The sequence below is a fragment of the Bidens hawaiensis genome, unplaced genomic scaffold (genome assembly GCF_021521415.1).
Source record: "Bidens hawaiensis isolate Kalapana, Puna unplaced genomic scaffold, B.hawaiensis_p1.1 tig00004192_1, whole genome shotgun sequence".
NCBI classification, from domain to species: domain Eukaryota; kingdom Viridiplantae; phylum Streptophyta; class Magnoliopsida; order Asterales; family Asteraceae; genus Bidens; species Bidens hawaiensis.
Window position 1 is genome coordinate 1,757,919 of NW_027491249.1, and position 72,089 is coordinate 1,830,007.

At 37.6% G+C, this 72,089-nt stretch overlaps 1 protein-coding gene across 1 annotated transcript; it reads left to right on the forward strand.

Moving 5' to 3' along the window:
- The first annotated feature begins 14,584 nt into the window (after positions 1 to 14,584).
- Positions 14,585 to 22,861, forward strand: LOC143625666 (ABC transporter G family member 35-like). Its single transcript, XM_077095950.1, has 19 exons — positions 14,585 to 15,026; positions 15,771 to 15,980; positions 16,044 to 16,128; positions 16,223 to 16,382; positions 16,454 to 16,581; positions 16,696 to 16,786; positions 18,248 to 18,549; positions 18,620 to 19,218; positions 19,311 to 19,581; positions 19,652 to 19,805; positions 19,909 to 20,062; positions 20,167 to 20,302; positions 20,383 to 20,715; positions 20,806 to 21,180; positions 21,468 to 21,601; positions 21,682 to 21,909; positions 21,988 to 22,159; positions 22,243 to 22,497; positions 22,581 to 22,861. The coding sequence occupies exons 1-19, from the start codon at positions 14,644 to 14,646 to the stop codon at positions 22,851 to 22,853; spliced, it is 4,443 nt and encodes a 1,480-aa protein (XP_076952065.1). The 5' UTR covers positions 14,585 to 14,643; the 3' UTR covers positions 22,854 to 22,861.
- Positions 22,862 to 72,089: the final 49,228 nt, after the last annotated feature.

A 72,089-nucleotide genomic window follows, 5' to 3' on the forward strand; every position in this document is an offset into this window, starting at 1 on the left:
CTAAAGAAGAAACCTGACATTTAATCAAATAAACAAACTAAATGTCCATATGTTTTGTACAAACAAATAAATTATCAAGGTTACAGCTACACAAAACAGACTACGGGGTCTGAAGCTAGATCGTTGATCTAGATATTTATACAAATGTTAATCTCGTACTATAGGTTCGGGATAACAATCCATCAATCAATCAGACAGCTGAAAACAGAAACAGGAATCAGTAACAGAAACTGATTTACAGACAGGGGTCAGTAATCAAAACTAATCAATATACAGGAATCAGTGTCAGAAACTGATTTACAATCATAAAAGGTGAATACGCCCCAAACTTTTACAACTCTTTTAGAGTCTGAACTGTTTACATAGGATTTATGAATCCTTAAAACTTTGTGTTACAATAATGAGAAACTGACATACTCAAATTAAGAGTATACATGTGTCTGGATCCATACATACATGGTGACTCGGAGTTCCCCGAGGCCATGCATATCATCAAACACGCCTCTGGTAGTCTACGGGACTGATCAGGGAAATGATATCGTGTATATGATTAATTGTACATGTACTTAGGGTAATTGTGACCCAATTGAGTTGGGTGCCTAATGAGTATTGTCACAAAGGTATTGTTATTGTTTACACACTGGTATTAATGAGTCAGCGTCATTCACCGGCTGTGTGCTGACGTATTTTTCCCCCACATTTCAGGGAAACTGTAAAGAATAGAACCGACAGGCAAGACTGATAGAAGATTGGAGACATAGTCATTAGAGGTGATTTGATGGCTAAGATATTTTATTTAGAATATTATGAATAAATTAATATTTCCAAAAGACAGTTAATTGAAATATCAAACGGGTATTCTGACCCGACATTTTTTAAATGAATATTAGATTTTAAAAGACTTTCGCTAATAAGCCGCAACTCTGATATATTTTCAAAACTGGATACCAACTAATGGGTGTCGCACCCAGGCCCTGAATCGGGGTGTGACACCCGAACCATGCTCTAATACTCCAAACTTCCATTAATATTCTGGGGTGAAGCTGTAAACGCTGCTTGCTTTACCTAAAACCGTGTGTTGCTGAATAAGAAGTTAAACAAGACTCAGTATGAAGTCTATTAGGGGAACAAACCACGAGTCAACTACTTCAAGACATTTGGATGTCCATGAACGTTGCACCAATTAAACGCCAACTCAACCTCAAAATTTGCTGAGAAGGCGGATGAGTGCTATTTTGTAGGCTATGCAGTTCACAAGAGTGCTTATCGTGTATACAACAAGTGAGCAAAAGTGATTGTGGAGTCCTAAAATATTTACTTGCAGAAGATGAATCCCACTGATGCATGCACCGGTCAAAATTGGATGTTTGATTATGAGGGTTTGTTTAATCAATTTCGAGGAGTATATGTCACACCAGTTACTCCAAGTTGCATATGCATCAGTCCATAGTCAGTCAATCTTAATGCAGTCTGTGTTAAGAAACTTAGAAGATGTTAGTGTGGCTGCTCGTTCTCTAATCAGGAATGTATTGCCTGTAGCAAACCAACCAGCTGCAGTCAATACAATGCTTCCTCCCGCAGACACAACTGATTTGGTCATCGTTGCAGATGACTCCGACTCGGATTCAGATTCATTTATGTTGGCTGACAACGTTGACAATGAGCAAACTAATCCTGTGGTGAATCCTCAAGTAGAACCTAGTGTGGTTGAGTCTATTCCCACACCTCCATCTTCAGAAAATATTCAGGTTGCTGCTGAGGAGACTGCTGCAGAAAATGTTCCCGCTGGTGCATCTGACAACACTGACTCTACTTCGATTCCAGCCATTGTTGTTCCGTTTTATGAGAATCTGTGGGATGGACCCATTAATCAAGAACATTTGGTTGACCAACCAGAAGTCATAAAACCACACACGGATGTTCTTATCAATGCACCAGTTGTTTTCCATCCCATAGAAAGCTTATCAGTAGAGATACAAACCAATCTAATTAAACCAGTCGATCCAATTCCTCAATTACCAATTCATCGGGCCCACCCGACTGAGAACATCATAAAAGACCTTCGGCCGGTATCTAAACCCGCAGTACTTGTGTTACAATTAACAAGTGTCTCTTTGCTTGTTTTATTCACAGGTTAAACCCAAGGATTTCAAAGTGGCTATGAGAGAGAACTCTTGGGTCGAAGCAATGCAAGAAGAACTGTTACAGTTTAAAAAGCTGAGTGCTTGGAGACTGATCAAGAAACTTGTGAACAAGAAACCGATTGGAACAAGAAGGGTTTTCAGGAATAAGAAATATGACAAGGTTGTAATCATAAGAAATAAAGCTCGGCTTGTGGTGCAAGATTTCTCACAACGTGAGGGACTTCATTACGATGAAGTTTATGCTCCGTGGCTAGGTTGGAAGCTATTCGTATCTTCTTAGCCTATGCATCATATATGAACTTCAAAGTATATCAAATGGATGTGAAGACCGCTTTCTTGTACGAGAAGGTAAAAGAAGAAATCTATGCCAAGCAACCACCAGGTTTTGAGGGCCCTGATCATCCTGATTATGTTTACCATCTTGACAAAGCTCTTTAATGCCTTCACCAAGCACCCCATGCATGGTATGCTACACTTTCTGAACATTTAGTGAAGAATGGCTATAGACGAGGAGTCATCGATCAGACACTCTTTGTCAAGAATGATCTGATCCTCGTCCAAGTGTATGTTGATGACATTATCTTTGGATCAACGAATGATAAGCTCTGCAAGGAGTTCGCTGAGGTTATGCAACGTCGGTTCGAGATGAGTTCTTTAGGCGAGATGACAGTCATCCTAGGCTTACAACTTGAACAAAAGACGGATGAGATTTTAATACACCAAAAAAAATACGTCTGAGACATTGTTCAGAAAAGTGGGTTTAAGGATGCATCTGCATTTATGACATCGATTGCTACATGACCTGTCGTAGCTCATGATCCATTGGGAAAGCCAGTCCATCAACACCTTTACATGTCTATGATTGGCTCCCTAATGTATCTCACTGCAAGTAGACCAAACATCTTGTTTCCTGTTTGCCAGTGTGCAAGATATCAATCGGATCCAAGAGAATCTCAGTGTGCAAGACATCTTGTTTCCTTTAAAATATGTCACAATTTTAGAGGGAGAAAATTGAGTTAACTTTAACTCGCCAAAAAGAGTTTAAAATCCGCTTTAAGAAAAACAAAAACAAATCATTTGATTTAAAAAAAATATTTTATGTCATTTTAAGAAAATCTGAAAATATTTCAAAAGAGGTTGTCACATTAAGAGGGAGCTCCTATTTAGAGGGAGTCGGATAATTAAAATTTTCATTTTGAGAAATTGATCCAAACATTGGAAGGTGATAGTACATTGATTTTGATGATTATAAAGCATGAAAAAAGTAGATCAAAAGTCAACAAACTCATAGTCTGATGTGTAGATAGGCTTGACAAACAAGTAAATATCATGTGATACAAACATAAATATCTGCGTATGCTAGTGGTTATATGTTCTTGAAGCGGGTGCACGACTCTGTTAACGTCATATAATTGAAGGCTGAAATGTAATTAAACATTTCATACCCAAGCCTCTCTTTACCTGATCACAGGTGTCTTATGAAATCAGTGTCAATTTTAATTTCATTGAGTCAAGAAAAATGTCAAGAAAAGAAAAAGAAAACGAGTCAGAAAAGAAAAGGAAAAGAAAATCAAAAATGAAAATTTGTCTATCCTAGGATTTTAACTTCTGATTTATTTCTTCATTTATTTTGATTCAAGCCTTGGACTTTCTCTGCGCGATAATATGGTATTATCCGACCTGAATGTTAAGGCCCTGAATCTTTCTGCTTTGTTATGCTTTATTTCTTTTGTTCAGCCTTGGACTTTCTCTGTGCGATAATATGGTATTATCCTACCAGATTGTTAAGGTCCTAAACTTCTGCTTTATTTTAATCTTTCTGGATAGAGTCGAGTGTACAAAATAAAGTGCCAAATGTGTTAATAAGCGTACTGTGATCAAATAAGAAAGTTATAAGTCAAGTTGAGATGATATGTGAACACAAACTAAGCCCGAGGTATGATGGAGTAAGTAACATGTCTAATTGAGTGGGGACCACACAAACATTGTGCCTAAATCACACCTTATCATATCATATAGACATTAAAACATTTGTCATGTTGAAAAGGTGGACAATATCTACAGTCAACTTTGAGTTTGTGGCATAATAACATCAAAATGGAAACGCGATCTAGGACTTTGCAAATCAATATGATTCCGTGTCGTGAAATTTCTATAATTTTTGAGAAGTCTATGCAAATTAATATAATATTAATTTAATCTCTATCTTTGTTTATTTTATTTTTGTTTGTTTTATTTTTTTAGACTAAAATATTATTTTAAGTCATTTTCATTTGTTTTAATTTTATTTTTAATTTTTTTATCTTTATTTATATAATTTTTATATTTTATATTTTTAATTTTAATGTTACCTTTGTTTTGTTTTATTAAGAGATCGATTATGCAAACATTGTTAACTTAGGAACGAAAAAACAAAACTTATATATAACCGAGTGTTTGGATTCGGTGGATAAATACTTTTCGGGTTTAAATCTGTAAATATTTTTAAAGACCAAGGACTGAGAGTGTAAATTCGTTCAAAAGTCGTGATGTTTTGACCCTATTGCGAGATAGGCTGACCCTATATAAGGGTTAAACCCAAAATATCTTTCATTTACTTTCCACTCATACTTCCAAACACTCTCACTTCTCTCTAAACCCTAACAGTTTCTTCATCTTCTAAACAATCAAGATCCGCCTCTTGTTATTATATTAGATCCTCTACCATGGATCCATCTCCATCAGTATAACACCAAACATCTTCTTCATCCTTGTTTTCTTGTTCCAGATCCAATCGACTTAGATCTAGGGTTTCGTATGAGTGATACTTGTTAAAACATTCTTGTTATTATTGATGGTTTGAACATCTAAGATCTATGAATCATTATTATTATTATTATTATTATTATTATTATTATTATTATTATTATTATTATCTATATTTAGACTTATATTTGTACAGATTTTGAAATAAGGGTTCATCGGACCCTCCAATTGACCATGTTATTATTAGAGTTAGGTTACCAAATTGTTCAGATTTGCAATTCGGGTCTAGGCGACCACATTCAAGGAGATAAGGAAAGATTTGGAGATAAAGGACAAATCAGTCGTATCGCACAAAGGGAGATTCGTATCGCATCAAATCAAATCGCATGGGATTCCAATCGCATCGCATGAATCATGCGATGCGACAAGAATCATAATCCAATCGCATCGCATGATTCATGCGATGCGACTGGAATATCATTTTGAATCGCATCGCATGATTCAGGTGATGCGACTGAAATGCCATGCGATGCGATTTGTTTAGGCGATGCGATTTCTTTTGGCCATCCGATGCGATTTGTTGACACTTGGACAATTTTTCACAGTTTTGGACTTTTGGACGTTATGAACTGTTTAAACTTAGGACTTATTGTAACATATTATAACCTTATAAAATAGACATAATACCTTAATATAAGTTAATTTAACTATCTAATTTCTAAATTCTACTATCTAACTAAACACTAGTATATAAATGATAATTAAATGATTATGTATTGTATATAATTATTGTATATGTATCTTTGACTTATTGTTTTTATGATGATTCTAATGATGTTCTTGTTCAATTTCAGCAACATAATATTTATTGCCCACTTGATCTACCTAAGAAGAAGAAGCACAAGATATTCACGTCTATGATCAAAGGGCTCAAGCAAACTCCACTTGAACATGCTATCACAACTAACCCGGCTAAGGATTCGATGTCTCTCACCACTAGAGTTGCGGGAAAGAGCCTTACTATTAAGGAAGAAGACATTCGACGGGCTCTAGTTATTAAAGATGAATCGGATCATCATTTCAGTAAGGGTGATCGTGCTATGTTAAAGGGGTTTGTGGAAGAGATGGGATACGACATTGAGTGGAAGACATTGGAGAAAAGGCACCTCCCATTGTACTAGAGATTATTGTTCCACATTGTAGTACACTGCTTTTCTGATCTTCGAGGCGGGTTCGGTAGCCTAGGGACAGACTGAGTGGGAGTAATGGCCGAGATGACAAACCGGGTCCAGTTCAACTATTCAAGGATGATATTCTATGCATGATCGCCAACGCCTCTAGAGACAACACCTGGATGATGTATCCCAGATTCGTCCAGATGTTGTTGGATGATATGATGTTGGAGATCCCGAGACCCGTATACGCTGCTGTGCTTGACAAGAATGATAAGGAGCTGCCTCCATCTGAACCTCACCATGTAAAGATGATCAAGAAGACAGTGTTCAACGCGATGTTGAGCACCAAAGGCAAGGGGTATGTTTATAAAGGAGAGTTACCCGGAAAGAAGTTCAGATTGTTTGAAGAGACTGAAACTGCTGGTGATGATTCTGATGAGGAGAGCCAGGAGATTGTAGGTTCTCATGTCGAGGAGATTGACAGTGAGGAGGAGCCGGAGGGGAGAACAAAGAAGAAACATGATTCAAGGAAGCGCAAGACCATGGGTAAGCCTTCTGCTAGTGGGCCTTCCCAACTAGAGGAAACAGAGGAGGAAGAGGACACTCAGCCCTTGAAGCGTCCGAAGAGGTTCAGGGACTCCAAGAAGACCCCGAGTCTCGTTATCAAGATTCCGGGCGTAGGCAAACCTTCTACCCAACCTGACCCACACATTGCCTCACCCACCACACTAGCCCAAACCTTAGCCACCCTCAAAGCCAAACAAGTACAAATCCCTATTTACACCAAACCCAAGCCCAAAACCAGAATCAAAACCAAAGCCAAACCTTCAAAGACATTATTACATGACTCACCCGTTACCTCACTCGAACCATTCCCCACACATCAAGACAAACCATTACCTACACTACTAGAGAACTTCCACCACCACCACCACCACAACAAACTGTCCAACCTACCACAACCACCACTCAACTAGACCAACCCACACCATCTGACCTCACTCTTCAAATCACCAACATTCACATCACCCCTGAGAACTACAACATTTTGGTCTCAAACCTTCACAACTTCACCCCCAGCCAAACCAACACAAACCTCAACCCAACCCGAAACCACAACTCCATAGCAACCAATAACCTTGCCTCTAACCATAACCTCACCACCCCTTACCCAATACATTACCCTACCACTACAAACCACAACCCCACCTACCCAATCTGACACACCCCCTAACATTTCCAAACTAACTTTCTTCACACCCACACCCATAGAGACCGGGAAATCTAAGAAATCTCCAGTATTCACTAATCCTAACCTTGATAGGATTATCGCACTTGAGGAATCAAACACTAAGATGGCTGAGCGTGTGCGAGTGTTATTGGAGTACATTAAGGCGCAGAAGCAGAAGGAAGTGGAGGCCGGGAAAGAGAAGATGGAATTGTTGGCGCGGGTTGCCAAATTGGAGGAGGAACGGGATTTAGACAAGGCTTTGTTGGAAAGAGAGAGAGGGTGGATAGCGAACCTCCTAAAGCGAGTCGACAGCCAACAGTTACTTCTTAACAATCAATTGCTGTCGCTCGCTTCTCAACGAGAGGAGGGTACTAGGGTCGGGGACAGGGTGATGCCATCTGCCACTGTTATCCAACAAAAGCTTAATTCAGATATGGAGAAGGCGTGAGCAAGTGGTTCACTAAGCAAGAGGCAACGAATGCTCGATTTGCCGTGTTAGAGAGTCAGCAAGGGACTTCTCAAACTCTTGGTACACTCATATCTGAAAATTCTGATTTCAGAGCCGAGATTGAGACATTCAAGACGAAGATTGTCGCCCAAGACCGTCTTAACGAGCTTCAGTTGAAGATGAATGAAGATATGGCGAGCAAGTATCAAGCGGCCTTTGAGCTGATCGTTATGCGTGATAACGATTTCAACATGCTCGAGGACCGTCTTGACTCTCTATTTGGTAGCTGGAGGAAATCGGGTGAAAGGACACAAACTCAAGGACAACAACCTTCTGCTGGTCCGAGTGTTGCTGTCGGTAAAAAGACAATTGTGGGATCGGAGGGCGAAGCAACTTTGGGCATACATATACCACATGTTAGCGGAGCCACAAGTGTTGTGGGAACCAACTCGGTACCTCCATAAGTTGGAGGATCGACAAACCGAGCTGGTGTTGATGAGGAAGAGGAAGATGATGATGAGGACGATGATGAAGACAATGAAGATAACGTCCACGACAGTTTTGATGAGGACAATGACGGAAATGGTGGAAACGGTGGTGCGATGCAGTAGGTGGTAGTGGAGCGGACTCACAAACCGCTCCACATGATAATGAACCACACGAAGACCCCTCTACTACCGAGGCTTCTAAAGGAGTTAGAGACCGAGATGCAGCCCTGGAAGACGTTTATAATGAGTTATTTGATGCAGGTGCTTTTGCAGGGATCATCTCGTCTTTAGAAAAGGAAGGAGTGCCAGAGGAGGACGATGGTATCAATTACTCACCACATCTTGACACACCAACAGAAGAAGTTCAAGCTCCTGCTCCTGCTCCTGAAGCTCAACCCGTGACTGCCCTGGCAGCAAACTCTACACAAGCGCCTAAACAACGAAAGAGGAAATGGCACTGAGTTATGAGTCGTGCAAGTGCACGCTGCCGCAACTACCCATATCACGATGACGCTCTTATTGCGTATGCAAAATATCACGTGGATAGTGATTCTTGGGCGTTGCGTAGGGTAAACGGGGACCTCACCTACTTGCACTCAACCGAGATGCATACCTTGTCAGAACTTACATGAATTATTTTAGGCGGGCAGTAGGTGATGGTGTTGGTGAGAAGAATTTGGACGGGTGGTTCAAGTGGCATACGATCGAGAATCAAAGCGCCACCATGCCAACTTTCATTCAAATAAAGGTCAGAATTACAAGCATCCGACGGAAAGAGATCCAGTAACGGGCAAGCATAGAACCGCCTAGAGATATGACATGCCCAAGGAAGGTCGTATCGTTTATCATGGAGAACCATTCGAGCCAAATCTCCTGTACGACTTCCTTTGCTGGGAGTTCGACAATGAATCGGGCGAAACCGTCATACACTGCAAAAGCATGCATTCGTTGCTTGTATTTGACGAGCACGAGTTGATGGGGCTGAGTAAAGAAGGCATTATGAAGCTGTACAACTCGCTTTTGCCCACTTTGGAGGATATAGGGAAACAAAATACCGATAATATAGTGAAAGCCTTCAACTAGTTTGTCCGAAAACTTGTGGAACTTCCACTACCCGAAGACGGTGCTTTGGAGTACGACATCGACTGAAGACGAACAACAATACTAAAGACTAGAGGGAGATTGTTGGGTCTTATTTTGTTTATTATTAGTCTTTTGTATTGTTTACGGTTTTGTATGTTATCGTCTTTATAAATAATGATGTATTGGGGCCGAGCGCATTGTAAACAAAGCCCATTGAGCTAGTTATAATAGAAAAGGTGACATGCCATATTTCTCTATAAATAGGAAGCATGTGGATGTTATAAACAAGCTTTTGAAAAATTTTTATCCTATCTAACTCTTATTTCTCTCTCAAAAGCCGAAAATAACAAAACACACAAACAAGATCCGAGATCTAGGTTCCTTAGTGTGATTTCCGGCCTCTTTTGTCTGCAGCGCGCAGACCACGCGCAGACATTGCCCTCCGCAGGCTGTTTGTTTCTTCGAAGACGTTACATTAAAAAATGTCTGCGCGCCCTCTTCTTGGTGCAGACCTGGACCATAGTCTTCCAGCCTCTTCTAAACTCATTATTTCCATCAGATATCAATTAAGTTATTAAGTTTTTGTTAATTGAATTCTTGTTAATTGATTTGTTCAATTGAGTTGTTAATTGATTAGTTTTTTTTTTCAATTATAATTTTGCATAATTGTTCAAGTATTATTAGTTTTTAGTTGAAAAAAGTTTGTAGAAAGTTAAAGATTATAAAAGGTCTATAGAAAGTTTTTAGTTGAAAAAGGTTTGTAGAAAGTTTAGGTTTATGCCATCGGCTTGTGAGTTGTTTTAAGCTCGAGTTTTAGCTCGTTTCATTCATTATGTATGAACCATCTACTTTCAAAAACAATTGAAGAAACTTTTGAAGGAAAAAACATTCACATGGAAAATTGTTAATGTAAGTTTTATAATTTGCTACTTCAGAGGTATAAAGTTTGGATTTATATATTTTTAATTGTTGCTGGATAATTTATGTTTTTGGTATAGAGCTTGTATTGAAAGTTTTAGCAGTCTGCAGACGTTAAAAAACAAACAGTTTTCTTTTTGTAGAGTGCAGAGGTTTGGTCCACCTATTCTGCTACAGATGTCTGCAGATGCGGTCCGCAGACTGCAGACATTTTACCTCTGAAAAAACAAACAGGACCTAAGTAGATTGATCCAAGAATAGTTTTTAGATCCGCTTCACGGGACCTACAAAAAATGATATAGTATTTGTCGTTCAAAAAATATATATCTTTTCATCGTACATGATTATAAATTTGACAAAAGAAAACAAATACACCGTTTGATTGATTTCTAACAAATAGAGGACGAAAACTGATGATTCAATTTCAAGAGTCATGTATTACACCCTTTTGACGAAACTACTTTTTTCTTAATTCAAACTTTACATTTTTATAAAAACACTTAAGCTAAAAAGTCTAAAGTTTAAATTTGTACGCATTAACAGGCCGCCATCTTCTAAAAGACTTATAATGCCAATTAGTATGGAAGTGTGGCTGAAAAGTGAGTTACATAAACATCTAGTCGGTTATCGGGTTTTAAATCGCTAAACTATTAAATAATTCAATTAATGTGATACTTTTAATTTGCTAGGTGTGTTTATTATGAACATAATTGCATGATAAGACTACATATTCCGATTGGCCTTTATGGTGTAGATCTTTTTCTATTTCTAGATCGGTTTTCATCAATTATTATAGAAATAATAACTTTCTTTAATTATTTTTCATTCATATATACACACATTTATACCTTATCAATAAATTAATGTAAAAAGGATCTCATACATTCGAATTTGGGTGTCATAAAGGCATTCGTCAAGGTGACCCGCTATCGCCTTTTCTTTTTATTATTCTGATGGAGGCTTTTTCAGGTATGTTGAAACAAGCCTGTGATATAGATGCGTTTCATGGTATTACTCTTCCTAATGAAGGTCCTACTTTATCCCATCTTTTTTATGCGGATGATGCTATGATTATGGGAGAGTGGTCTTCTTTTAATTTTGATAACTTGAAACGTATTCTTCGCATATTTTACTTGTGTTCGGGGCTAAAGATTAATCTCCATAAATCAGTGTTATTTGGAGTAGGTGTAGAAGATGGTGAGATCGATATCCAAGCTGGTTTCATGGGTTGTAAGCCGGGTAGAATCCCGTTCTCTTATCTAGGGATTATGGTTGGCGCTAACATGAATAGGGTGGTTAATTGAGAACCGGTTGTGTCCAAGTTCAAGAAGAGGCTATCTAAATGGAAAGTTAATTCGTTATTTATTGCCGGTCGGTTAACCCTTATTAAATCGGTGCTGGATAGTCTTCCCACTTATTATTTTTCGCTTTTTAAGGCACCCAAGAAGGTTACCAATGATTTAGAAGCTTTGATGAGAAGGTTCTTATGGGGTGGTTCGGATGATGTGAGGAAGATGTCATGGGTGGCTTGGGAGGTAGTCACCAAACCTATAAAAGAAGGGGGTTTAGGTATCGCTCGTTTAGAGGTTAATAATCAAGCGCTGATTACTAAATGGCTTGGGAGATTTCTAAATGATCATCACGCGATGTGGAGAAGAGTAGTGTTGTCTATTCACGGGTCCTCGCGCTGTTGGGGGCTTGCTCCGGTTAATAATGGGTTCCCGGGGTTTGGAAGAATTGTGTTATGTTTTGGAACAAATTTAAGGTTGATGGTGTGGGTTTTAATAGAGTGATCCGGGCCACAGTTGGGAATGGTCGCCAAGTTCGGTTTTGGATGGATTTGTGGTTGGGTTCGGCGCCGATTATGGACAAGTATCCGTCCTTATATGTGGTAGAAAAACATAAAAATGTCTTGTTAGCAGATCGGTTGGTGGTCACTGGATCTTCTCGTCGCATTGTGTGGGATTGGCTTAGAGCTCCTTGCTCCCAACAAGAGGTGATCGAGAAGCAAGAGTTGGAAGATCTCCTTCAAGGGGTGGTGATGGTTGACCGTGAAGATTCATGGTCTTGGGCGGTTGGTAGCTGCAAAGAGTTCGAGGTTTCGGCGATTAAAAGATGGATGGTGCGGTCCATTGTGGATGCTGGGAGTTTCGGTTTCCAATGGAGCGATTGGGTCCCGAAAAAATGTAATATTTTTATGTGGAGGGCCGTTCTGGATAGTCTTCCAACCAAGCAGGCTTTAGCTAGACGTCATTTGCATTGTGATGATCATAGTTGCGCTTTATGTGAGAGTAATGAGGAATCGCTCGAGCACTTGTTAACCGGGTGTTTCATTTCTATGGCCGTTTGGAATGCGATTGGTTCATGGTGCAACATCCCTAGATCTTTTGTTTTTCATGTCAATGATTTGGTGGAAGTGCATAAGATTTGTGGTGCGACGGGGAACAAGAGATTGATTATTCATGGAATTGTCATCATTACTTGTTGGAGGATTTGGCGGGCTAGGAATGAAAAGATTTTTTCGGGCAAGAACACTAAGGTGGTAGAAATGGTTGCAGATATAAAATCTTTGGGTTTTCTTTGGTACAAAAATAGATCTAAGATAGGGGTAGTGGATTGGAAAAGATGGTGTTTATTTGATGTAACGTGATTGTTGTTTTTGGTTTTTGGATTTCAGCGTCTTTCTCCGTTTTTGTGATAGTCGTTGGTTGTGTTTGTTTTTAATGAAAGTCAATTTTCAAAAAATAAAAAAATAAAAAAAAATAAATTAATGTAAAGCATCTAACTTTATTAGTAAATAATGTTGTGCCATGTATGCAGGTTAAAATAATTTGGTGGCAAATCTGTCTTTGGCTAAAAATACCTTTTCCGGTTAATTTCTCGTCGGTAAGGGGCAAACCAAGATGAAGATAAAGAAACAAACAGAAGGGTCCAAATGACTCTTTATGGTACACGCACAAGTCAAATGAAAAAGAAAAAAAAATTATTTATGAAATAGAAGTAAAGAGATAGAAAGTTAATGAAAGAAATGGAAAACCAAATTATTTATTAAGTAAAAAAAAGTAATAAGATTTACAATTATAGAAAACATAAGCAAGAATAAAGAATGGTAAACTCACAAAAGTGAATGAGTGCATTCTCTACCAATTGTCTAAAAACATGTGAAGGAAATTTGTACATGGTATGCTTTTAAGTAGTTGTGAGTTGAGAACAGAGAAAATGTTATATCGGAAAGTTAAATTTGAGGTTTCACTGCTCACATCGTATAATATATTATTATTTTCTGACAGGGCCTGTGAGCGAAGAATAAAGAAATGATAATAATAAAAGTATAAAAATGTATTATTTAATTGAAAATATGAGAGAAAGAGAGAAAAACTATAGTGATTTTTAGTGTAATTATATAATATATATAGATATAGGCTGAGTACGGTTCGGTTCGGTTTCTAGGTGAAACCGAAACCGAAAAGTCGATTTTTCAAATATACAAACGGATCGGTTTTAGGTTTTTTGGTTTTCGGCTTTTCGGTTTTTTCCGGTTTCGGTTCGGTTATAATCGGTTTTTTCGTGTGTGACTGTGTGTTTCCAAAAAAATGAAAATACATATTAGATTCAAAACACAAAAATATGCATTTGTTACGTGGAACCAAACGAATACAAACTTGGAAGACTATTAGAGTTTAAAATTCAACAAAGTTCTTAATAAAAAAACATTAAAAGTTTAGTTCAAAGATTCATTCTTTATCTTATTCATCTTCAAAGTTTACTCCCAATCTTCATCGTATTCACAATCTTCATCACCATCAACCGTAGATCCTTTTGGTGTTTTGTTTCCGGTCATATCTAAAAAAACACATATAATTGTATTAACATTTAAGTAAAAACACATATCGGTTCGGTTTTGTTTTTTTCGGTTTTATTAAATGGAAAACCGAACCGAAACCGAAAATTCGGTTTTTCGATAAAACAAAGAATTAACCGTCAATTTATGCTTCGGTTCAGTTTTTTCGGTTTGATTTTTTCGGTTAATTCGGTTTCGGTTCGGTCAATTCGGTTTCCTGCTCACCTCTAGCGGTAGGAAAATGAATGTGAATGTCTCATGGCTCACATAATGATAAAACAAGTGACCCTCTTATTTACCTATTTATCATCTAGAAAATTTGTAATAATAATAATAATAATAATAATAATAATAATAATAATAATAATAATAAAAAATGTCACGTTAAAAATGGTCACATTAATTTAGTAGATGGACAACAATTAACAACCACCATAACCATTTTGTTGGTACTCCCCTATAATCCTTTCCTCAAGACATTACTCAATTCTATATAAACCTCCTCCTACATCTTCAAAACTCCTAACAAATATAAAAACATCTTTTTAGAATTTGTGAAAGTAAATAGTGATGGAGGAAAATAATAGAGTCAGCATTGTTAGGAGCATAGGTAGAAGTTTGAGTAGAGCAGCTGGCAGTTTAAGAATGGACGATGTGTTCTCGATCAGCGTTGCCAGCAGCCATCACAGGCGGAGCAGCCGTCAGTCGATAGAAGATGAAGAGGCATTACGATGGGCTGCTTTGGAGAAACTGTCCACCTACAACCGGCTAAGAACCACCATCTTCGACCCTAATATTCTGGCGGATCAACAGGACATGCCAACAGATAACATGTTATTGGATGTACGAGATATGGACCCGAATGCTCGACAACAGTTTATTGACTCGGTGTTTAAGGTTGCGGAAGATGATAATGAAAGGTTCTTGAGAAAGTTTAGAGATCGTGTTGATAAGTAAGCATTTCTATCTATGTTTATACTACAAAATTATATATATGCATGTCAAACTTACTTTATATACACGAAAATATTTTAACTATTTATGTTTATGTATTGGAATAACAAAAATGCTTAAAACCTCTAGAAAACATAACATAGTCTTAGATAAAAAATACATATAATTCTCTACACGTTCAAGGTTGTCATCTAATAATCCTGAACCGTCTTATACGTTTGTGAGAAATCTTTTCATTTTTTGTATGGTCGATCTTTTCACATCTAGTGTTTTTGTGACTTGAAGCCACGGTTTGTCACAATCTCTTGTAAGCTTCATAGTCGTGTCACATGGTCAATTCTCAACAACCTGTGGTTTTAAACCAAGTAAACACTATATGTGAAAACTGGAAAGGTCTCAAAAACCATATATATACTAAGCATGAAAGGATTTATCACTAAACACCATTTATGAAAAAAAAAATTAAAATCCCCATAACCTTCATAGATATGCCTTGAGTAGTCTTTAAATCGTCATATATGACCAGAAAAAAAATGTTTTTCTTTCTAAATAAGCTGTTTTGGTGATGAAAAATAATGAAACACAAATTTATAGTGATAAAATGTAGTATAGGATGTTTACTCAACACACATGTAAACAAATTAAGTTATATAGTTTTGTAATTTATTATTGTATTGAGAAGTAGTTAATTAACTAACATTTTTTTCACTTGATCATGAAACACCCCGGCCTGTTTATTTCAGGGTTGGCATCTCTTTTCCAACCGTTGAAGTTCAATTCCAGAATTTGACCATCGACGCAGATTGCTATATCGGTGATAGAGCGCTCCCATCACTACCAAATGCAGCCCGAAATATTGCTGAATCTCTTCTGGATGTTATTGGGAAAAATTTGTCTAAGAAAACTAAACTTACCATCCTTAAAGATGTATCTGGAATCATTAAACCATCAAGGTATATACATAACAATAGTTGAGTACTATGTTTAAGTATCAATGCATGTGTAATATGTTACAGAATGACACTTTTGTTGGGTTCACCATCTTCCGGGAAGACAACTCTTTTGCTGGCTTTGTCTGGAAAGCTTGACTCTAGCTTAAAGGTTAGTATAAACCTTTAACATAAAATGTTCTATATTAGTTATCGGTCTGGTGCAAAATAGATGTTTGTTGAAGTGTAACATAAGCACTAAACAGGTTGAAGGAGAGATTACTTACAACGGTCATAAGCTCAACGAATTTGAACCTCGAAAAACATCAGCCTACATCAGCCAGAATGATGTTCATGTTGGAGAAATGACTGTCAAGGAAACTTTAGATTTCTCAGCACGGTGCCAAGGAGTCGGTTCTAGATTTGGTAATTTTTCTTTCTGGATGTAAAAAGGAAATGTTGTATACATGCATAATTTTACAATCTAAAAAATATAGAAATGTTGACGGAACTCGCAAGAAGAGAAAAAGAAGCAGGGATTTTTCCGAAGGTTGAAGTCGATCTTTTCATGAAGGCGACTGCCATAGAAGGAGCAAACAATTTGATAACTTACTACACTCTTAGAGTAAGATGAAGCTTTTCAAGCTAACTTTAATGAACTTAATTAATTTGGCATTGCTATACTTGAAAACTTCGCCTAAATAACAAAAATGTACATGTTTTTGCCAAACAAAAACAGATCTTGGGCTTAGACGTATGTCGTGACACCTTTGTTGGTGACACAATGAGACGAGGAATTTCCGGAGGGCAAAAGAAGCGAGTAACTACAGGTTATAGCTCTTCCGTACAATTTTAGAGAATTATATGTTTTCACTTTTCATGGCCGTTAAAAAAAAAAAATAGAACCGCTTACCTGCCTCTTTATTGTAATTGAAACTGTGTGTTGTGTCAAATTTATTATTTTTAAAAAAAGGATATTTACATATTTCCCATCCATAAGATATTTAATTGCATATATTCCCAACCCATAAAAATCAATTACATATTTTCACTTCCTAGAACATACATATTACATATATATCCTTTTTATTAAAATTAACTTGGCTTATTTTACCCTTTACTTAAAAAAACAATAAAATACATAGAAATAAGATGTGAATGTTTGTGACCACTTTTCTTCTTCCTCTTTTTTTGCCTTTAAACACATCGTTCTTCCTTATGATTCGTAGTTCATGAAACATCAAATTTATTATATGATAATAAATTACTAATTCCGGCGAGACAGTTAGTAATAGTTCATGAAACACCAAATTTATTATATGAAACATCAACTATTACTAATAATAATTCTCATGGCTAGTAACCTACAATTTCCAGCAAGACAAATTCCCGATCTCAAACTCTCTTTCACAAGCCAAACCACCACACATGACCACCACCACACAAGAAACACAGTTCACCGCCATATCGTTTAACCAGTTTGCTTGATCCCATCTCCAGCAACCACCACAACCACAGTCACATTTTTCAGATTTGAAGCGGAGCTCCACCCAACAACTAAATCGTTTTTTGGTTGGAGGCAAAGACATGCGTTTAACTCTGACAATCATTTTCCACGCAACCTTTCATCAACCATGCAAATCCAATGCGACGCATAGGCTTGTTGGTTCCTTAGTTACGAATAGTCTTAAACAAGTGCATAGTTCACACCTTTTAACTTGAATAAATGCTTATTCATATCTCCCTAATTACATAACATGGCACGATAACTCTAAAATCACGAACACTAGATTAACATGTACAAAAATCATCAGCATATTCCTTATAATGTTATATTTTACTTCATTAGCTTTGAGCTAACTATTAGAACCACTTAAACTCTTAGAATTCCTAGTATAAAGTTCTTGAAAAACTTTACATATTTTCTCATAACTTATAGAAAATTTATTTTGTAATGATAGAAAAATATCATTTCACGACGAGCATAATAGCAACATTCATGTCTATGTTTTTTATGACTTTTAACCATGCCTTCAAAAAAGTTAGGATATCTTAGTTTTATGTTTTAATGGCGCATTATATAAAAAGAACGTGCCTTAAAGATGTCTTAAATCATAATCATCTCCCTCATTCTTGTGTAAGTTCAGGATTCACACTTTTTAGCTTTTATGAGTGGCGTTAAACACATTTAAACTCTTTTCATGGATGAGATATCTGCTGGCCTATGGTGGCCATGATGTAAATTTTTGTTGTAGATTATCAAAGTTTCCTTTTACCCCATATAAAAACAGGAGAAATGCTTGTTGGGCCGGCGAAAACTCTTTTCATGGACGAGATATCTACTGGCCTAGACAGCTCAACTACGTTTCAGATAGTGAAATGTTTGCAACAAGTTGTGCACCTCACCGAGTCAACAATCCTGATGTCTTTACTACAACCTGCTCCGGAGACGTTTGATCTATTTGATGACATAATACTACTATCAGAGGGGCAGATTGTGTATCAAGGACCAAGAGCTAATGTACTTGAGTTCTTCGAGAGTTGTGGATTCATGTGTCCTGAGAGAAAAGGCATTGCTGACTTCTTGCAAGAGGTACCAGTTGCCATTAAAGTGACAAATTTCAGGCTTACAAGTTTGTTTATATTTTATATTTTCATTGCAGGTTACATCTAGAAAAGATCAAGAGCAATATTGGGCAGACAGAAGCAAACCATACAAATACATCCCAGTGAGTGAATTCGTTCAGCGGTTTAGGAGTTTCCATGTAGGCGACACACTAAAGAGTGAGTTGGCAACTCCTTATGATAAGAACCAAAGTCACAAAGCAGCTCTAGTCTTCAAGAAATACTTAGTGTCCAAAAGGGACCTACTCAAGGCCTCATTGGATAAGGAATGGCTACTTTTGAAGCGAAATGCTTTTGCATACATATTCAAAAGTGTACAATTCATAATACTAGCTTTTATGTCGATGACTTTATTTTTTAGGACTACAATGCACACAAGGAATGAGTATGATGGTTTTATCTATAATGGTGCACTTTTGTTAAGCTTTCTTATAAACATGTTTAATGGTCTAGCTGAAATATCACTCACCGTAGCAAGGGTTCCTGTAGTTTTCAAGCAAAGAGATCTTTTGTTCCACCCAACTTGGGTTTACACACTTCCGACATTCTTACTTCGTTTACCAATATGCTTGTTAGAGAGTATTTCTTGGATGGCCATACTATATTATGGTGTCGGCCTTGCTCCTGAAGCTAGCAGGTAGCCGTTAATTGCTATATATTGCTATGTAGATTTTCTTTTTCAAAAACTGTATTCTAACAAAAAATATGCATCCAACATATGGTGTACAGGTTCTTTAAGCACTTCTTGTTAGTTTTTTTAACCCAGAATGTAGGAGGGGGGTTGTTTAGGTTTATCGCTGGAGTATGTAGGACAATGAACATTGCAAACACGGGTGGAACCCTTGCGCTTCTGCTCATATTTCTCTTGGGGGGTTTCATCCTTCCTAAATCTCAAATTCCAAATTGGTGGGAGTGGGCTACTTGGGTATTTCCGTTGTCTTATGGTTTTAAAGCATTTGCGGTAAATGAGTTCTTGGCTCCTAGGTGGATGAAGAAAATGGTAAGTCATTAGTTCTTGATTGAATACTATAACACGAGGACAAATACTAATTATGTCTTGATGTTCACAGAGTTCCAATAATGTAACTAGATTGGGGATAGCAATACTAGAAAATATGGATGTTCCAACACAAAAAAGATGGTATTGGATTGGGGTTGCCTCTCTTCTAGGATTTGTATTTCTCCTCAACATTCTCTTCACGTTTGCTCTAATGTATTTAAATCGTATGTTTCTATATTCTTATTCAAAAGGCATTAACTACAAAAATTCCCTTAATATATTTTGTTCACATAACTAACCTTCTTGGTTCTCAAATTAACTAATCAGCTCCCGGAAAACCACAAGCGGTTATCTCCAAAGATGGAGACACCGGGATGGATGCTAAACAAGAAAGAAACCAACAACAAAGACTCAAAGCAATTGCATCTAAGAAAGACACAGTTCCCCGTTCCTTAGTAAATAAAGGTAATCCATCCATGTTATAAACAAGGGAGTTCCAAAAACATATAAATTAGTACACAAACTAATATACTATACTCAAGTGATTACTAGTAATGAATTTATGACTTGTGTAGACATGAATACGGAAATGCAGCCCGCAACAAGTCAATCTGAATCTTATGATTCTAATAGTGTTATACATAAGAAGGGAATGGTTTTACCATTTACTCCACTCGCAATGTCATTTGACAGCATGAGCTATTTTGTTGATATGCCGCAAGTATATTCCTTGAACATGTTCTCTTTTAAAGTTTTCTTCTAAAATCCAATGGTTGTACCATGACCCCTTTGATTCAACAGGAAATGAGAGAGCAAGGTGTGACAGAAGATAGATTGCAGTTACTTCGTGAGGTAACTGGTGTCTTTAGGCCTGGAGTCTTGACTGCACTTATGGGAGTCAGTGGAGCTGGTAAAACAACATTAATGGACGTTTTGGCAGGAAGAAAGGCCGGTGGTTATATTGAAGGAGATATTAGAATATCAGGATTTCCAAAGAAACAAGAAACTTTTGCAAGAATTTCTGGATACTGTGAGCAAACAGATATCCACTCTCCTCAAATCACTATTCATGAATCTTTGGTTTATTCAGCTTTCCTTCGGCTTCCAAAAGAAGTTGGAAATGAAGAGAAAATGGTGGGGAATGGTTATTCTTTTTTTTTTTTGTTAAACAAGATGTCGAACAAGCGCATAGTGCTTACTTTTTTCTTGTATATTACATTTCAGCTTTTTGTACATGAAGTGATAGAGCTAGTTGAACTAGAGCATGTCAAGGATGCAATAGTGGGGCTTCCAGGAGTAACTGGATTGTCAACAGAACAAAGAAAAAGACTTACAATTGCTGTAGAGCTTGTTGCTAATCCTTCAATCATTTTCATGGATGAACCGACTTCTGGGCTTGATGCAAGAGCCGCAGCCATTGTTATGAGAGCTGTAAGAAACACTGTTGACACCGGGAGAACTGTTGTTTGCACAATTCATCAACCTAGCATTGATATATTTGAATCTTTTGATGAGTTGTTGCTGATGAAAAGGGGAGGGCAAGTGATCTATGCAGGACCATTAGGCCGCAATTCTCAAAACATTATAGAATATTTTCAGGTATACAAGCTATATATTTAGACAATTTAACATGAAGTATTACTTAGTGGCAAGCCTAAAAATTTCAACAATTGTAAATAAGATATCGTCGAATATGTGAAGGCGTGTTACCTAAAAGTGTGGGTAAAATGATTATTTTACACTATATTTTAAGAACCGAGTTAATAACACTTTCCACTTCAGCTTTTGCAAAACACACTAATACTCGCGCATAGTGAAGCTTATTTATGTCACTAAATGACTTTTTCCATGTATTGATATTAGTTAGTCATTTGTCATATGATTAGGAAATTCCTGGGGTTCCAAAGATTCCTGTAAAATACAATCCGGCAACATGGATGTTGGAAGTGAGTTCAAGTGCTGCAGAGATCCGACTTGGTATCAATTTTGCTGAGCGCTATAAATCGTCATCCTTGTATATGTAAGTTCAGGAAATATGAATGATGATTGTAAGTTGACACAGAATAATGAAAATATTATGAAATCAATCTACATACACAGGAGGAACAAGGCCTTGGTGACGGAGTTAGGCACGCCACCTTCTGGAGCAACAGATCTTCATTTTGATACACGATATTCTCAATCTTCATGGGGACAATTCAGGTCTTGTATATGGAAGGCATGGTTAAGTTACTGGAGAAATCCTGATTATAACCTTGTTCGCAACTTCTTCACCTTAGCCGCCGCATTAATGGTTGGGACAATATTTTGGAAGATTGGCAAAAAAAGGTCACTCTTAAACACTGACAACACAAAAATATTGAACTTGCAAACCTAATCTTGTTATTAATAATTTCATATATCCAGAGAGAGCAGCAACAATGTGAACGCCATCATCGGAGCCATGTATAGTGCTGTTTTCTTTGTAGGTATGAACAATTGCCAGACTGTGCAACCGGTAGTTGCCACAGAAAGAACAGTCTTTTATCGAGAAAGAGCAGCTGGAATGTACTCATCATTCCCATATGCCATGGCGCAGGTCAATGTTGAACAAATATTCATATAATTATATGTAAACACTTTAGATATGGTTTTTAGTTTTTACATATAATGATTATTCAGGTCTTGGTAGAGATCCCGTACGTATTTTTTCAAACAACATATTACACTTTGATAGTGTACGCCATGGTGTCTTTCGAATGGAAAGCAAATAAATTCTTTTGGTTCTTCTACATCATTTTCTTTTCATTTCTGTACTTCACATATTACGGTATGATGACTGTTTCCATCACACCAAACGAGCAAGTGGCGGCCATATTTGCCGGTTCATTCTACGCAGCTTTCAATGTCTTCTCAGGGTTTTTCATCCCTAGACCAGTATGTCATTTTCCATACTTAGTCTTTACAATAATATAATTGCTTCATTTAGAAGCTAAAGTTGATGTAACTTTGGATTACAGAGAATTCCTAAGTGGTGGGTGTGGTACTACTGGATTTGTCCATTGGCCTGGACAGTCTATGGATTCATGATTTCACAGTATCATGATATTGAGAACAAGATTACGGTTCCTGGGATGTCGTATAAAGTGCCCATGAATTCGTATATCGAAGATCATTATGGTTATAGATCAGATTTCACGGGTCCTGTTGCTGCAGTTCTAGTTGGGTTTTGCTTATTATTTGTGTTTGTCTTTGCCTTGTGCTTAAGGATATTGAACTTCCAAATGCGATAAGCCTACACCACATGATCCAATCAAGTTTATGTCTCTTTTTGTCTCGACTTTTCTTTGGAAATCAGTTGTATTGGATCATCATATATTATGTAAAAATTATTTTCATGGTTTTATAAGGGATATTGTAGGTTCCTATACTTGAAAGCCAAATTGAAAAAAATGTCTAACCTATTATGCTAACAATTACCACAAAAATAGTGTGTATTAATCTAAAAAGTAGTGATTACATTGAAGCAGAAGATAAGCGGGCAAAGCTGCGTTGCTACCCTTTTTAAATTGTAAATCTCAATCTTTTAAAAACTATTTGCTTAATCTATTTAAAATAGATATTCAGACAACATATAATACGGTGCAATGGCCCAACTAGAAGAAAAGTTAAGTGATGACGCGCACTAACAACCTATACTAGATCAGCCCCCACCTCTGATCACAGTGACATGGTTTCTTTCATAATTTTCTTTTTTCAAAATTTAATAAGTTATATGAAAGAGAATTGTAATTACCTTGCATACTTTAGGTTACACCCTAAGATGCTAACCGGATCATGATTTGAGTTACTACATCATATTTCTCTATCATTGTTCATGGATTGTGGATACATACATGGTTTTTTTCAAAATTACCCTTGTCTTGTAATGGAAGTCCTCTTGAGCTATATATAGAATTGGTGTGTTGTTTGATCTCATTTGGGCCTACATAACCCAAATTAAGGAACAGCTAGGCATTAAGAAAGCTAGGGCTTGGGCTTAAATGCTTAATTGCCACACTTGTAAAGCCCAAAATTAGATTTCTTTTCGGTTACTAATTTTTTTAGGTATAAATTTAACTCAATTTTGTATTCTTTAATTATTTGTTCTAAACACACTTTAATATAAATAGTTCTAAAAATCATTACACTATTTGATCTACTCCTAAGGCTATTTGCTATGATGGGGGGCTTTGAAGCCCCTCCACAATGCCACGTGGACGTTGGGGGCATCGGAGCCCCAAGGTATAATGCCGCTCTATGGTGAGGAGGCTTCGAAGCCCAACCTTTTTTTTTTGTTTCCATAAAACAAAAAAACCAACTGTAATACCGTGAAAATACCCCATCTAAATTTGGGCTAAATATGTCAAATTCCGAAAGACAAAGGATAAAAATGAAAATTTTTGTTTTCATAATTCTTCGCGCGACGCAAAGCTGGAACTGAACTACTTCGCGCTACCTGAAGTAGCTGACACTGAAACCGAGGAAAAGGGTCTTTCGCGCGACACGAAGTATTCCTTTGCGCTATGCGAAACTTTGTTAAGTAATCTAATACACGTATCCAACTACGTATCAACATGTGGCACGATCTGGTAAGCTACGTGGCATGACATGTCAGACCACTGCTTCCGCAACGCTAACGACGCGTTTTGTCCTTCGCACGACGCGAAGGAGCCCAAAATCGACTATAAATATGGTAGCTACGGGTTTGAACCAAATCATCCTAAAACACCATCTTTTACACACACACAATCTAGGAATTCATGCCCAAAGTTTCCCGACGTTCCGACGGCTTGTTTTCGCAATGATTTTGCAAGAAACGAGGTTCCGAAATCCTAATAACGACCAACCGTCTTGATAAGCGAAGTTTCATTGGCGAGTTGCTGATATGTTCTTGTTCTTATTCTCGAGTAATCGTTTAAGGTAGGGATTATGCCTCAGTTACTTTGTTACATAGCTATTTAGAACCTAGTTAAGAGTATAGTCGTTAAACTGGAAATGATTTCCAAACAATGTTTTTACTAAAATAATGACGTTACTTTCACAAGAAGTAATGTTATCAAAACTATATATTTTGATGGGCATGTAGTAACTGTAAGGGGGATATCATTAGTAGATTCTTCTTGCCTAAGGTAAGTAATTCGTACAAATCCAATCAACTGCGGGACCCGTTTACTTACCTGGAGAAGTTTGCCAACGTAATATAACCTATTAAGCCAAAGCATGCTATCCCAAACGTCATACGTAAATACAAGTATATTTTCATAAAACGACTATAGCTCTATCAAGGTTAAATCAGACTTAAGGTCTGCTGATTAATCAAGAAACACCATCAAGGTATTTATGCAAACCTATTACAAATATAGGTTAACAACATACTAAAAGGAAAGGTTCTAAACGATACCAAACTGACAACAGCAGGTGAATACATTAAACCTTTTACCGACTGAACTGCTTTTACTCCTGTAATAAACAGGTTGTTTATTGCAAAGAGTCTGATAAATGTTTGCATGAGACTACTTGTCTCTAAAATCGTTATAATACAAAATAGATAATAAAAAGCAATTTAGACCGAATACACATGTGTCTGGATCCATACATAACTGACCATTTCGCATACAAAACCAAGTCAGTCATAACCAGTTCTCCAACAGGGTCACATAGCCTAGGGGAAGAATGTCTCCGAACAGGGGCTATGTAACTCAGGGAACCTTTGAATTTTGTGTGTAGGGCAGTGGTACAAATCCCGGGAATGACATGCATTCCTGCTGAGATTGTGAAACAGGAAACTATGTTTGTATTTAACGACTGTTATAAATTATTTTATCGAGTAAACGTTTCAGCAGCACATGGCTGACGTATTTTTCCAACCATTGCAGGTAATTAAGTGTTGATATCGATAGATAAGGATTAGGAGTCATGAAGATAGAAGATCGCTCAAGATGGCTCATTTTTGAATATAATCCTTGTAATAATAATACAACAATATTTTGTAACCGAATACTCGGGTGTTTAATTCCCTAGTAAATTTTCAATGTAAATTAATATTTTATAAAAAGTCTTCCGCCAAAATAAACCCACTACTCTGATAGAATTACAAAACAGGTACCAACCGGGTGTCACGCCCCTAGGCCCTGGGTCGGGGTGTGACACCAACACAATAATATATAATACAATAATGAAAAAAATACAATAAAAATAAAGAGCAAACTAAATTAAATATAAAAACATATAATTGAAAACTAAAAAAATTACAACTATTTTTAGTCGTCGCCGTTATGTTGGTTGTTACTCCAAAGATGTTCAACCAAATTCGATCGAAGGTTGAAATTCGTTTCCCATTTTCCTGTTCTTAATAAATTAGCAAGTTTTTCATATTCGTTTAGTGTACAGATCGGCTCTGGCTCATCGTTGTACTTGCGTAGCCAAATTGCTCTACCCGAATCCTCCAATATCATATTATGCAAGATAATGCAAGTGTAAATTATGTTCTTCTTAACTTATCCATTTGCTGAAAACGAGCCGGTTGTCTAATGATACACCAATGTTTCTTTAATACCCCGAATGCCCTTTCGATGTCTTTTCTGGCCGACTCATGTGTTTTCTTGAAATGCTGACATTTATTGTCAGTCGGGGACGTGAAACTAAGAACCAACGTGGCCCACTATGGAAAAATACCGTCGACTAGATAATATTCGTATTCGTTGTTGACATTGTTGGTGGAAAATGAGGTGTTGGGTGAAAATCCGTCTATGAGACTGTCAAAAATAGGGGACACATTTATTATAGCTACATCATTGTTTGTACTGGGCATCCTAGAAATGCATGCCATATCCAAAGATCAAATGATGCAACCGCCTCAAGCATAATTGTTGGGCCATCATGATCACTCCGATGATATTGACCTTGCCAAGAAACTAGGCAAACGTCCCAAGGCCAGTGCGTGCAATCGAGGCTAATACGCATCCCGGGAAAACCGTGTCTTTGTTGATGCACCTCGTATATTTTTTGTACGTCACTTTGAGTCGGCCTCCTCAAATATTTTTTATGATATAGTTGAGGAATGCCTAAATTTAACAAAGTTTATAAAATTCATACTCAAAATGTTAAGGTTTTGAAATAAAAAATTGCAATAATATTACTCACATTCGTAGAATGTGTGAAGCGCTTCACGAGCCACTGTCTCCAACATCTGTAAATACTCTTCCATGGCGTCGCTCGTAGTCCCGTACGCTAGTTAACGAATTGCCATCGTGAATTTTTGCATATGAGAAAATGCCGGTTTACCTCTCGCGCCCCCGTTGTTGGAAGAATGCATAACCGCGTTCTAAATCACCAACTTATTCATAAAATTAGTTGGCGACTTATCCGAAAACGGCGCCGAAATCGTTCCGAATCAAAAGTCGCGTCCGGCGAAAAATAATCTTTTATCAACCGGTCATGAGCACCTAAGTGATCCATTGAAGATGAGGCTGTCTTGTTCGTGGTTGTGAGCTTTCGCAATGCTGGACTAAGAGGTGGGTAGCCTCTCGAATAGCACTAAATGTCGCTTCATCCTCTGAATCCGAATATGAAATAACGTCGATCCATCGGGGTGGGCCCCCAACTTCTTCTCCGCGTCGGCTGTCTAGAAGGCGCCCCCTACTCCGAGCCCCCCGACGGTGTTCTCCCTCCTTCGACGCCCTTTTTCCCCCTCTTCCGCACCCAAAGCAATAAGTCTAACAAATATAGTGTAGCATCTCGGATTTTTCGAACCCGTATTCGTTTACATAAAACCGATTCGGGAACTAATTTAGATCTTCATTATTAAATAAAAATCAGATATTTAAGTTTCTAATGTTCAATTTATACCACTCATACTTTAGATAATGTTCATTCCTTATTTATTTCATAAAAAGTTCATTAATTAGCCAAATATCAAACCACAAGGACCAATATCATCAAAAATCAAGCCTTCCCCTCTTGGCACCTGGAGCGCCGCGCGACCAGGCCTTTTCTTGCCGTCGCACGCCGCGGTGGAGTTACTGTGCAGATTCCGTTAATCGATTTCCTTTCCTAGTTCGTTTTTGGTCCGAAATCGCTTATTTTAGGACATAATCGAGTGTTTTAAGCCCCAAGAAAACTAATATAACTTAGATACATGTCCATATTCATTACTTGTTGCACAATAACGAATTTTACTGCTTGTAACATTGATTTGATCATTAAAACTCGATTCGGTTTCCTAAACGAGTAAGTATACTAAATATGGTTTGTTTTAGTGTTTCTTATATAAACAACATCATATTCTTCTGCCACAAACTTCCCTAAACCCTAACTCACTAATCCCAGCCGTCACATGCCTTTGGTCCTCATCAAACTCTTCGGTTTTTGCATTATTGTTGAAGATACGAGCATACACGGTTGACTTTGCTTGCTTTAGGATCTTTGACTCTTCGTTTCTCTTGATCCTTCCACTTTCCGGGTAAGTTATAATGATAGAAATCGTTCATACATATTCCCTAGTCAATAACCTTCAATCAATTTTGGTGGTTGAAGGGTGTTGACTGGTCAATTCGTTTAAAACTCGTTAAAGGGCAAATCAGTCAACAAGTTTGACTTTACGTTTTCTCATACTTCTGGTTGGATTCATCATTCAGTCTAGAAGACTTTTATTCTCGTAATAAAATTTTAAGTCTACTGACCAAAACCCGACTTCCGAATCGCTGTTCGGATTCTGGTCAGTACCAGCTCGCTTAAATCTTAAGTATAACATAACTTAAGTTCTAAACGTCCGTTTGGATTGATTTCAGCAGCAATGAGTTCATTTTTATTTATATTATCATATCTAAAAGTTTAAAATTCTGATTTGTTTATATCATTTGACGTGTAGTGGATGACTCGTTTATTCGTTAACTCGCTTATTCGTATTTATATTCGCTTTTCATTAATCTAAGGTGAGTTTTATCATTCCCCTATTTTACTAAGTTTTCTAAAAGTTTTGGGGACATATGCTTACTTACTCGTATTTCATACTATACATCTCAAAGATAGCATACGTGTAATTGTGTGTGATTAATCAGATACATGTGTTACATGCTTACTTGTGTTAATATTCATTCATTCGTATATTCAGAGGGTCCAGCGTATTCCCATGTATTGGGTGCTCATGCTATTGACCAACGCCCGATCGCTTCGCAACGGTCTACTTACTTGTTATGGTTTGATTCATTTATCGCACTTACTACGTTATGCTTATTTATATTAACATGCAAAACTGGTGATAATCTCACTCAACTTTATGTTGACAAACTCTTTCATTTTCTACTCATATGCAGGTTGCTTTGTATTGAAGATTGAAGTTTGGACACTTAGACAAGACCTTAGGATTTAACAAAGGGAATCATTGTTTAATCTTGCTTAGATCATGTAAGACCCCGAATCCCGGGAATCCTACAGTTGGTAATCATATCCAAAAATTCTCAAAATTTTAAAGTTAAACAATTTCATCTTATTAAAATTCGGTTCAGAGTGATAAACAGCGGAAAATCACAAGTACTAAAACCAAGTTCCCAAAACCATAATTTAAATGTTTAAAGTAATAAATAAAAAGAAAACAGTTTGCATATTAATCTTCGACTAGTTATGCCTTCAACCGTCCAAGTAGTCTCCAGCACGTCCAAGCGGTAAGCATCCTCCTCTAAACCTGAAACTCACACTAACATACACACAAAGTCAGCTTGAGCTAAGTGAGTTCAATTTTTAAGTAAACAATATCAGTAATAACAAATATGGTAGACATACCAAAATTTTTTAAAGTAAAAAGAGTGCATCCATTAAGTCATCGTTACCGAAGACTAAACATTATCATACATACATATACAAAAGATATATATATCAACATCCTTCCAAGTACATCCCTGTATATATAACATCCACGTATAACATTCAGGGTCGAGCACACGTACAACCCAAACACGTAACATCCGATGATGATCATGCCACACGAGCCTCCCCCCTCACGGGCTTTTCAGGGCCCACCACAGGATTTAAGAACCTGAGTCGTATAGTTTGGCCCGGCCAAGATCACCATCTATAACATCCATATGTATAACATTCAGGGTCGAGCACACATACAACCCAAACACGTAACATCCGATGATGATCATGCCACACGAGCCTCCCCCCTCATGGGCTTTTCAGGGCCCGCCACAGGATTTAAGAACCTAAGTCGTATAGTTTGGCCCGGCCAAGATCACCATCCATCCGTATGCAAACATGCGGTTTAACATACCAAACACGTGATACGGGCCTCCTCACCCCGGGTCTTCCCCAAGTAATATATTTGACCCGACCACGGTTTATAGAACGGCGGGCCTCCTCACCCCGGGTCTTCCCCAAGTAATATATTTGACCCGCCGGGTCATAAACATGCAACACGGGCCTCCTCACCCCGGGTCCTCCCCGAGTAATATATTTGACCCGGTCACAGTTTACCATCACATACACATTCACATACACACATACAAACATCTAATTCAAACATCCAACCAACAATATCACCACATACAATCCATAAATAATGGATAATCTAGGCATTCAATACTAAGCCTAATAGCAACCTCGAGGCTTAGAGCCCAAGTAATATGCATAACCTTAAGGGATATATGACCCTATAACAAGTATAAAATATCCTAATGCATAAAATATAATTTACACATGTCTTCTTAAAGGCACAACCACAAATAAGATCATACAATACCAACCCAATAGTTTAAAGGAATAAAATCGGTTAAAATCATAATAAGGTGTGTATGCTAGCCCAAAACATAAAAAGGTTAAAAAGGGGCATCATGAACTCACCTGAAATGACTCACACAAACACCAAAGAGTTTGAGAACTTCAAAGCCAATCCACAGTTTACAAGCCTGTCGGATTGCACACAAATATTACTAACTAAATGTACCGACTCGTTTATCCTATGAGACGTTCTAACATGATTTGATTGACCTAAAGCCTTGACATTACCAAATTCAATTACATCAGCCCCCGAGGCCATGTATTTACCAAAACCACCCTTAGTTAATCCCGGGGGCAAAGGGTTCCCAATTTACCCCCGAAAGTTGATGCTTTATCGAATACGCGCGTTAACGGGTTGTTTATGCACTTAGATACCGACTCAGCCCCGTGTGGACCAAATTTAGTAAAATCACAGTCAACAAGTCCACACGACGCTACACGAGTTGGATGGGTCGGTAATTCGCAAGCACGATGCACAAATTACCAATAAACGCAAATTTGCGCCGTACCGACCCGTTTGAGTAACCGACAACCAATTCAGCCCCAATAACATAAAAATATAGTTTTTCACAGCTAACAAATCATACCGAGGCTACAACATCCGAATTGGTTGTTAATTCACTCAAACAACGCGCTAGACCCAACAATTGACAAACTAGACAACCGAAACCTAGTTTTCACTTCATCAACAGTTGACCAATCTAACGAATGCCAAAACTCATGATACTAAAGTATATTACACTAGACATACCTAAGAAGATGACGGAGCACGAACTTCAATTATAACAGCCCTGAAAGATGCGAGAAAGGGCAGCCACCGGTTAAGCCTAAAACAAACTTACCGATCAATAACGAATATAACATGCAAATTTTAGCATGCAAAGATGTATTTTATTACATAGGAAAACCATGGAATTAAATTATTAAATTTTTACCAGAGTTGCATAAATATCTTAAGTTTATAAAAATATTTTTATTATATTTTTCTAGTGGACACAAACATCAAAAAAATTCCTCAAACACAGAAAGGTATGTGCAGCTATTTCAGTGCGCAACAAAATGGTTTTATTTTTATAAAATTCATTACCTAGCCAAATTAAACGATTCCAATTGGGTTTGGTTCCTAACTCAAAATATTAACTTTCAAAAGTGGAACCAACCAATTTTGACTTGTCGAAAAAGAGTTATGATATCGGGAAGACAGACCAGAATCCGTCATCCCGTATCAGCTTTGACACTCGATCTTATAAAATTATAAAAAGTATTCAAATCTCGTCCAAAAATTATGTATTATACCTTTCTTGAAACTAGACTCAAATTAGAACATCATGGAAACAATAATCGATCAAAAACAATGGATTATCATCACGTTACAGGCCCTACAATAAACGTGTACGAATCTGTCAGCAAACTGTTATCATCAAAGCTCAACCATAACGACCAATAAGCGCGTTAATATGATCAATTAAGGTGAAAAAGAGTTTTAGACATACAATACCGACCTGGAATTGAAGTTTTTACGGATCAAAGCTGGCTGGACAGAAGATTTTCGAGCAGGGGGGTCTTGAGTCCTATCGGCTGGAAGAGAGTTTTAGGGTTAGGTTTTTTTTGTTTTATGATATAATAAAAATAGTTACATCCAAGTCCCTCAAAATTGAAGTATGTAGCAACTTGGGTGGAAATTTAAGTGAGAACGTTTACGAGGTTTGCAAGGAGCTCCTAGGAGAATGCCGGGTCAAGCCCGAAAGGTGTACATAACGCTACAAGATTAAACCTTTTGTCGGAAATTAACGGGCGTTACAGATCATATTTATTTATTTGGAATAATTTGATATAATTGGAAATTGTGTGCATTCTTTGAATAAAATAATTAATTAGATATTGTTATTTATATTCATGATAGAGTTTTCAAGATGTGAGCAATCGGATCATGCCCCGGCATTTACGCCTTAGGTTGGGGTGTGACATATAGAATGAAAAGTGATGGGTAAGTTACCTCTAGAAGCCCTAAGTTGACTTTAAAGTTTATATAAGTAAGCCCATAGTATTCCATTAATTACCTATTCAAGACAATATTATTAGGGTTTAGTATTATAGGGTCAAGTTATTCTACAAATTGAGACAAAAATGAGAAGCATGGGACGGATTTGTAGCAAAAAAAAAGAATTAATATAAAAATCATAACTCAAAATTTAATAAAAAAACAAAAAAAGTATAAAGACAAAAATGTTTCCACTGTCTTTCTCGTTCTCAAAAAAAAATGTTGAGTGAAAAACATCATTGTGTCTTTTTGTTTATCATTGTGTTTTGGGTTTATTTTCATCATTGATTGTGTCTGTTTTTTCTTGACACTGTGTCTTTTTTTTTATATTGTGTTATATTAACTCAACATTGTGTTATATTTTGTTCGGCATTGTGTTATATTTTCCAATCTATTGTGTCTTGTTTTAGCTATAATTGTGTCTTTTCTTCATTGTCGTCACTGTGTCTTTAATCTCGCCATTGTGTCTTTTCGTCAAGTTTTTTTTTTGAACGAGAATGATGGGCGAAACATTTTAGTTTTTTTAATTTTTTTTTCTTTTTTTATTTATATTTTGAGTTATGCTTTTTTATTAATTTTTTTTGAATTTATTTTTAAGGGGTTTTTGTGAACCACAAATCCTTCTCACGCTTCTCATTTTTGTCTCCCTTTGTATTTTAACCTTACTCTTTTATAATAGCCATTTAAAAAAATTCAAATCCAATAAAATTTGATAATTATTAAAATTTGAACAAAAATGTGATATAACCACGCTTGATGGTATTCTTAACAACATTCATAAATTTTTGATGAAAATTCTGTAAGAGATATACATATTATTAATCAATTAGGTGTAGGAGTACGATAAAATACAGTCATGTATGGAGATAAAAATAAAAAATATGAGAAGAGTTTATAGCCACATAAAAAATCACTCAAAAAATAATAAAAAAATTACAACTTAAAATTTAATAAAAAATAAAAAAAGTAAAAACACAAAAATATTTTCAACATCTTCCTCATCAAGGAAAAAAAGACATAATGTTGTAAGAAAAAGATCATTGTATTTTGTGTTTATTTTTATCGTTAATTGTGTCTTTTTTTTTCTTAAAATTGTGTCTTTTTTTCTTGATATTGTGCTGTATTACTCAACATTGTGTTATATTTCGTTCGGGATTGTGTTATATTATAGGATCTATTATGTATTTTTTAGTTATAATTGCGTATTTTGTTTATTTTCTTCGGTTTTTTTGGGAACGAGAATGACGGAGGAAATATTTGAGTTTTTCAAAAAAAAATTTCGTTTTTTACTTATAGAAAATTACTGTGTTGGGTTTCTGTTGTTTGAGGACGGGGTCATGCCGAGTCCTTGGAAAAAAAAAATTAAACTGGTTGAATCCATGTGGTTATAAAAGTAACCCAAATGAGTCCATCCGTCATCTTCCATCCACTAAAACGATGAAATTACCAGTACGCCCTTTTATAAGATTCGTATGAGTTCTTGTGGTTTGTGTTCGTGCTCAGTTTTAGTACATTTGTATAAATTTCACTCCAAATTATTAAAAACTAATCAAACCAAACTTTATTAAAAAAAACTAATAGAACCGAACTTTTTTAAAATTACTAATCGAGCCAAACTTAAAAAAAAAACTAACCGAATAGAACTTTATTAACAAAACTAATCGAACCGAACTTTATTTAAATAACTAAGCGAGCCAAAATTTTTTAAAAGCTAATCGAACCGAACTTATTAAAAACTAATCGAACCGAACTTTTTTGAAAAAACTAATCGAACTGAAGTTTATTAAAAACTAATCGAATCGAACTTTATTAAAAAACTAATTGAACCAAACTTTTTCGAACCAGTTGTTTTTGTTTTTCTTGAGAAAATTACCATTTGTGTCTTTATGGTTTGAGGGCGAAATCACATTGAGTCCCTGTTGTGAAAAGACAACTTTGCCCCTCACTGCAACGGTGCTAATAACGTAAAGATGAGGAGAGACTTATTTGGCTCACTTTTGGAACCACAGAGATTGATCAACCAGCTCAATTTTTTTTTGAAACTCACTATGACTCCGCTCTCAAACCATAGGGACGTAAACAATAGTTTTCTCTTATTTATATTTTGAATTATGATTTTATTATTATTATTATTATTATTATTATTATTTTAAATATTTTGTTGAGGGTTTTTATGTGACTAAAAATCCTTATCACACTTCTAATTTTTTATATTTCTTTGTATTTTAAGTCTTTCTCTATATTTGTATGGTATGATATTAGAAGCCGCTTTCACTTAAGAAAACACCATTATATACACATTTTAATACAGTAATACTACTGGACAAATTGATCAAGAAAGTTTCAAGAAAAAAAAAAACCCTCAACAAAGCAAGAATTTTAAATAATACGTGCTAGGTTTGCTAATTTTCAGCTTTTTTATACTAATTTATAGCAACAAACTTCAATTCAAAAGATGTTGGTGGGTGGGTATCGTTGAAAATGGTCATTTCCGAAATTAGTTGAATTTATTAGTTTTTTTTCTCAACTTTATGAGTTACTACCAAGTACCAAAAGAAAGAAACGAAAAAATTAAAAGTTGAAAACTGATTACGTTAATTTTTTATTTACACTTTAATAATATAGTTTTTAAAAGATTGGGTTTTGCGATTCAAAAAGGGGTAGCGGCGCAGCTTGTTGCCTGCTTGCCTTCTGTTTCGATGTAATCCAATATCTAGATTGCTGATAAAAATTCAAGATTTGTATAATATACCATAAAAATTACTTTAGAGTTAATACCTTTTAGCTTTTTTTTTAATTTGACACCACCCTCAATACTCACAGGCGAGCCTTTTTGAAACGGAAATCAACCGTCTATATTGATTTTGACGCTCTAAACCTGCATTATCAAAAAAACATTATCAAGAAGGAAACCCATCACTGTGGAAAACTCCATTGAGTTATATATGTTTCAAACTAGAGACAAAGTTAAGATTTCTAAGTATTGGCCATCACCATTCATGCCATTAGATCGTCAATGGCACCTTTTAGCCTTTTAACAAGCATATTCCAATTCCAATTCCAAATCAAAGTTACATATAATATTAATAAACATTAAGCTATTGAATTGTCAATGTGCTAATTATGATTTGCTTTCTATTTGTTGGTATAAAATATAAAGAAAATCAAATTATAACGGGTCCAGTTAGATGCTATTACATATAAGAAATAAGAATTTGTGAAAAATGACAAAATTGAAAAGCTGGCTTATCAACAAACTGACAATAAAAACGTTGAAACTAAACATATCGATCAGATTAATTAATTTAATTACTATTGAATTTATGGATGTAATAAGTTGGACAAACTGTCAAGTTGTAGCTGTTTTAACACATTAAGTGACGACACAAAGAAAACGAATATAAATCCTATATAAATAATAAAGAAATAATTGCCATCGAAAAAGCTGTCACGACACATGTGAAATAATTTGATACACCAGATATAATATTTGCATGGATATGTACGTGCTTCATAATACTAATTATATTTTTTATACGTATGCAATATTCTTAATAGTAAAACCCAACGTATTTTCTCTTTTGGACAAATTATTAGTTTTTTTTTCAAGAAAAACACAAAAAAAATAAGCATTTTACTGTTAATCCTGGTTACAGTGAAGGATATATAAGTGTTGATCTGGTCTTTTATTTTCGTTTTCATGTATATTATGTTAATATTTACGTGTGTATTATTGTAGTTTAGTTATTTGCATATTGCGTGCCAACGTTTGTAATGTTTTCTTGTTACACATTTCACTTTGCATTTACCGTGTTTACATGGTGCGGGTGTACACTTGTCCATGTATCCATCAAGGCCAAGTGATTGATTTCACTCCCTACCAATCAAGGATCTTTGTTCTGAGAAATGGGGACGTAGATAGTGATGTGGTCATCATGTGTAGGTAGGCTGTCTAGCTAGGTGGGAGCAGCCTAATATTTATTGTGCGATAATAAGTTAATTCCTGGCTAAATTAAATGAGAAATTTTATGAGGTTATAGTTCAATTGAGTATGTTATACAAAACAAATTGTTAGGACATCAAGAAGGTTTAGGCACATAAGATAGAAGTAGCAGCAGTGAGAATGTTGAGATGGGTATGTGCACACAGAAGGTTGGAGCAAAAAAGCAAAGGGGGTTTTTGGACAAAAATTAAGGGGTGGTTACTATATCGAATAAGTAGATTTATAAAAGTAGGAACGGAAAATGATATTTATTTTACTAATTACAGGCCAGATTGATCTATATAATTTATTTACTAAAAGGTAATTGATCATTATCATTCTAATATATAGTTCTACTAAAAATATTTTTAAGTGAAGTCCCAATAGAATATTTGCGACACCAAATTCTCTCTTTCACTACATATAAAATCTATAATATATATAAAAGAAAACCTTAAAATCTTATGTGTCACGATGTGGTCGCTCCCTCCTTTTATGGAAGCCACCAGATTTTTTAATTTTTAAATTGAGGCCTCTCATTTATTTAACCCAAATTCATGTGTATGGGTCTTACCAAAACCAGATAGCTCTTAAACGGGTTATAACATCTCATTAAATTAAAAATTAATCTTACCAATTATTTAATATGAAAATCTTATAAAATAGGGATATACTAAAATATAATATCCAATTTAAAAAGAAAAAGATATTATTTATAATTAATAAACAATTTTATAGTAAAAAATATAAGCGGGTCATGGGTCACCAAATCCAGATAGCTTTTAAACGGGTTATAACATATCATTTATTTATGAAACCCTTTTATCATCAAACCCTAAATATATTATTAACTTTCTTACAATAAAGAAAATTAAAATCCAAAAAATAAATATTAAAAAACGAAAAATGTAAAACAATCATTCTCTCAAGCCATCAGATTGCTTTATTTGTAAATGAAGGCTTCTCACGCATTTGATCCGAATTCACGGGTAAAGGTCTCACCAAACCCAGATAGCTCTTAAACGGGTTATAGCATATCATTATATTAAAAAATAATCTCATCAAATATTTGATATGAAAATCCTATAAAGTAGGAATATACTACAAATTAATATCCTATTTTATTTTAAAAAAAGATATAATTTATAATTAAGAAACAATTCTTTAATAAAGAAAATAAACGGGTAATAGGTATCGCCAAACCCAGATAGCTTTTAAACCGGATTATAACATATCATGTATTTGTGAAACCATTTTATCATTAAACCTCAAGTATATTAATTATTAATTTTCTTACAATAAATAAAATTAAAATCCAAATATACATATATAAATAATAAAAAACGAATAACGTAAGACAACCCCTGTAATACTACAATCTAGTAATAATAATAAATTAAAAAACAAACAAACAAACAAAATGTCAAAGTAATCTCACTTTAGCAAATTTGACACAAACTAAACGAAGGGGTCCAGTCGGTTGTATTTCTGGCTCTTTAATTCAAAGAGCATTACATAATAGTTTAATTCATGAAATAATTGAATAAACAATATGAGGGGGTATTAAAAAAGTATGTTGGGACAAAACGTGGTACTAAATTATATTACATGAGGCATTATTAGATGTTAAGGGATGTTACTTTTTCAGTATTTTAAATGATGAAATTTCACTGGTGTGCTTTATCATAGTGGATTGAATACTATCTTTAAAGTACCAACATATCATTTGCTAGTCGGTTTTCATAGTGTGTACTATAGACATCATATGGTACGATATATGCACATCTTGTGAACACATAAGAAAGCCATGCATCCATTTCATGTAAGGCCCCAAATCCCCGATGCACTATTTTTATGCGGGTTAAATTTATAGAAATCAGAGTCAATTAAAACTTTTCGCAAAATATAAAGTCAATCATTCTTACATAACATCAATACTTTGTTTTTAAACTGAATAAACATAAGTCTTAATCATAATATAAATAATACATCTTCTTCTCTTCGATGCCGGTCTTCTTTTATTATGGTCTCATATGAATAAGAATAAGATAAAGATGAAGATGGACACAAGGACTAACTTTTAACAAATACATACCTTTTTAAACATGATTAAACAAGATCTTGGTTACCCTTGAAATCCTAAAGGATCTTCTTCTTAGACTGAGAATGGAATGAAAAGAATGTTTGTGTGGGTAATGAACACGTGTGTACGTATGATGATTGAGGGTGATGAGGTGATAATGATAAGGTTTGGGATTAGGGCTTTAGGTTAGTTTATGTAGGCTAAGCCTAAGGCTTTTAGGCCTAAATCCCTCTTAATCCCATAATAAATTTTAACCTTATTCTTTCACACCATATTATTTAATTAGATTAAATAACGTAACATGACACACGTCTAAAATAAACTATTATTATTTATTTACAAAATTCCCAAAACGAATACGTTATAAGTCTTCCCTCCTTAAAAAGGTTTCGTCCCCGAAACCTATCTATTACGCAAACAATTAAGGATAGACCTTACGCATTTCTTCCTCGACTTCCCACGATGCGTCGGATCCTTTGCGATGTTCCAAATCACCTTTACTAAAGGAATGACCTTGTGACGAAGTTTCTTGTCTTTACGGTCAACGATTTCCACTGGCTGCTCAATGTAATTTAATCGTTCATCTACCTCTATGTCCATTAACGGCACGTGAGACGTGTCGTCTGCGAGGCATTTCCTTAAGTGAGAAATATGAAAGGTAGAGTGAATCCCTTCCAGTTCTGCAGGAAAATCGAGCTTATACGCCACTTCTCCTACACGAGCTATGATCTTAAACGGTCCAATATATCTTGGACTCAACTTTCCTATCTTCCAAAAACGGATAATATCTTTCCACGGCGAGACCTTAAGCATCACGTTGTCGCCAACGTTAAACTCAATCGGTCGTCGTTGCTTGTCGGCATAAGACTTCTGACGGTATTGAGCAGCTTGCATTCTTGCCTTGATCTAATCAAACTTCGAGGAGGTTTCTTGCACGACTTCCAAACTACCCATCTCCTTTTGACCAATCTCTCCCCAACATACGGGAGTTCTGCAACATCTACCATACAACATTTCGAAAGGAGGCATATCAATACTCGAATGGTAGCTGTTGTTGTAAGAGAATTCTGCTAAGTGAAGGTGATCATCCCAGCTTCCTCAAAATCTAACACGCATGCACGTAGCATATCCTCAAGGGTTTGGATAGTCCGCTCAGATTGACCATTTGTTTGAGAATGATACGTCGTGCTGATGTTCAATCTCGTTCCCATTTTTCATGGAACCTCTTCCAAAATCCGGAAGTAAAGCAGGTATCTCTATTGGATACGATCGACAATGGAACCCCATGCTTCGTTACAACTTCTTTAATGAACAAATTCGCTAACGTTTCTGACGAGATGGTCTCTCGTATAGGCGAAAAGTGAGCACTCTTAGTCAAACGGTCCACAATCACCCAGATGGTATCATGATTCTTAGCTGTACGCGATAGCTTAGTTATGAAATCCATAGTGATGTGTTCCTATTTCCATTCGGGTATTTCTAGAGGCTGTAGCTTCCCATACGGTTTCTGGTGTTCTGCTTTAACTTGTAAGCAAGTCAAGCACTTGCTGACATAATCAACTACTTCATTCTTCATACCCGGCCACCAATAGTATTTCTTCAAGTCTTGATACATCTTGGTGGATCATGTATGAATCGAATATCAACATTTATGAGCCTCGTCTAGGATTCGACTTCTGAGATTCCTATGTTGCGGAATATGCATCCGATCGAATCTGATCTTTACTCCCTGTGTGTTATCTATCAACTCAGTCTGTTGCCTACAAATCCTCTCTTTCTTCATTAACCCTTCAGCTGCAAGCATTTCTGTCTGAACCTTGCTGATCCCCGTAAAGAGATCTGAGTTGACAATCAGCTTGTAAGACTTTTCTATCGCTATTACATCTTCATTCTTCCGGCTTAAAGCATCGGCAACTACATTAGCCTTTCCCAGGTAATACTTGATTTCACAGTTATAGTCTTTAATCAACTCCAACCATCTTCTTTGTCTCGTATTCAACTCATTCTGTTCGAAGAAGTATTTCAAACTCTTGTGATCCGTATAGATAGTACGCTTAGTACCATACAAGTAATGTCTCTAGATCTTAAGAGCATGTACTATAGCTCCTAACTCCAGATCATGTGTCGGGTACATACTTTCGTGAACCTTCAATTGTCTAGACGCATAAGCTATAACCTTCTCTCGTTGCATTAACACGCAACCTAACCCTTGATGCAAAGCGTCAGCACATACTACTAAATCCTCGTTACCGTCGAGTAAAACAAGAATTAGAGCCTGTGTGAGCCTCTTTATCAATTCTTCAAACGCCTCTTCCTGGAACTTACCCCAATTGAACATCACAGCCTTTTGGGTCATACCGGTCAACGGTGCGGCTATCTTGGAGAAACCTTGGATGAATCTCCTATAATAACCAGCCAACCCTAAGAAACTGCTTATCTCAGTCGGGTTTTGCGGCGTCTTCCAATTCTTTATCGCCTCAATCTTCGCTGAGTCCACAGTGATCCCCTCGGGATTGATCATGTGATCTAGAAATTGCACTTCACGCAACCAGAACGCGCATTTCGAGAACTTGGCGTACAGTTTTTCGTCTTTCAAAACTTCTAACACTTCTCTCAGATGCTTAGCGTGGTCGGACTCGCTTTTCGAATAAATTAGTATATCGTCGATGAAAACGATAACCGACTTATTTAACATAGGCCGACATACCCTATTCATCATGTCCATAAAATGCCGCGGGAGCCTTCATTAGACCGAACGACATCACGAGGAACTCGTAGTGTCTATAACAAGTCCGAAACGCTGTCTTAGGGATGTCTTTCTCTTTCACTTTCAACTGATGATAGCCCGATCGAAGGTCTATTCGTGAGAACCAACTAGCACCTTGTAATTGACCGAATAAGTCGTCAATCCGTGGCAATTGTCACACCCCGTTAAGCGGTCTGCGGGAGCGTAAAACGGAAATGCAACAGATACAACTGATATCATATACATTGTTCATAAAGAAACATTACTAACTAATTTACAATATGTTATATCATTCTAACATCTTTTACCAACTAGGTGATACAATCAAACCGGTTCTTCAATTACTTTACTTCTAACTCAAATGCCCACGACATCAATCACCAATCAGACACGTAACGCACAGGAAATTACTTCTCATATCTGATTACCTAAAAAACATGTTAAAACAGGTCAACTACGAATAGTTGGTGAGTTTCATAAGTTTTAACGAAATCAGTTCTGCGCACCATACAGTCATAGTTTGTATGTACGCGCGTATGTAAAAATATATGTATTTACGTTTGTATAAATATGTACAGCCATATCCTTGTGTGTGCATATGCACACATGTAAGTTTATAATATAAATTCGAAATTTCGGTAAAAACGTGATTGTTTGTTCGTATTACGTGTTTCCAATTTCCGTGTTTAACCAACCACCGTGGACCCCCTTCCTCCCACAACGGTTCCACATAAACTCAACCACTGTGGCCCCCCTTCCGCCCACAACGGTTCCGCGTTAACATCAACCACTGTGGTCCCCCTTCCACCCACAATGATTCCACGTAAACTCAAACATTATATAATGTACACGCAAATAATTAGTATATTCTACACATAGTATTTCCTGCGGCTAATCACTTAGCATGTATATATAGACACATATACACATATAGTATTTATCACGTATCACCAAATACTGTGGCTTCCCATCCGCCCACAATACGCATAATCACATTATTTTCTTAACATTCATGTCATAATCAAGTTAGTTCGTTTAATAATTTGCAGCAGAACTTGGCTCATAGGCCATACTCAACTTTAGTTTATAAGTTGCAGCAGAACTTGGCTCATAGGCCATACTCAACTTTAGTTTAGTAAGTTGCAGCAGAACTTGGCTCATAGGCCATACTCAACTTTAGTTTAGTAAGTCGCAGCAGAACTTGGCTCATAGGCTATACTTAACTTTAGTTTAGTAAGTCGCAGCAGAACTTGGCTCATAGGCCATACTCAACTTTGTTTATTAAGTTGCAGCAGAACTTGGCTCATAGGCCATACTCAACTTTAGTTTGTTACTATTGTGGCCCCCCTTCCGCCCACAATAGCCCCATGGTCATCACAGACCACGTTATATTTAACAGTACCCAACGTATTTGTATAAATGTGTTGTCACGAGTAATTTCGTTATGTTTTGGTATTCGTGCCATATCCAATAAAATTGTTATTCAACACTACTATTCACCGTTCATTTGCACGTAATCAATTGTTATGTTTGTAAGGACTTTTTGTATGTAAACGTTCAGATATTTTATATACTGATCCGTTTTCAGATAGATAACGTGTATAAACATGCTTTCCACCCCAAAAGTTCGTAAAATAGTTTAAAGAGTGGGGTCATGAAACTCACAGTTTTGTAGGCACTCAGTGCGAGGTCAGCTCGGGGTTCGTTTCCCTTGCTATCACTTAGTCCCTATAGTCCATATTATAATAATATTAATATTTTAATATTATTATAATCTCAGTACTAAACTGGGCTGTATAACTAATCTGGGTATAGCTGGAACGCCCAGAAAGTGGCAATAGGCTTAGATTGTGATGTTGTTCAATGTCAAATACTTAAAACCGAACTTGGCTCAGATTCCTGTTTTCCCAGCTGGGCCAAGTTGTTCGTTTACGCGTTCAGAAAACAGTTATGGGAAAATAAGCTTGGGTAAATGTATTGGTTAATAAAATGATTAAGTTATAAAGAAGGATCACATACTGGGGTTCCGGATTAGCCACGGGGCCCGTTTCCGTTTATTCAGTTTGATTTAAGAAGAAACGCGCACAATCTATCCGGATTGTCCAGGTTTTTCATAGAAAAGTTCGTTTTTACTTAATTAGTCCAAAAATATGATTTTTGATCACTCTTGGTGTTTTGATATTCCCGCAGGTTCGTTAGTCGCGAACTTGCCGGTTTTTATAAAAACTGAATTTGTTTAATATTTAAATTAGCATAATTAATTAACCGTTAATCATTAAATTATGAAAATTTAGCCACTTATCAATTAAAATATGTAGATTTTTATAAAAATATTTCTGGAATTATTTACTGATTTATTAATTTATAAAAATTCATTTTATCAGCTATATTTCGCCTGAAAATGTCCGTTTATCCGAAACAATTTCTAAAAATTCCAAAAAAATTCCTAAATACTCAAATCATGTCCCAAAACAACCTGTATTAATTCCAGAATGTAAAAAGCTTGTTCAATATTCTTTTCGGCCCAAATTCGGCTATAAAAATTCGCACGAACACATATGTACAAAACACCTTTAGACTTCTCCAAATGATCTCAAAATTCATATGTGATCAAAATACATCAAATCTGAGTTCCCAGAAAAATTTCATAATTTTTGGAGCATTTTAACTATTTTTCCCCATTAAACGTCCCAATTGGGTAATAAATTCGCCAAATATTCTCGGATGGTCGAAAAATTACCAAATTTGAACAGGAACTCAATGACATGGTCCCTGATGTCTCTGAAAAATTTCAAGGCCTAAAAATATGCACATCACAACCTTAACCTAAACAGCCTGTAAGCGAGTGTTTCGGCATTACCTTAGCGGTTTTGGTTTGTTTCCGCCTTTCTAATCAACTTTTAAAGCTCTTGTGCTCCTATATAGGCTAGGTACAGGTCCTATATCACAAAACAAGCAGGTTTCATCAATAAAACATCCCTTTAACTTAGGGTTTCGGCTAGCGCATAAAAACGAACTTTTGAACCGTAAAAATGTCGTTTCAACCCTTTAATCCGTGTTTATGGCCAAAAAAACTATCAAACCAAGTTCCTCACCATGTGTATGATCAAAACATGTTTATGGACCATTTTTAGGGTTTTTACATGGTTAGAATGATTTTTAGCAATCAAGCTATGTTTATATGGTATTAATCGAGTTTAAACGAGTTAAACTTAGCCAAAAAATGAAGGTTTTTACCTTGTTCTTGCTGGGTTTTGAGAGGACCAGGTTGTTCTACATATTTCTCCACAAGAAAATGGCTTCAAAACTATCTTGGACTTGTTTAAATATGAAAAGGGTTTAAAGGGGAAAAAGTCTTCTTTGGCGGGCTGGGCTTGTTGGGCCCCCTTTTGGGCCCATTTGGCCCACTTTTCTCGATTTACGTGCCCGAACGTGAAATGCCGAGTCCAAATTTATTTCGGGTATGGTTTTTGGCGACAAAAATATATCGGGTGCGACAAACGGAGCGAAAACGAGTGTTTTTCGGCTAGTTTTATGTAAAATTATAAAAACATACCATACGTTTGTATAAATCGAAAATATTTTCACGGATCGCTTAAAAAATTTCAAATAAGTGTTTGGTAAGTCTTTTTCGGCTTAACGGATGATACAATGCTTGGTTTGTAACTATCTTTCGCGTTTAACTCCATAGCGGGTAGTTAAACGAGCATGTTTTCGTTTAACTAGTTTGCTATCATACTATGGCCTTAATATCAGTATGTTGGCTTATAATAGACATATATCTCGTATAGATGGCCCCTCAGGATATCTGGGTCATAATCAGACCCGTTTGGTTATTCGTTTGTTCGTTACGCAATAAGCGGTTAAACGCTTATTCGAGTTTGTAAGTACTAAGGTGTACTCGGTTTTGCCACGGATGTCACATCAATGGATATTTGTTCTTCACCGTAAGCTTATTCAGCTCACGATAATCGATACACATTGTCATGCTTCCGTCTTTCTTCATCATAAACAACACCGGCGTGACCCACAGGGAAACACTCAGTTGTATGAAACCTTTTTCGAGGAGTTATTGCAGTTGGGACGTCAGTTCTTTCATCTCGGACGGCGCCAATCGGTAAGGTGCTTTCGCGACGGGCTGTGCTCCTAGTACTAACTCAATTTGAAATTCTACCTCTCGTTCTGGTGGCAACCCCGGAAGGTCCACAGGGAACACCTCAGGATGGTCGCACACTATAGGAACATCTTTCACTTCCTTTGCCATCGCCGAAGCGTCGACAACATACACCAGGTAGGCGCCGCACCATCGCCTTAACATTTTCTTGGCCTTTATTATCGAAATGACGTTAAGCCCCAAACTTTCCTTATCTCCATAAACCGTCACTGTACCACTATCCAAGGACTTTAACCTTATCAACCTACTCTTACACACTATCTGAGCCTAAACTCAGACAACCAATCCATTCCTAAAACCACATCGAATCCTCCTAAGGTCATTACAAAAAGTGTAGCAGGGAACTCACGTCCGTCTAACTCTATCTTACCATCCTTAATCATTCTCATTATCCTAACAAAAGTATCGCTAGCCGTTTCTACCATAAAAGTTTCAGGCACACGACAACATGTCATTTTAGCTAACTTACAGAAAGTTGCGTCTACGAAACTTCTATTAGCACCTGAATCGAATAAAACAGAAGTGGAAATACCGTTTACTAGAAATGTACCTGTCAACAACATCGGGAATCTGCTTGGCCTGCTCCTGTGTCAGCGTGTAGGCTCTGGTCTTTGGCCTGGTCTTCTTAGCATCCCTCTTTCCACTACCTCCAGCTTCACCCTCAGTGCATTCTCGAGCCATATGACCTGTCTTCCCACATTTGTAGCAGGTGGGTTTCGCGTTACATTCATGAGCATAATGCCCCACCTTCCTGCACTTAAAACAACCATTTGACCCAAGCCTGCACTCTCCTCCATGAGGCTTCCCACACTTATGACACACATTAGTACCAGAACTCCACTTACATTCACCACCATGAATTTTCCCACAAGTCTTGCACGATTTTCTCTCCCATAACTTCTGTTTCTTATCTTGGGATTCCACATCTGAGTACCAGGCCGCTTAGTGTGAGCAACCCATTTCTTTTCTTTCTTCTCCACAACCACCACCTCATTCACCGCCAGGTCGTTATAAACCATTTTTGCAAGTTCGACCACGGAATCAAAAGTAGCAGGTCTATTCACCTTGACCAGTGTGCGGACATTCTGTGGAAGTTCTCTGACATAAAACTTGATTCTCTTTGCTTCGGTATTTACGTAAGGCCCCGTTCCCGGTAACCCTACTTTGGTGTTGGTTTTACTCATAAACACAGTTCTAAAATCAGAGTTAATTAAAACTTTCGCAGAATAATTTAAAACTTCAAACATCACATTATAAAACATTCATTTTTGTCTTAACATACAAATTGTCTTTCCATAAACATTAATTAAAACATTCATGACACTTCTTCGTAGATGTCAGTCTCTTCTGTTCTTGCCATGTGTCCCTCCTCAAGCCAGTTGCCTCAACCTATTTGCCTGCGTGCATACTAAAAGTTAGCTACGCTGAGTGAGTTCTAGTTATTCAATTAACATACATAACATTCATACAATACTCATACGTGTCCGGAGATACGCATTCATACCTTATTTACTATTACTTCTTTCATACATACTTTCCATACATGCACACATTCTTAAATACTTCCTTTCATAAAACCCTATGGTATACCATAAGCTATTCTATCTTAAACATCACATATATTATAAGTGTCTGGTCCCTAACATCACAGATATTATAAGGGTCTGGTCCCTAACATCATAGATATTATGAGGGTCTGGTCCCTATCATCTTAGATATTATGAGGTTCTGGTCCCTATCATCTCAGATATTATGAGGGTCTGGTCCCTATCATCTCAGATATTATGAGGGTCTGGTCCCTTCTATCTCGAATAACCATACCTTTATCACACTTTTGAATACTTTACCTATCATCTAGTTATAAATATATATATATACTCGTTCATACAATCATTATGTAACAATACATTCAATACACCATCATACACGTATCATTCACTTTACTAATCAAGTAAGTGTATTATCTACCACATAGGAGTATGCACACAGCCCCGAAAACATAACAGATGGGGGGGCTAGAACTCACTTGGAGTCGGTTTCTCTTGCTGTCAATGGTAATGCCCTTCCTTAGTTGCGCACGACTAACTGTACAACACATCACACGTGTCAATTATCCATTACTACTACTTCCTACATCTAAGTTACTGAAACCCTCAACTAACGAGGGTCCGGGGGCAGCGCCCCTGGTAGCGGGGTCTAGGGGCGGCAACCCCTAACAGGGTCCAAGGGGCAGAGCCCTTGGCTGGGGTTGAGCAGCCAGGTCAGCTAGGAATTTCGCTTCGCATGACTTTTTCGCTTCGCATGAAATTTCGCTTCGCATGGTATTTCGCTTCACATGACTTTTTCGCTTCGCATGGCTGTGCGATGCGAAATTCTTGCCTTTCGTCGTTTTTACCATTTTAAAGCCATTTTTCTCCTTGTTTCCTCCTTAGGACCCAATTCTACTCTTTTTATGGGTTTTGGGTTGTACCAACTTTGTATACCCGTGTTTCTCTTAGTCCAGACGTCACCCTTTTTTTTTATTTTTTTTTGGTTCTATAATACACCCGTGAGGCTAAAACTCACCAAGTTCATGTTTTTCTTACATTTCACAACCCGATCTATCATTACATCGGTTTGCATGTCGAATCTAACCGTAAAACTTAACCCTTTGGCCGAAGCTTACCTTTTTGCTCCGGGTTCGGTTCAGGTCTGGACAACCCCGAAGATCTGGACGTTTTCTTGATATTTGAGATACTCGAACACCAAGATCTTCCTTGCTTTAGCCCGGATTCGGATTCGGGTCTTCAGAGAAAATGTGTGTGTTCTTGAGTGTGTGTGTGTGTGGTGGAAGGGAAGAAAGTGGTGAAAGGAAGGAGGGGTTGGGTTTATATAGGGGACTATGGGCCCCATAACCCACTCACACTTCTAATTCCATTTATTATCCAAACATTAACACACCCAATTAAGTTAACGACACACAGTTAATCATAGAACTTTCTGTTATTTATAATTTAGAAAAAGTTGGATGTTACAATTTACCATTTCGGGCACAAGTCTTGACATACGGTTAAACTCAGTAGTGTTCTCGCGTTGTGTCATCTTTCCCGCTTTCAAGTTCAGAAACTTCATCTCTGCCCTCTCAACTTCAGCATCAGCACAAAACTTATTCATTACCATCTCCCTCAGATCTTCCCACCTCATGTCCTTAATCTCTGTAGCAGTCTTTCTTTATTCAACAGTTTCCCACCAGAACATAGCTTCATCACCGAATGACTGAGTAGCGAAGCCCACAGCTTGGTCGGGACTGCACTAGCTAATGTGGATAACCTTATCCATTGCGGTTATACACTGAAGGGTAGCGATTATGTAACTAGTACCAGTCAGCTGAGGTAGGTCACAACCCTTGATGGTTCCGTAGTTGCAACAACCTCGGCCTCTCTTTCCCTCGTTCATCTTCATAGAACGAACCTCGCTTGATCCCTCAACATCAATCTCAGTATCCTTCTTACTACTCTCCACAGTTTTCTTCAACTGTCTTAGTACGGCTTTCAGTAGACTTATCTGATTGGAGATTCTTCACTACAGTAGCAACTACTACTTGAGTAATCGTAGCTTGAATAGCAAGATCGAGTTGATACTTTTCTACACGTACAGTCAGCCTTCTGTCTTCACTAGGTTCAGCAATCGGTTCTTTGGAGTGTAGTCGGTTAACACGTGGCCTATCACGGCGTCCCTTGTGCCCTCCTTGTCCAGCAGTCTTAGCACAGGCCATCTGAATTCTAAAGGAAAAACACAAACATCGTCACGTGAGGAACTATTTAGTACAAGGATAGTAAGGCTGCAGGTAATAATAGTGGTCAGCTAGGATTAGCTGCTCACGTTACTTTCCGTGTCATACACTTCCTTTCGTGAGTCTACTTGTGCTTGGTTCTAATTAAAGTAGTTAGAACATCAAACAATTCAAATACAAACAAGTAATTCTATCACTAATAATTTATATAACTTTCCTTACTTATCCCTACGTTATACGTAAAGAAATTCACGTATTAAGCTTGCTTGAGTGGAACATGGCATTCTCTGACTAGCATCTTCTTTCTTTCTTCTTTTCGTCCAATTCTCTATTTGAGTCTAAGCATGAAGGATGCTTATTCTCTCGAACTTATGCTCTGATACCAACCGATAAGGCCCCAGATCCCGGGTACCCTACTTTCATGCGGGTTGGATATAACAAACCAAAAATAAATAAAATAATTCAAAGAAGAAATGAAGAAAAAAGGAGGAAAAAGAGAAGAAATAAAACAAAGGAAGAATGGAGAAATGTAAAGGAAGTAAAATTCCATCCCACATTGGTGGAGGAAAGAAAATGGAAGGCTTCCACTATGGTATAAATAGGATTCCTAATTCTCGTCCCACATCGCTAGATTACAAAACTTGTATGCTCTTTATAAGGAAGAGAGCTCACATGATAATATTCTTGTGTGCCAAATCACACCCAGTAGTCCTAGAGGATGGTGCGAAGCACCGGACCCGTACGCGCACGGGCACGGGCTTGGGCGAAGTGCGATGGGCACAATATGGCGCTTTGAGAGTATGCTTAAGATTCTTTGCGTGACGCGAAGTTTTGACGTGTCAATTACGCAACAGTGACACATACCTGACACGTGTCGTGCCACGTGGCAATGCTAGGGCTGACTCAACAACCCTACATCAACTTCGCGCGACGCGAAGATGCCCAAATTCAAGTATAAATAGGGAGGAATTCTGGACTTCATAACTCGTTCATTTTCCCGTCTCTCTCAAAATTTCTTATATATAAGGCTAGTATTATACCCGAGTAGTTGTAACGGTACCTCTCCTGTCGAAAGGAACTTATACACGAATCCAAAAGCTCTAACTAACCAAGGTATGACATTGTGCCATCGTGTAAAGTTTAATGTATCGTGATTATCGTTATGATTATGGGTTTATACTAATATAAATATACTACATTGTGTTTAATCTAGGTGGTTAACACCTGAAGGCTTGTTAAAAGTAAACTTGCAAGGTGAGACATTCGAGGGTTTTGCACAACTCACATTTGCGTTAGACAATTGATTTTCTAACACTGTCATGATGCTTTTCTTAAACCACTAAACTCATGACAGAGAGTCCAAATATTTTCAAATATATTTTAAAAGGATTTAAGCTACATTACAGTGATTAAGTCTCTGTAGACTTACGGGATGGTTACTACTGGTATTGTGGGGTTTTGTATACAAGGCTTGCCTACTGGGCTATTACACATTACTTATTGGACAAGTGTTAGCCAATAAGTAATATGACCACAGTCACAGATATTGTCGAGTGTCAAGTACCTTTCGGTAATTTGTAAGCAGCAGATGTAAAAACATCCTAATGCTGTAACTGTAAAATGTGTAATTTATAAGTGAATGCACTCACCAGTATTTCCTGCTGATCAAATATTATTTTACATGTTTCAGGTGACTTGTTAGAGACAAAGGAATGATGCCTGCGGGCTTCCAACTTAAATAAGTGGCTTGTCACCAAAATAATGAAACATGTTTTGTAAATTAGGGTTTACCCCTGTAAAACTTATGTTTGTATCAAAATGGGTTTTTATCCCAGTTTATGAAATAAGAATATGGTTTTTTTATAACTCTGATAAAATTTTCCTAACTACGGTTCTAATAAAATATTCCGCTGCAAATTATTTTAATAAACACCGATACCACAACTCAACGTTCATGGCTCCCTTCCCGGGGTATAGGGGTCGGGGGTTGTTACAGCTGAAGTGGTATCAGAGCCACTGGTTTAAGCAATGTAGGTATTTTAACAATATCTAATTAAGTGTTAGGAAATAAATGTGTTAACTTATGTGTAAACCCTATAAATAAAATTCTAATTACACGTAAAAATAAATTACATGATTTTTTTTCTTTTGGTTTTCGTTGTTTTATTGTGTTTGATCAACAACATGAGTGAGCTTATAGAGGCTTTTGAGAATATTCGGTCAATACAAAAGATATGGAGACAGTAAACCAAGCAACTGAAGAAAAACCAAATGAACCCATGGTGTTTACTGCCCAGTCCTCAACCTCCACTCAACCAAAACAAAAAAAGAAGAAAAAGGTATATGGATTGGAGAAAGGGAATGAGAAAACAAAGAAGAAAAGTCATAACTCTAGTACCACAACCACAACCACCAACCGAACCACAACCCCCTCAAACACAACCCATTGCTGACCTCCCCATAGAAGAAAGGCTAGGCATATGCCTTGATCAATGTGAATTCTTCCAACCTGTAGTTAATAACATGGGGGCAAGAACCTCACCCAAGAAAACCCACTCCCCCCCTGATGACCTCATAAACCAATCTCAGTTTGAAAAATGGTGGAAAAACGACTGGCAGTTTCACACGATGACAACTAATCCATACGCACCATTCTAGCCTGAAACTGGCAACTACCCTACGATGACTCCGGAGATGACAACACGACTCCGTCATTACGGGGAAGAGCTTGTTGAAACCGCCAACTGACTGAGAGACATCGGGGATAGCATGATTTTGAGATTTTATGATAGAGAACCTTATATATAATATAACTAATATTATATATATATATATATATATATATATATATATATATATATATATATATATATATATGTTTATCATCATAATTTCCTTTTTGTAAAAAAATGGTGTGTATGTATAAAAATATAGTGATGCATATATAGATTAGATGTAGAATATAATGACACATATGTGTAAATATATATATATATATATATATATATATATATATATATATATAAGAGTAAATTTCGCAAAGCTCGACGATTTTGACATATTCTGTGCCTATATGTAAATATATATATATATATATATATATATATATATATATATATATATATATATATATATATATATATATAAAGAGTAAATGGGCGCTTATGTGTTATTAATATTTTTTTTATTTTATTATTTAATTTAGATGTTAATATTCCTTTCTTGTTTGGAATTCAAATGTCAAATAATGAAGTTTCTGTTAACAACCGTGAAAATAATCATGAAATTCCAATCAAAAAAATGCTCTGAATATGAATGCTATTAACAATATGATAGCTTAGAGAATTACTGAAGCAATCTCATAAATTGTTGCAGCTATTAGACAACCAGTAACTGTCATTAGAGATAAGACCGAGAGCAATAAACGAAAGTTTGACACCGAAGCTAGTAACAGTGTGAATGGAGAAAATAAAAATAAACAACCTAAAAAGGTAAAAACTAATTGTTGTACTTACAAGGATTTCTTGGCCTGTAAGCCAACCGAATTTTCTGGGAATGAAGGAGCCATTTCAGCATTACGTTGGTTAGAAAAGAAAAAAGTTGTTATAAGAATCAGTAAATGTGCTGAAGAAGATAAGATATTATATGCTTCCAATCTCATTATTAATGAAGCATTAGAATAGTGGAATATAGTCCTCCAGGAAAAAGAAAGCAACATAGTTTACATTATGACCTGGGGCGAATTTAAAGAAATAATAGAAAGAAAATTTTGTCCTCCACATGAAAGAGAAAAGATTGCTACTATGTTCTTAAACCACAAAATGGAAGGTGTGAAATGTCGTGAGTATACGAAAAAATTCTTTGAATATGCAAGAATGGTACCGGCTTTGGCTTCGCCGGAAACGGTACTAATTTCTCGTTACATTTGGGGATTAGTAAGTGAAATCGTGATTTGGTAAAATCGGCTGGACCTCCGACTATTGAGGAAAGCAGTTGAACAAGCCAATACCATGACAGACGGATTGATCCGCACTTAGGAAGATAACAAAAAGAAGGATTCAGCCCAGAAAATTTCTTAAGAATTTCGAAAGAAAGGAACAGGGCAATCCTATGCTCAGCCTTTCCGCAAAGTCTGCAGAAAGAGGCATTCAGGGAGATGCGCTTCTAAAAGACTAAATTCTGCAACTATTGCAGGATGGCTGGTCATACAAATGAAGAGTGTAGAAGAAAAGAAACTCGTGTTTGCTATAACTGCGGAGAACCTGGCTACATTCGTCCAGAATGTCCAAAGTTGACAAAGGTACTTTAGCACAAAGCTAAGAATACAGATGGACCTAAGAAGAGTGCGCGAGCTTTTCAGCTTACTGCACAAGAGGCAGCAATGATTCTGGACGTCATTGCGGGTACGTTTCTTATTAATGACGTTTATGCTAAAGTACTATTTGATTCTGGAGCAAATCAAAGTTTCATAAACAAGAATTTTTGCCAAGCCCTAAATCAACCATTAACCAAAATTAATCAAGTTTGCATAGTAGAAACAGCCGACGGGAATTCCACTTGTATTCATGAAGTACTTCAAAAAAAGAATATAGACTTATTAGGTCACAAGTTTAAAGCAAAATTGCTTCTAATGAATTTGGTCGGATTCGATGTTATATTAGGAATGGACTGGTTAGCAGCCAATCATGCTCAAATCCTATGTAATAAAATTCTGTTGAGATTCGTACGCCAGCAGGAGAGACTATTACAATTCAAGGAGACAAAGTTCCTAGACCTACGAAGTTTATATCAGTAATGAAAGCGGCAAATTACTTAAGAAAGCAAGGCGTAGTATATATGATTTATGTAATCATTAGTGCCAAAGGAAAGGAGCTAAAAGAAATTCCGGTAGTATCGGAATATTCTGATGTTTTTCCAGAAGATTTACCGGGACAACCACCTGATCGTTAAGTAGAATTCAGAATTCATGTAATCCTAGAACCAACACCAATCGCTAAAGCGTTGTATCGATTCGCGCCAACAGAAATGTTAGAATTGAAAAAGCAATTGTTAGAAAAAGGTTTTATACAACCAAACTCATCACCCTGGGGAGCGCCAGTGCTGTTTGTTAAAAAGAAAGATGGGCCAATGCGTATGTGTATTGATTATAGAGAATTAAATAAGGTCACAATTAAGAATCGGTATCCATTACTGAGAATTGATTATCTATTTGATAAACTTCGAGGAGCTCGATATTTTTCTAAGATTGATTTACGCTCAGGATACCATTAATTAAAGGTGCAGGAAGAAGACATTCCTAAAAATGCTTTTAGGACAAGATATGGTCACTATGAGTTTACAGTTATGCCGTTTGGTTTAACAAATGCACTAGCTGCATTCATGGATATGATGAATCGGATTTGTAAACTGTATCTGGATAAATTTGTAATCGTTTTTATAGACGATATACTTATTTATTCTAAAACTAGTGATGATCATGTCAAACATCTTCATACACTTTTGGCACTATTGAGGAAAGAGAAGCTTTATGCTAAATTCTCAAAGTATGAGTTTTGGTTGCAATAAGTGCAATTTTTAGGTCACTTGATTAACCATGAAGGTATTCATGTGGACTCTGCCAAAATAGAAGCGACCATTAAATGGGAAATTCCTAAAACTCTTACGAAAATTCAAAGTTTCTTTGGATTAGCAGGATATTATAGACGCTTTATTCAAGATTTTTCCCAAATAGGAGTTTCGTTAATAAAGTTAACATGCAAAAATGTTAAATTTGAATGGGGACCCAAGCAAGAAGAATCTTTTGTAACCTTAAAGAAAAAGTTAACAAATGCCCCAATTGTCACACCCCAAATCTGGGCCTAGGAGTGTGACCAATAGTTGGTACCTGTTTTGAAAATATATCAGAGTTGCGGGTTATTAGCGTAAGTCTTTGATTATAAAATAATAATTTAATTTGAAAATCTCTTGGATAATAAATATCCAAGTATTTAGTTTACAAACCTTGTTTATTCTTGTTTTAATTATTTAAAACTGAGCCATCTCCATCTGCGAGCATCTACTCCATAAATGACTCTTATGCCTTGCTATCTGTACTATGCTTGCTTTCCTGTAATGTGGGGAAAAAATACGTTAGCGATTTGCTGGTGAATCGTTGACTCTAAAAGCTTTTAAATAACAATTATAATACAAATATAGATTGCTCAACATATCCCAGCAGATATATTTCTATACCTGGTATTTGTAACACTGCCCTACACACATACAAGTCTCCGAGCCACGTAGCCTATTCCGGAGGACAAGATTTGACCGTTAGCCCGCGGCCACATAGCCTTTGATTGTTTAGGCTGAACAGTTATGTTTGGATCTAGACACATACGTATTCGGTCAGAGTTGTTTCGTTCTCTAATTTGTATTATAACGTTTTAGAGATCACGTAATCTCATGCAAATATTTGACTGACTCAATAAGATAAACAACTTGTCTATCTTATAGAGTATAAATATGTTTGACTGTTTATAAAGGTTTAATGTATTCACGTTATAGAAAGGTTGAACATATTCACCTGTGATTGTGATTGCCTGTCTGAATGATGTGGTGATCTCGTTTGAAAAACATTTATGAATGAATGATGATTGGCCTATTATAAAATAGGTTTATATAAATACTTGGATCGTCTCTTGATCTAGCTACAGACCTCTAGTCTGGTTTTGATAGCTTTAAACCTTGACTGGTCATTTGTAATATTTAGACCCGTAGTCTTTTCATTTGTTTACAAATCATGTGTTGAGTTTCTTCTTCATGAAGAAACATTGAATAACTATACCCCTGATATGTAAAATCTTACGTTTCTTAATCACGAAGAAACATAAATTTTAACTATATTTTTTTGCATATAATGTTTCTTAATTGTGAAGAAACTATTTCTGACTTATATCTTCTTGTATGTAAAGGCTTATGTTTCTTAATCATGAAGAAACATTATCTTAACTATAACCTGTGAATGTTATATTTCTTAATCATAAAGAAATATTATTTTTGACTATATCCTTTGTATGTGAATGCTTAAGTTTCTTAGGCATGAAGAAACATTAATTTGATCATAACTTTCTATTCATGAAAAGTTATATTATTGCTTAAATATGATCAAGGTTTGGCTATAGCCCCGACTATGGTCTAAGCCATCATCATAATAAAATAATAACTTAACCAGAACCCCTACCTTTCACGTGGGTATTTGGAGTTAGTTATCTAATATTAATCAAATGGCACTCTATTCTATATCACGTACTACACTTTAAACCGTTAGAGCTTCGGAGCTTGGCACGCTTCACGAGGTCGGCATGCTTCATGAGATTGGCACGTTTTTTTCGAGGTTGGTACGTAAATGTAAGGCCCAGAACCCCGGGAAACCTCACAGTTGGTAATCATACAAAACACTTGAGAAATTAAATAAACTTAAAAACAATTCTTTGCATTAAAATAGCATTACAGAGTATAATTTGGCGGAAAATGTAAATAGATGAATAAGTTCCCAAAATCAAAATTAATTATAACTTTTAAAAGTATTTTGAAATAAAAGGTTTATAAGTAATTCTTCATTCCAGTATGCCATTCACCGTCCAAGTAGCTCCGTGCACGTCCAAGCGATAAGGCATCCTCTTCCTAACCTTAAACTCACACTAACATGCACACAAAGTTAGCTTAAGCTGAGTGAGTTCAAGTTTTAAATAAGTAGCAACAGTTTTAATAATCATTCTAACGGTTTTAAAACGGTAAACGGAAGTACATCGTTAGGTCACCACATTCAAATAAATAATCATCCTTACGTATGAGCATCTCTATACGTGCATTCCTATATATATATATATATATATATATATATATATATAGGAATGCACGTATAGAGATGCTCATACGTATATATAACATTCAATAATAACATTCAGGGCCGAGAAAACATACAACCCAAACACGTAACATTCAGCGCATGCAAACACAAAGTAGGCATACGCAACATTCAGTAGTCGAGACGACTACAAACATTCAGGGTCGAGCAAACGTACAACCCAAACACGTAACATTCGGCGCGTGCAAACACAAGGTAGGCATACACAACATTCAGTAGTCGAGACGACTACAACATTCACCAAATAATGGCCATTCTAAATATATATATACATACACATTCCATAACATTCCAAGGCCTACCGATACTAGCAAGCCTATGTAAAACCATTCAAAACATTTCATCAAGTAAGAAAAACACTTTGGTGTGCATGCTAGCCCAAAACTTAAAAAGAGTTAAACGGGGCATCAAGAACTCACCTGAAATCAATCGAACACTTGCAACGAGCTAGGAAATCCCTAAGTGCACAATCACAAGCAAGGGTCTGTAAATTATACACAACACGTTACTAAACTAGACCGTAAGAGAACTCTTGCCTAATGGGCCGTTCAAGCCCAACACTTTGGCTCAAGGCCCAACAACTTGGCCCAAGGCCCAACACTTGGCCCAAGGCCCAACGACTTGGCCCAAGGCCCAAGGACAATCAATTCGGGTTGAATGCGCGTGCAATAAACCTTAAAACCATTTGTTAAATGAATCAGCCCCGAATGGACCAAATTCCATTTTAAATCTTTTCATTTGTCAAGATTATGTCACACGAGTTGATAGGGTTGACGGTTACTTTTTACAACTCTTACTTTACCGTTTAAACGAAAATTCGCGCACCGCCGACTCGATTGACGAAGCACTAACCACAACAGCCCCGAGCATCAAAAAAATATTTTTTCCACAGCCCTTAAACCCCCCTAGGGCTGTACAAACAGATTCGGTCGGTCACCCGATCAATTAACGCATCAAACTCAACAATTTGCAATTCTACACCCGATAAACCCTAGTTTTCGAACTAAAATCGATTGACCGACCTAATCAACTCCAATGACCACGAAATTTTAATATGATGTGAATGCCATACCTGGGGATCTTTCTACACCGGAAAATCTAATTTTTATCCACGGGAAGTGGGTCAATTACACCTTGGCCGAAAATCTGTCTAACGAAAAGTTTCGGCAAAATTGAGCATCAAAACGATTAGGGGTGAACAAAAAGAGTGTTGGGGTTTGTAGTACATACCTCGAACTACTTCTAGGAGCTTGGAATCGATCAAAAAGTCGAAGCACGGAAGGGAGGGGGTGGCTGGAAGGGGCCGATCGCAGCAGCAGCTGTGGATTAGGGTTTAGGTTTTTGTTTAATGTTATATCATAAAACATTTTCATTCTAGCCCCCGAAATTTAATAATAATGCAACTTGGAAGAAATGTTAAGCGATTAGACGTACCGGGATGACGTAAAGGCCTCCGAGAAACGTCGGATAAATCCCGAGAATTATACATACTCTACAAGCTTTAATTCTTGAAACCGGAATTAACGGGCGTTACAGTAAAATGATGTAAAACATGTGAGAAGTGAAGTGGTTGGTGTGAGTTGTGATGTGCCGAACACCCTTCTATTTATAGCCGAAATTCTGCATCTTCGCGTATCGCGATGATGCAAGCCGTGTCGGTTCGCGTATCGTGAAGGTGCTCTAGGTTTGCTAAGTCAGCAGTAGGGTTGCCATGTGTCACCAGGTGCTACCATGTGTCTCCACGTGTCACACATGCAGACGTGCAACTTCGCGTATCGCGAAGATGTTTGATCTGCAACTTCACGTATCGCGAAGATGCTTCGAGGTCGGTTCAAGTCTTTTGTCTTTCGCGTATCGCGAAGATGCCTGCTTTGCAACTTCGCATATTGCGAAGCTACTAGTTTCAAATTTCCAATTTCAGTCCTTGTACTATCCAAAAATACTAAAGCGGCCCTTATGTGGCTCACGGCGATGCGAGCGTGCGAAGTGCAAAGTGAGCCATCAAAACGCCCATCTCCCGTGTCCGAGTACGAGTCCGAGCGCGTGCATGTCGGGTGCTTCGTACCCTTCGCTAGGACTATGGAGAGTGGATAGTCACATTAAAACATTTCTATGGAAACTTACTTCCTTATAAAGAGCTTCCAATTCTTTGCTTATTTCCATGTGGGATGAAAATTTCATTCCTTATTTATACCCTTGTAGAATGCTTGCATTTTCTTCTATATTTCCATGTGGGATGAAATTTTCTACTTCCTTATCATAAGATGCTTTGTTTTTCTTATCTCTTTTCTTTCTCTTACTTGTTATAAGAATATTTTTAATCCTTCAACTTCCAAAGTTGACATTTTTAGTCGAAAATAATTACAGGATTTTCTAGGATGTTACACCAATACTTGCATTGCAAGAAGGAACCGAAGATTTCACAGTATGTTGTGATGCTTCCAAATCAGGATTAGGATGTGTATTAATGCAACGTGAAAAGGTTATTGCCTATGCATCCAGACAATTGAAGATGCATGAAGAGAATTACACAACACATGATTTAGAATTGGGAGTAGTAATTTTTGTCCTAAAGATCTGGAGACATTATTTGTGTGGTAGCAAGTTTACTGTATTCACAGATCATAAAAGTTTAAAGTATATATTTGGGCAAAAGGAGATCAACATGAGGCAAAGACGTTGGATGAAAACTCTTAGCGACTATAATTGTGAAATCCAGTATCGTAAAGGTAAGGCTAATGTAGTAGCCGATGCATTAAGCAGGAAAGAGCTTGAGAAACCTAAAAGAGTACAAGCTCTAAGATTAGAACTTCAAATCAACTTAATTGATGAAGTGAAAAATGTTCAGAAACAAGCAATGGAAGGAAATAACATTGCTGATGAGAAAAGAAATGGTACAATTGATCAACTGATCAAAGGGAGTGATGAAATTCTCCGAATAGGGAATAGAATTTGGATACCAATCATTGGAAATCTACGAGAAAGGATTCTCGAGGAAGCTCATAAATCCAAGTGTACGATGCATACCGGAAAAGATAAAATTATCAAGATTTGAAGAAAGTCTATTGGTGGATAGGAATGAAAAAGGATGTATCTAATTATATCAAAATGCATAACTTGTTCGCAAGTTAAAGCTGAACATCAAAAGCCATCTGGATTACTTTAACAATTAGAAATGCCAGAATGGAAATGGGTATTAATAACAATGGATTTTGTTACTAAATTGCCTACAACGAGAAGAGGTAATGACACAATCTGGGTGATTGTGGATAGATTAACAAAGTCAGCTCATTTCATACCGATGAAGGAAACTTTCAAAATGGAACAATTAGCTAAGTTATATGTAGACAAAGTTGTCTCATTACATGGAGTTCCATTATCCATTGTATCTGATCGGTATAGCCGTTTTACTTCCCATTTTTGGAAAAGTTTCCAAATAGCCATGGGAACAAGGTTAAACTTGAGCACACATACCATCCACAGACTGACGGTTAAAGTGAAAGGACCATACAAACATTGGAAGACATGCTAAGAGCTTGTGTGATAGATTTTGGTGGAAATTGGGATGACCACTTACCACTAATAGAATTTTCTTACAACAACAGTTATCATACAAGTATTAATGCTGCCCCATTTGAAGCACTTTATGGACAAAAGTGTAGAACACCAGTGTGTTGGGCAGAAATAGGATGAAAACAATTATCTGGTCCTGAAATTATATAAGAAACTACTGGTAAGATAATTCAAGTCAAGGAAAGGTTAAAGACCGCACGAGATCGTCAGAAGAGTTATGCAGATCATAGACGCAAACCATTAGAATTCCAAGTTGAAGATAAAGTGTTAATAAAGGTATCTCCATGGAAAGGAGTAGTCCAATTTGGTAAGAAAAGAAAGTTAAGCCCAAGGTTTGTTTGACCATTCCAAGAGTTACCAGAAGAAATGACAGGTATACATGATGTATTTCATGTAAGCAACCTAAGGAAATGCTTATTCAATGAATCATTAAAAGTACCCCTTCAAGATATAAAGGTAAACGAAAAATTGAAATTCATTGAGAAACCACTATAAATTGAAGATAGAAAGATCAAGAATCTCAAGCATAAAAGAATAGTTCTTGTGAAAGTAAAATGGGATTCAAGACGTGGACTAGAATATACTTGGGAACTGGAATCAGATATGAAACGGATGTACCCACACCTATTCCAATAGATCTCGAGGACGAGATTCAAAATAAGAAGGGGAGACTATAACAAACCAAAAAGAAATAAAATAATTCAAATAAGAAATGAAGAAATAAGAATAGTTCAAGAATCTCAAGCATAAAAGAATAGTTCTTGTCTACTTAAACCCATGCCTTTGTCTTTATTGGGACAAGTAAGATCCAACTATTATTATTATTATTATTATTATTATTATTATTATTATTATATAATCTAGTGGAACCCATAGTCAAGACCTGCTTTATTTTAGATTTTACCGGATCAAACCACCCCAAGTTGACTTAAACCTCATAATAGCATATTAAAACATTGTTGCGCATTTTTCATGAACAGCTAAGACGATCAAGGATATTCTTTATCCACCTAAATTTAAACATCAAAGTATACCAAGCAGCCATTAGATACGATTAAGGTTCAATTATTCAACAATCTAGCAAGTGTTCCCCACTACATGACATACCCCCGTTATCAAGCAATACATCGGACCCATTACCATACGTGATTTTACAAGTTTCCGTCTATCGGTTTACATACGTTGTGTCTCTACTTGATCCTGTTCTTAATGGTATGGGACACAAGTAAGAGGACCACGTATAACTAACAGTGGGATGATCACTGGATCATCAAGATTTTACTTCACTGTAATTGATGTAAGTGAGTGTAACGGCAGTAAATTGTGGGTTTATGCTTAAAAGCTTTTATTTATTTAAATATCCAAAAATACCCAGATGAACAACCGTAAAAAGACCCGTGGTCTCTGAACCCGAGGCATCCCATCAATACAGGATTTAAGGCTATAAAACCATACGTCTATGAAGTGTTAAACACTAAAACTAGAAGTGCAAGTCTTTAAATTTATATCACCGGCTACACGATATACTTTAATGTTTAAACCTACCCAAGCATCGTCTGATAGCATATTCATATTTCTTTAAAATTCATAATTTTCTACAATCAAACTAAAAATGAGGCTTGAGTATGGTAGACCTTTCATCTCGTATTTTATACAGACTCAACATTGTGACAACTGCCCTATCCGACCCGACCCAGGTACCCGTTTTCGAATCCGATTCTTTTTATGATTTAAAGTTTGTTTATTAATCTTTGTAAAATTTAACGTTCAATAAATTATATATATATATATATATTTTATATTACTTACTAATAATAATAATTTTCTTTCCGCCGTCCCGCCTCTTTCTCTCTCTTGTCGCCGTCCCGCCTCTTTTCTCTCTTGTCGCCGTCCCGCTCCTCTGCTTAACCCTTGCGCCTTGAACTCCCTTTTTCTCTTAATCCTTTTGCTTGTCCTTTGGTTCTTCCCGCCTAAGGATGTCTGCGCAGCTCCACGCGCCAGACTCCTTACAAGGAAGCCTGCGTGAAGACCGGCTATTCCTGCGATACGCGAGACGAATTCTTCTCGCAGCGCGCTAAGAATTGTAATTCTTCTCGCAGCGCGCTAAGAACGGTAGTTCTTCCCGCGACGCGCTAAGGATTGTAGTTCTTCCCGCGGCGCGCTAAGAATTGTAGTTCTTCTCGCGGCGCGCTAAGAATTGTAGTTCTTCTCGCGGCGCGCTAAGAATGGTAGTTCTTCTCGCAGCGCGCTAAGAATGGTAGTTCTTCCCGCGACGCGCTAAGAATGGTAGTTCTTCTCGCAGCGCGCTAAGGATTGTAGTTCTTCCCGCGGCGCGCTAAGAATTGTAGTTCTTCTCGCAGCGCGCTAAGAATGGTAGTTCTTCCCGCGACGCGCTAAGAATGGTAGTTCTTCTCGCAGCGCGCTAAGGATTTAAGTTCTTCTCGCGACGCGCTAAGGTTTGTTCTGTCTGCCTTCGCCCTCGCGCGTGCGCTCGAGTCTTCTCGCGCTAGACCTTAAGTCTTTTCTTCTATTTAGGTCAGCCTGTATTCTTTTGTGATATCTTATCTTCTGTCTGAATAGCCACTTTCGGCGCAGCATGCGCACCAACCCCATTGGTTGGCAGAAAAAGTGACTGACATAATCTTTTGAAATCTTCTTTTGCATGTCTTGAACAGTGTTTTATCTGACTCCTCCCATGCTTTATTCTGTAACCTGTCAGCCCTTTTTCCTGTTCCCCGGCTGCCATATCTTTTGGTATATTTTGCTTTTGGAATCTTTTGCCTTTTGATATCTTTTGCTTGATTTGATAAGATCTTTTCCTCTTTTCTAGGGATTGTGTTCCCTAGGGTTTGCCTATAAATTTAGCTATCTTCTTAACACTTCACACACTACACTTAATCTCTCCCCAAATCTTCCTCTGCTCTCTTCTCCTTGCCCTCTGCCGTTGTTCCTCAGCCGCCTCCTCTCTCTGCCTTCGTCTTTTCCCTTGTCCTGCCCAGATTTCCGGTAATATATAATATAATATATAATAATTTGTTAAAGATACATATTGCTATGCTAACATATATTCAAGGCATAAAACAAATCGTTAAACCAATAACCTCTTATTTATAGGTTAACTTGTGCTTGTTTAAAAGTTGGTTCTTGCATTATCTTTCAACACACCTTTTTCAGGTGAGTAATCTCGTACCTAATCCCTTTTATTTTTAATGTTTTGGGATGTTCATGTGTTCGTACAAACTTGAGTCTTAAACTGGTTTATAAACTTTTGTCGCGCAAAACCCCATGTGTTATGGACGTAGACTTGGCTGTTTATTTGTATGTGTGGATCATTAACCGTCTTGTCGGCCTATTCCGCAGTTTTCATGGATCCATTAGATGAACACGGGAGAACTATCGTTTATGATTTCTCTTTTGTTTACACTTGCACAGTTTTCTTGTTTTTGTGCTCAATTGGGAGCACGGATTGAACTATGAGCTATGATCTAAGGCTTGATCACAATCTGATTACACCCTTGTTGAACACCAGTTATACACATGATGCGCGCAGATATTGTTATCTATTTATATGTATTAAACTTGATTTCTCACCGACACGCAAGTGTTGACGTTTTATTTTAACACATGTTCAGGTTTGCTGTAGCTGCTTTTGGGAATCTCAAGGACACGTAGGATGCTTTCTTTTTGTTTGGACCTAGATTAAAATGTAACAAGACAAATTATGTTATTTGAATATTTTAAGTTATGATTAATTTTATGTTACTTCGATAAATTGTGTTGCGCGTGCGCGGTAAATGTATTTAATAAATATTGACACCCAGATAGTGTCACGAGTAATGAAACAATACGTGGCGCCCCGATGTATAATCCGCCATCGGTCGGGGTGTTACAGATTGGTATCAGAGCTCCGTGACTTTAGGATAGGTGGTTAGACGTAACGACCTAGAATACCTAAGAGTCCCTTCTCGCGCATGAGAAATATCTCATGTTTGCGCGCTAATTGTTATTTACTCGATATTTATAAAATATGCTGGCGCATACGCAGCACTTGATTTCATGTTTTATTCGCGATCTTTCAATTTTTATTAAATTTCAATTTATTTCTTTACTTACATATTCGTTTGTTGTGGGGATTGAAAATCCGAGAAGTCATGGTGGTACATGAATAGTTGATTTACAATTACCATTAACTTTATGTTTTAAATTGAAGATTTGAAAAGTCATGGTGATACATGAATTGTCAATCTCCAATATTCGTTTACTCGATAATTTAAATTGAAGATTTGAAAAGTCATGGTGATACATGAATTGTCAAACCTCCAACATTCATTTACTCGATATTTTAAATTGGGAATTCGGAAAGTCATGGTGATACATGAATTGTCGATTTTCAATTCGAATTCATTACCTGTATTAAGTTTGTATTTTACTTCAAGATTTGATAGCATTTAACTCCGCGAAACAAGCTTTACGACGATATAACTTTGCGCTAAAACGATTTCCCATACCAAGATATTAACAAAAATTAAAACTTTTATAGAATGCCTCCGCTATCTCGCCGTCATCAGAGGAGAGAAGCCTCGCGCAGACGTAGGCAGCAACGTTCCCAGGAAATGGCCGCCGCAATAGCCCAAGCCTTAAACCAAAATAATCTCAACCCCTCCGGATACAATATTAAATCCTTCAATGCGGGTAATCCTCCGAAATTCACTGGACTTGAAGGAGCCACCGTAATGCTCCAGTGGCTCGAGAAAATTGAAAACACTTTCCTCCATACCCAATGCCCTCCAGACCGACGAACCTTATATGCCTCTAGTGTCCTAGAATCAAGGGCGCTTACTTGGTGGAACGGAGTAGCTCATGCGCGTGGTGCAGAGGCTGCTTCTAGCATGCTCTGGGAGGAATTCAAGGAAATCTTGACGCGAGAATTCTGCCCTCCCAACGAAGTAAAGCGCCTGGAGGAAGAGTTTTGGAACCTGAAACAGTACAGTGGCGAAGCGCGCGAGTACGCGACGCGCTTCCATGAATTAAGCTTGCTTGTCCCTCACCTAGTTACCCCTTCCCGCCGAGCCATCGAGAAGTTTCTTGGGGGTCTCCCCATGGAAATTCAAGATTCTGTATGGGCCAGGAACCCAGCAACCCTCTCTGACGCCATCGAGTTGGCCGCTGTGCTCAGCGACAACCATGTCAGGGCAGGAACCCTGTTCCTGCGGGGAGCCGAGAAGACCAAACCCACCAAGACTGTCCCAGAACCAACAGAAACCAAACCAGAACCCTCAAACCGTAACAACCTCAAGCGTAAGCGCAGACCCAATCATCAAACCTACGCGCTTACCAGCCCGCCCATTGTCCAGCAACCCACCTACCAACCTCCAGTTTACGCGCCTAACCCACTGTCGACTTACCCAACACCCCCTGTAGTCCATAACTATGCCTTAACCAATCCCGCACTCCCTACCCCGTCAACTAAGAAACCTTACACAGGAAACCAACCCTTTTGCCCAACCTGTAGACTTCACCACCCACCTCAAGTCCCGTGTCGACAATGTAACCGATGTGGCCGTACTGGTCACACTGCTGAGAACTGTAGAGTCCTTCCCGCCAACCCAATCGCGCACACACCACCAACTCACCTGCTAAACCCACAACCAACATACCCTAATCCACGACCCAGGTCGTGCTACAACTGCGGTGATCCCAGTCATTTCCGGAACGCGTGCCCGAGACTGCAAGTTCAGATTACGCAAGCGAACCCAGTTAACCAAATTTCGAACCAAGTGACGCGCGGACGAGCTTTTAATATAACCGCGCACCAAGCGCAAGCGAATAATGACGTGGTTAATGGTACATTTTTACTTAACGGACAATATGCATCCATACTTTTTGATACTGGCGCCGATAGAAGTTTTATTTCTCGCGCATTTGAGCAGAAACTTGCGCGACCGCGAGTAAACTTAAACGAAAACTTTTCAGTTGAATTGGCTAATGGTGAAACTATTTTAATAAACTCCGTAATCAAAGATTGCACGCTTAACCTTAACGAAAACGATTTTCTAATCGACCTCATTCCTATGCCGCTTGGAAGTTTTGATGTGATTATTGGTATGGACTGGCTCTCGCAAAATCGCGCCGAAGTAATCTGCGCCAAGAAGTTGATTCGCATTCCTCGGGAAAATGGTGATCTGCATATCTACGGCGAGAAACCATCTAACGGTCTTAAACTAATGTCATGCACTGAAGCCCGAAGACTTTTGCGGAAGAAATGTGTTGCATTCTTAGCCCATGTGGTCAAACTTGATGAAGGAAAGAAGAAACTTTCTGAAATCCCCATCGTGCGTGACTTTCCTGAAGTCTTTCCCGATGATCTTTCTGGTTTACCTCCCGCTCGGGAAGTCGAGTTTCGTGTTGATCTTGTCCCTGGTGCTTCCCCCGTAGCCAAATCTCCTTATCGTCTTGCGCCCGCTGAAATGCAAGAATTAGCAAGTCAACTCCAAGAGTTGACCGCTAAAGGATTCATTCGCCCTAGCTCTTCGCCATGGGGTGCTCCGGTGTTGTTCGTTAAAAAGAAAGATGGTACGTTTCGCATGTGTATTGATTACCGCGAGCTGAACAAGCTCACCATTAAGAACCGGTATCCCTTACCGCGTATTGACGACCTCTTTGATCAACTCCAAGGTGCCTCTTGTTTCTCCAAGATCGATCTCCGTTCTGGCTATCACCAGTTGCGTATCCGCGAAGAGGACGTTCCCAAGACTGCTTTTCGAACCCGCTATGGCCATTTTGAATTCTTGGTCATGCCCTTCGGTTTAACCAACGCACCCGCCGTTTTCATGGATCTAATGAATCGGGTGTGTAGGCCTTTCTTGGATAAATTCGTGATCGTGTTCATTGATGATGTCCTGGTGTATTCTAAAACCAAGGCCAAGCATGAGCAACATCTTCGGTTGGTGTTGCAAAAGCTTCGAACCGAGCAACTCTTTGCCAAACTCTCCAAGTGTGAATTTTGGTCGGATGAAGTACAGTTTCTTGGTCATGTTGTAAACAAGATGGGTATTCATGTCGACCCATCCAAGATTGAAGCAATCAAGAACTGGATTACGCCATCCACTCCTACCGAAATCCGTTCCTTTTTAGGCTTAGCTGGTTACTACCGGCGATTTATTTCGAACTTCTCAAAGATCGCTTTGCCTTTAACAGCTTTAACGCACAAAGGCAAACCGTATATTTGGGGCTCGAAGCAAGAAGAAGCCTTTCTGAAGCTCAAGCATTTGTTGTGCGAAGCTCCTGTTCTAGCGTTACCTGAGGGTAATGATGATTTTGTCGTGTATTGTGATGCCTCCAACCAAGGTCTCGGTTGTGTGCTTATGCAACGAGGCAAGGTTATCGCTTACGCGTCTAGGCAACTTAAAATTCATGAAAAGAATTATACGACTCACGACCTCGAACTTGGCGCAGTTGTATTTGCTTTAAAAATCTGGAGACACTACCTCTATGGGACTAAGTGTATCATTTACACAGACCATAAAAGCCTTCAGCATATTTTTGATCAGAAGGAACTTAACATGAGACAACGCCGATGGAACGAACTCATCAGCGATTACGATTGTGAGATCCGATATCACCCTGGAAAGGCTAATGTGGTAGCTGATGCGCTCAGCCGTAAACCCAGCCAACTTAACTGTATCTTGCCGCGCACGCAGCTTCACTTCGCGCCGATTCAAAGCAATCTTGAATCATGCATTCGTGACGCGCAGCGCGCATCCATCAGCAATGGCAACCTTCGCGCCGAGTTAGCGTGTGGCGCGGAAGCGCATTTTGTCCCTAATCAGAGTGGAATTCTCTGCTATCTCAATCGCATCTGGATTCCCAATGATGAGAATCTTCGCACTGTCCTACTAAGTGAAGCGCACAAATCTCGGTATTCCGTTCATCCTGGTGCTGACAAAATGTACAAAGATTTGCGCCTTTCTTATTGGTGGCCTGGTATGAAAAAGGATATTGCTGTGTTCGTAGCTAAATGCCTAACTTGTTCTAAGGTAAAAGCTGAACATCAACGCCCATCTGGTTTGCTCGAACAACCTGAAATTCCTACGTGGAAATGGGAAAGTATAGCAATGGACTTTATCACCAAGTTACCCTTGACCGCAAGCAAACATGATAGCATTTGGGTAATAGTGGATCGATTGACCAAGTCTGCCCACTTTCTGCCCATTCGTGAAACCTACCGTGTTGAACAACTTGCGCATCTTTATGTCAAGGAAATTGTCTGCCGTCATGGTACTCCTTTGAGCATCATATCCGATCGCGATGGCCGTTTTATATCTCGCTTTTGGAAATCTCTCCAAACTGCGTTAGGAACTCGTTTGGACATGAGTACTGCATATCATCCTCAGACTGACGGACAGTCTGAGCGAACCATCCAAACCCTTGAAGATATGCTCCGATCTTGTGTTCTTGATTTTGGAGGTAATTGGGATTCACACCTACCTTTGATCGAGTTCTCTTATAATAACAGCTATCATTCCAGCATCGGTATGGCCCCATTTGAAGCACTTTACGGTCGAAAGTGCCGTTCACCGATTTGTTGGAACGAAGTGGGTGAAGTTCAAATCACAGGACCCGAACTAGTTCAAGAAACAACCGATAAAATCGCCAAGATCCGTGATCATCTGCTGACTGCCAGAAGCCGACAGAAGAGTTACGCAGATCGCAGGCGGAAGCCTCTCGAATTTCTAGTTGGTGATCTTGTTCTCCTCAAAGTGTCGCCCTGGAAGGGTGTTGTCCGCTTTGGGAAGAAAGGTAAGCTTGCACCTCGTTATGTTGGTCCATTCAAGATTCTTGCGAGGGTGGGAAAAGTTGCCTACAAACTGGACCTGCCGCCCGCGCTCAGCAATGTGCATCCAACGTTCCATGTATCCAATCTCAAGAAATGTTTAGCTGACGAGAACCTTCACATACCACTTGATGAAGTTCAAGTTGATGAGTCTATGCATTTCGTTGAGAAGCCTGTTGAGATTATGGATCGCGAGGTAAAGCAAACCAAGCGCAGTCGCATCCCTATTGTTAAAGTTCGTTGGCAGTCCAAGCGCGGAGCCGAGTTTACTTGGGAAAGGGAAGATCAGATGAAGATCAAGTACCCGCACCTTTTCTCTGCGCATCCTACTTCGAGATAAATTTCGGGACGAAATTTCTTAAAGTAGGGGAGACTGTGACAACTGCCCTATCCGACCCGACCCAGGTACCCGTTTTCGAATCCGATTCTTTTTATGATTTAAAGTTTGTTTATTAATCTTTGTAAAATTTAACGTTAAATAAATTATATATATATATATATATATTTTTTATATTACTTACTAATAATAATAATTTTCTTTCCGCCGTCCCGCCTCTTTCTCTCTCTTGTCGCCGTCCCGCCTCTTTTCTCTCTTGTCGCCGTCCCGCTCCTCTGCTTAACCCTTGCGCCTTGAACTCCCTTTTTCTCTTAATCCTTTTGCTTGTCCTTTGGTTCTTCCCGCCTAAGGATGTCTGCGCAGCTCCACGCGCCAGACTCCTTACAAGGAAGCCTGCGTGAAGACCGGCTGTTCCTGCGATACGCGAGACGAATTCTTCTCGCAGCGCGCTAAGAATTGTAATTCTTCTCGCAGCGCGCTAAGAACGGTAGTTCTTCCCGCGACGCGCTAAGGATTGTAGTTCTTCCCGCGGCGCGCTAAGCATTGTAGTTCTTCTCGCAGCGCGCTAAGAATTGTAGTTCTTCTCGCAGCGCGCTAAGAATGGTAGTTCTTCTCGCAGCGCGCTAAGAATGGTAGTTCTTCTCGCAGCGCGCTAAGAATGGTAGTTCTTCTCGCAGCGCGCTAAGAATGGTAGTTCTTCTCGCAGCGCGCTAAGGATTGTAGTTCTTCCCGCGGCGCGCTAAGAATTGTAGTTCTTCTCGCAGCGCGCTAAGAATGGTAGTTCTTCCCGCGACGCGCTAAGAATTGTAGTTCTTCTCGCAGCGCGCTAAGGATTTAAGTTCTTCCCGCGACGCGCTAAGGTTTGTTCTGTCTGCCTTCGCCCTCGCGCGTGCGCTCGAGTCTTCTCGCGCTAGACCTTAAGTCTTTTCTTCTGTTTAGGTCAGCCTGTATTCTTTTGTGATATCTTATCTTCTGTCTGAATAGCCACTTTCGGCGCAGCATGCGCACCAACCCCATTGGTTGGCAGAAAAAGTGACTGACATAATCTTTTGAAATCTTCTTTTGCATGTCTTGAACAGTGTTTTATCTGACTCCTCCCATGCTTTATTCTGTAACCTGTCAGCCCTTTTTCCTGTTCCCCCGGCTGCCATATCTTTTGGTATCTTTTGCTTTTGGAATCTTTTGCCTTTTGATATCTTTTGCTTGATTTGATAAGATCTTTTCCTCTTTTCTAGGGATTGTGTTCCCTAGGGTTTGCCTATAAATTTAGCTATCTTCTTAACACTTCACACACTACACTTAATCTCTCCCCAAATCTTCCTCTGCTCTCTTCTCCTTGCCCTCTGCCGTTGTTCCTCAGCCGCCTCCTCTCTCTGCCTTCGTCTTTTCCCTTGTCCTGCCCAGATTTCCGGTAATATATAATATAATATATAATAATTTGTTAAAGATACATATTGCTATGCTAACATATATTCAAGGCATAAAACAAATCGTTAAACCAATAACCTCTTATTTATAGGTTAACTTGTGCTTGTTTAAAAGTTGGTTCTTGCATTATCTTTCAACACACCTTTTTCAGGTGAGTAATCTCGTACCTAATCCCTTTTATTTTTAATGTTTTGGGATGTTCATGTGTTCATACAAACTTGAGTCTTAAACTGGTTTATAAACTTTTGTCGCGCAAAACCCCATGTGTTATGGACGTAGACTTGGCTGTTTATTTGTATGTGTGGATCATTAACCGTCTTGTCGGCCTATTCCGCAGTTTTCATGGATCCATTAGATGAACACGGGAGAACTATCGTTTATGATTTCTCTTTTGTTTACACTTGCACAGTTTTCTTGTTTTTGTGCTCAATTGGGAGCACGGATTGAACTATGAGCTATGATCTAAGGCTTGATCACAATCTGATTACACCCTTGTTGAACACCAGTTATACACATGATGCGCGCAGATATTGTTATCTATTTATATGTATTAAACTTGATTTCTCACCGACACGCAAGTGTTGACGTTTTATTTTAACACATGTTCAGGTTTGCTGTAGCTGCTTTTGGGAATCTCAAGGACACGTAGGATGCTTTCTTTTTGTTTGGACCTAGATTAAAATGTAACAAGACAAATTATGTTATATGAATATTTTAAGTTATGATTAATTTTATGTTACTTCGATAAATTGTGTTGCGCGTGCGCGGTAAATGTATTTAATAAATATTGACACCCAAATAGTGTCACGAGTAATGAAACAATACGTGGCGCCCCG

What these genes read in the sequence shown, in the direction of transcription:
- LOC143625666 (XM_077095950.1), top strand. Translation starts at nt 14,644, where the DNA reads ATGGAGGAAAATAATAGAGTCAGCATTGTTAGGAGCATAGGTAGAAGT. An exon ending in AGCTTGACTCTAGCTTAAAG is followed by an intron (nt 16,129 to 16,222) that starts GTTAGTATAAAC and finishes AGCACTAAACAG; the next exon opens with GTTGAAGGAGAGATTACTTA. An exon ending in CTAGGTGGATGAAGAAAATG is followed by an intron (nt 19,582 to 19,651) that starts GTAAGTCATTAG and finishes TGATGTTCACAG; the next exon opens with AGTTCCAATAATGTAACTAG.